The sequence below is a fragment of the Onychomys torridus genome, chromosome 22, assembly GCF_903995425.1.
Source record: "Onychomys torridus chromosome 22, mOncTor1.1, whole genome shotgun sequence".
In the NCBI taxonomy this organism is placed as follows: domain Eukaryota; kingdom Metazoa; phylum Chordata; class Mammalia; order Rodentia; family Cricetidae; genus Onychomys; species Onychomys torridus.
This window is the reverse complement of record NC_050464.1, coordinates 5,411,308-5,483,396: the sequence shown is the minus strand read 5'-3', so window position 1 is coordinate 5,483,396 and position 72,089 is coordinate 5,411,308. Positions and strand designations below refer to the sequence as shown.

Here is a 72,089-nt window from a genome sequence, read left to right as displayed (position 1 = left end):
GAATAATGAAGTTAATTCTGTATTATCAGGAATAAATTCAGCAGTTTCAATATGTAAAACAACTCTCTCTGCATATTGAGAGTTAGTGACTATATTGAGGGGTTCTGTGAAGTCCATCAGTACCATAAGAACAGCATACAGTTCTGCCTTTTGTACAGAGCTGTATGGACTTTGTACCACTTTACTTAAATCTCCTGATTTGTATCCTGCTTTCCCTGATTTATTTGCATCAGTATCAAATGTGAGGACTCCAGAAATTGGCTTTTGTCGTACAATGTGAGGACCCATTCAGTCTTCTTTATGAATTCTATTCTCTTGCTTTTGGGATAATAGTTATTAATCTCTCCCAAAAGTTACTGCAGGCTCTCTGCCAGTATTCATTATCTTTCCATACTGATGAAATGTCCTCATTAGTTAAAGGTACTACAATTTCTGCTGGGTCCATTCCTGTCAACTAGTGAAGTCTTAATTTACCTTTTTGAATCAAATCAGAGATCTTTTTTTTCAAGCTGAGGATCGAACCCAGGGCCTTGCGCTTGCTAGGCAAGCGCTCTACCACTGAGCTAAATCCCCAACCCCAGAGATCTTTTTTATATAAGTCTTTATTATTTGGTTTACATGGTAGTAATATCCATCCCAATATAATATCTTCCCTCTGCATCAAAATACCTGTGGGGGAATGTCTGGAGGGAAATATGACAAGAATGCATTTAAGTTCTGGATCCACACAATCGACATGGGCTTCTTGAATTTTCTTTTCTACTAGAGCCAATTCCTTCTCAGCGTTGGCTGATAATTCCCTTGGGCTATTTAATTCTTTGTCCCCTTCTAGAGTATTACTCAAATTTTGTAGTCCATCTTTGGGTATTCCCATGATACCCAGTAAGTTGGAAGTGCTTCCTAACAACTTTTGAAAATCATTAAAAGTCTTCAATCGATCTCTCATTAGTTGTACCTATTGGGGTCTAGTTTTTTGTAGCTCTATCTTATATCCTAAGTAATTAATAGAATCTCCTCTTTGTGTTTTTTCAGGAGCAATTTGCAGTCCCCAGTGAGGTAAAACTTTTTTTTACTTCTTCAAACATGCTTTCTAATGTGTCTAACTTTGGATCAGCTAATAGGATATCATCCATATAGTTATAAATTATGGATTGTGGAAACTTTACATGAATTATCTCCAATGGTTTTTGCACGAAGTATTGGCACAAGGTAGGGCTGTTTAACATTCCCTGTGGTGGGGGGGGGAACCTTCCATTGATTTCTCTTGACTGGCTGGAAATTGTTATAATTAGGTACTGTGAAGGCAAATTTTTCTCTATCATTTTCTTGTAAGAGTATGGTAAAGGAACAGTCTTTTAAGTCAATAACTACTATAGGTCATTCTTTGGGTAACAGAAAGGGCAAGGGCATCCCAGTCTGTAGGAAGTCCATCAGCTGAATTACTTTATTAATAGCTCTCAGATCTGTCAGCATTCTCCAATTACCAGAATTTTTAAAATAACAAATACAGGAGAATTCTAAGGGCTGGTAGATTCTTCAATGTGTTGAGCATTTAACTGCTCTTGAACCAGCTGTTCTAAAGCTTGTAGCTTCTCTTTTCTCAAAGGCCATTGTCCAATCCAGACAGGTTTATTAATTAGCCATTTTAAAGGTAAGGCAGTTGTTACTTCTGAGAGTTCAACAGCAGTTGTGCTCTGTTTATGTACAGCCTGAATGGTTGGTGACCTTTTTTTATAGCATGTTATAATATTATTCCTAGAAACATGTGTTGATCTGTATTTCTTTAATGAGAATGTAGGAATTTTAATCTGGGTATTCCACTGTTGTAACAGATCTCGGCCCCAAAGATTTACTGCTACATTTGCTACATATGGTTTCAGCCTTCCTCTCTGTCCTTCTGGCCCTATGCATTCAACACATCTCAAACTCTGTTTTATCTGAGATAGGGTTCCAATCCCTAGAAGTTGGACATCTACCTCTTGAAGAGGCCAATTCAGATGCCATGATTTTGGTGTAATTATAGTCAGTCACATCAACACCTGTGTCTACCAGGCCCTCCAGAACCAGGCCATTAATTCGAATTTTAAGCTTTGATCTTTGTTCATTTATGGAAGTCTTTGTTTTATTGTGTTCTTTGGAAATTGTGATTCATCTATCAGAGCTGTTTAATCATCCATTGAAGTATCGGTTTTTACATTAGGCATTGGTTTATTCAGTTGTCCTGGAGAGGAATTTCTTCCACGGTGGCTGGAAATGTTTGTACCATGTTTGATTTGGGGGCCTCTTGAAGGTGTTTCCCACCACCAAAGGGTTGCATCCTATATCTATTTTTGATCTGCACTCACTGGTCCAATGTTGGCCTTTGCCACATCTTCTACATAATCCAGTAGGTTGGGGTCTCCTGTTTGGGCTATTTCTAGAGGCAGCATTACATCTAGGAGCACCCCATGTACAGTTTTTACTTATATGATCTGGTGTACCACATTTAAAATGGGGCCTTCTTTCACCTCTGGGATTTGTCTCTCCTATCCAAGCCTCATTACTGTAGTTAAGAGACTCAACACCATTAGTATACTGAATCCATTGTTCCAAAGGAGCTGATCTGACCAACGTGTAAGTATTCTTTTGCATTCTGTATTAGCATTGTCGAACACCAAGGTTAATACTTTTCATAATTCTTTATCTGACACAGCTTTTGTTAAAGCTGTATTCAGCCTTCATAAAAAATCAGTGAAGGATTTGGGCAGTCCCTGAAATATCTTTGTGTATGCCTCAGTTGGTTTTCCAGGTTCTGGAATTTTTCCCAAGCATTTAGTACTGCTGTACAGCATAGGGATATTATATGCTCATCATAACTGGCTTGTACATTCCTGTCAGCAAAACATTCCTCACCACGTATTTGATGTTGGGAGATCTCAAAACCTCTGAGTTTACCTTGTTGTTCTAAATTTCTTGCCTCTTCTCTCAACCAGCTTTTCCACTGTAACTGTTGGCTATATTCTAGAACAGGTGAAATTAACTGATGCCTGTCATCTGGAATGATTCTACGTGAGGTAGACCACGAATTTAACATCTGTCTTATGTATGTGGAGTGTATCCCATATGTAACTACTACTTCCTTTATATTTTTAAAGTCCCTTGTTGAAATTGGTTGTAATGTATATGCCATATATGGCTCAGAGTGTGTATCATGTGCTGACTTTTCATGGATGATGACAGGATAAGCCATTTTATGAGAGCCATTTGGAGATGTTACAGCCTGTATGGTCTTGCCCTTCTGCTTATTAGGTCCCTTGTCATGTTTCCTAAGAGTTTCTTACAGGGCTTGTAGATGAGTACCTAGGGTCTGTTCTAGGGAGTGAACCTCCTCTCTTGCAAGGGATTCCAGATTTCTCATGGAATCATGGAAATTTTTATGTTCTTCAGAAAAACATGATTTCATGGAACTTATCAATTAATGATAATCTTTCTTCAGCCACAACTTCACTCTGGAGAGTTAGTATTCTACCATTAAATATTCATATTTATTTGTTATCAATAAAATCAATTTTGGGTACAAGCCTGTTTTGTAAATTGTGGTTAACAGATTCCAGAGAAAGAATCTTTTTCTGTAAGCCTTCATTGCTATCTTTGAAAGCCTGTAAATCCTGGTTAGCAGATTCCAGAGAGAGAATCTTTCTGTAAGCCTTCATTGCTATCTTTTAAAGCCTGTATCAGTCCAAATAATGACTCATCTTTGTTCTTATTATTAAACCAGCGTTTGAACACTGTGTGAATTATTACAATGAATGCCAAAATGATACACGCCAGATATGCCTTAGGAAGTTCATATATTTCCAGGAAATGTCATTCATCATACAGGCAAAAAGATCTTTAAATTCTTGTGAGGTAATGTTGTTGGCCATATTATAAGAATTACTCAAAATTTGTTAGTCAGTTTTAAGGTGTAAAATTATCAAGTACTTTCAGTTGAAATAAGATGCCTCTTACCTTTTTGTGGTTTGAGGGAGTGTAGTAGCACTTCTCAGCCAGCAGGAGGCATTGGTATAGCTCCAAAGCAGGTCCTGTTGAATGCCTTGGCTGGCCAGAGTGAGCACAGTCCTGGTGACTCCCTGAAGCTTCAGGGCCTGGAGAATTCCAGGCCACTCTAAGCCCTTCTCTCCCTCTACAGAAAGGAGGTCTGTCAGCAGGCATGGCTCCAAGCCCTCTCTGTGCCTAAATAGGGTGCCACTGGGGACAGTGCTGAGTCTATTTTAACTAGGTGAAATTGTGGAAGCCTCGGGCTGGGGCAGGGAGCTGGTACTCAAGGAGGGGAAACGCCTTACTCATAACAGTTTCGCTGGTCTGAGGGTTAAACTTGCACAGGGTAAGAGTTTCTCTGGGTAGCTCTGGCTGTCCTGGACTCATTCTGTAGAACAAAGTTCTGATGAGACTTGTGTAAGGCTAGAGATTTTACTGTCTTCTTTAGATAAACGTCTCCTCTTATGTAATGGTAAATGGTGTTTTTATTTATTGTGCTCTCAGGTTTCCTCATGGTCTTTGGTTTCTGGTTTCTTGTCAGATATGTGACCGATGTGCAGATTTTCCCTCTTGTTTTGTTTGCCATTTTCACTTTCTTCATTATGCTCAATAAAAAATTAATTCTTGTGATTATACAATTGCTATATTTTACCTGTATTACTCAAATTTTGATTTACTCTCTAAGAATCCATTGCCAAATCTGATGCCACCATTGTCTAATTAGAACCCATTTTTCAGACTTCTGATTCATTGTCGGTTAAGATTTTGTGTGTTGGGGGGCTGGGTCTCATTTTCCTCTGGTATAAGTGATTACCCAGTTCTGAAGATTTTGTTAAAGGCCATTTTTACTATACTGAACTGTCAAAATACTTTTCTTAGAATTCAATGGACCAAACGCATGTGACTGTTTTATCTCCTTGATTTCACACCAGTCATTATGCCAGTACCAAGCAGTCTCTCGGATGTCAATTTTATAATACCTTTCAGTCAAGAACACGAGTCCTGTAACTTCCACCATTTTCTTTGGAGTCTGTTGGCTTGCCATATGAGTGTTTTGTTTTGTTTTGTTTTGTTTTGTTTGGTTTGGTTTGGTTTGGTTTGGTTTGGTTTGGTTTTGGTTTTGGTTTTTTGACTCCAGACACATAAGCTTTTAGTTTATTTGTTCTCTCCAAAATTGTCTGCACAGCACCGCAGGTCAAATCACTGCAGATCTACTCCTTTGGCTGTATCCAATCTCTACTCACTTTTTGCCAGCAACAACATTGGCCTTTGCCAAACCCCTGACCTTCTTCATTCTGTTCTTGTGCTCCTTCCTCTGTTTCCAGGAGGTCTTCTTCTTCTCATAGAGGCCATGTCTTGCCAGTCTGTGATTCTTCTTAGCATAATCTAGAGAATCATAGATCATGCTGAAACCAGTTGTTTTGCCGCCACCAAAGTGAGTCCTGAATCCGAACACAAAGATGACATCTGGTGTGGTTTTGTACATTTTGGCTAGCTTCTCCCGAATTTCAGTCTTTGGTACTGTTGCCTTACCAGGGTGAAGGACAACAATAACCATCTGTTTCCTCTGAAGCAGATGGTTAGTCATGAACTTTCTGTCCAGATCCTTGTCATTCATGGTGGATACGGTGCTCGAGTTGCACAGGAGGAAAAAACGCCATGTGAGTTTTAAAAGCAACTGGCTCATTTCTACCTAATAACCAGTTACTGTCCTGCTACAGCACGTGTTAAACTAATAGCACAGTCTGAGGAGTCTTGCCATTTGGACAATACTTATCCCTGACCAGTGGGATGGCTTCCCATGGAGACACTAATGCTTACTTTACTCTTCTGATTTTTTCAGAAGAGTATAATTGAGCTTGACAAAATCAATCCTTTCATTAATGTCTATTTTGTGTCTTTTCTCTATTTGTGTTCCCATTCCTTATCCCAATATATGAGATGTTCAAGATCCCCATTTTACCAAAGGATTCTATACAACTGATTGGAGAATTTGGAACAGCAATAAAGAAAAGTCACCTAGTATCTGACCAGAAAGTAAAATGTGGAGGTCTCAAGAGAGGCTCACATTGTGATGGCGTGTTGAGCCATGAATGTAATCTATAGGCTTTCTTCTGTATTTTGTCAAAGGTAGATAGAGAAGGCTGTGTTTATATATTAGGGTGACAAGAAGAAAGTGGAGTTTGTGAGAGTCAACTGAGAATGCATCAAAGAGACACAGATCAAAATTTAACAGTGCAGGGCTGGAGAGATGGCTCAGCCATTAAGAGCACTTGCTCCTTTTCAGAGGACCTGAGTCTGGTCCCATCACACATGGACAGCTCACAACCCTCTTGAACTCTGGTTTCAAGGGGTCTGATGCCCTCTTCTGGCCTCTATGGGCACCCACACTCATGTGCATATAGCCACATGGAGATATACACATTAAAATAAATGTTTTCAAAAATTAACTATGTTTAAACAGTAGGAATGAAAGCTAAAAAGCTATTGATTAATAATGATGGCATTTTTAGTGCCATTTTCCACTGGGCCTGGTGGTATATCACTCTAATCTCAGCACTCAGGAGGCAAAGGCAGGCACATCTCTGTGAGTTTGAGGCCAGCCTCATCTACATAGTGAAATAGAAGTCAACTAGGGTCATGTAGAGAGAATTTTCCTCAAATATAAATAAATAAATAGATGTACAGATAGATAAATAAACAAAATGTCACTTTCATTTGCTTCAAAACCATGTCAAAGAAGAACAATTAGTATTTAAAAATTAGAGACTGAATGAGGTGGGTCTGTCAGTAAAGTGTTTATTGATCAAGTATGAGGACCTGGTTTGGATTCCCATTATCCACACAAAAAAATCTGTCATGGTGGTATGTATGTGTTATTCAAGTGATGTTTGGGTAAAGACAAGAAGATCTCTGGGGGTCTCTGGCTGGTCAGGTCTGCCTAATCTAGTGAGCCTCCAGAGAGAGAGAGAGAGAGACTCTTGTCTCAAAAACAGGACACATGGCACCTGAGTAATGATACTCAGAGTTGACCTCCGGCCTCCATACACACATGCACACGTATCCTCAGGCTTGCCTGCAAGCACCCTGCCACCGGCCATTTCCTAGAGTGGTGTGGTGCTGTGAGAATGATAATTGCCTGAAGAGGCACACAAAGAATTTTGTCTTGAGCTCTGCGTGCTGGAGATGCATCAGCAGGGCTATCAATTATGTATTAAAACTAGAGGAGAGAAGAGTCAAGATCAAGATGACCGAAGGGACACAGTGACTGTCATTTGTGGACTTCTGAGGAAGCCCATCCTGAGAAGATTAGTTATGCTCTCCAGACTGACTTCTGACCTCACCACTGAACTTCAGTCTTTGAAATGTCTTTCTGCTTCTGCGACCAAGTGGATTTTCTTCAGCTGATGACAAATGCTCAGAATGCCAACAGGGAGTCCTAGAATGCTTTGCATTCCACAGCATATTTCTGAACGTGCAGAAGGAGGTTTCCAAGCAGAGGAACATTTGGACCAAACTGAAAAAAAAAATCCTTGAATATGACATGAAAACAGTCATGTACTTTCTAGAAAGACACCAGTTGGTTTGTTTAAACCTGGAGGGCAGTTATGCACATGCCTTTGAAGTGTAGATGTCTTCAGAGGTCTGTGGGTCACTCATATGAGCTGAATCCCAGTCTCACCTACTCACACTGAATCAACTGCTCATGAACTTAATCTGGGCCGCTTATAGAGAAGCACAGTGTCCATGTGATGGTGATGTTCCCTGCAGTCCCAGGTTAATGTGTGCCCCTTACTTTAATCTGAGTTAAAGATCTCCTTTTCTATTTCTGTGTAAGTACACTTCTTTTCCTTTATTATTATTGTTATTATTATTATTGTTGTTGTTGTTGTTGTTTTGTTTAGTTTGTATATGTGTACATGTGTGTTTGCTCACAGAGGCCAGAAGGGGGCACCAGATCCTTTGGATCTGGAGTTACACACATTTGTGAGCAGCCAGATGTGGGTGCTGGGATACCAACTCCAGTCCTCAGTGAGAGCAGTAAACACCCTTAGTGTTGACCTGTCTGCCTAGCCCTCCTCTCATTGTTTTTACAGTCTTCTCATCTGCCTGTAAATAAAACCATGATGTTATCATTTTTTCAATGGGATACCACTGATCTTTTCCTACAAAGAAACCTTAACATGAAAAACTGCAGTAACAACATCCATCACATTTCATTATTTTCCATTTTCAAGTATGTAAGTGCTTGTTGTACTTGTATGTGCATGCATGCTTTTGCAGGTATGTGCACAGGTATGTATGTAGCTGTGCATACATGAATGTGCATGTAGAAGCCCCAGGCTAATATTGGGGATCATCCTTGGTTACTCTTCCAACTTATTCACTGAAGTAGAGTCTCTTCCAACAAAACTCAAGCTCGTCAATATGGCTAGTCATGCTTGTGGATGTCTGGGCTCTGCCCTGAGGCTGGAATTGTAGGCAGACTTCTAGGCATACCTGGCATTTCACATGGATTTCAGAGGAATCTGAACTCCAGTTATTCTGCTTGTGTGGCAAGTACTTTAACTCCAGCCAGCTAGCTCTCTAGTCCCTGCAGCACATTTTACACAGAATAATTTATATTTTTCTCGTGGGAGATGTTCACCACACATGTATTGCTAAAGTACATTTAAGATCATCTGAGGCTCATGTGTATATTGAACAAGAATAGTTCTCAGGAGTGCCCACTTGTCTGGTGTGAGGAGCAGGTATTTAAGAGTACAATCATGTGAATGACATCATCTGTCTTCTTTTTTTGTTTGTTTTGTGTTTTGTTTTTTTTTTATTTATTTAAGTTTCTATTATCAGCTTGATACAGTATAAATTCTTGTCCTCCTCTACTGGCTGTGCCAATCTCCAGGTGATTCTAAGTGGATTGCCATATTTCTCACTAGATTTTTGGGTGCTTAACTGCACTGTCTTCTCTTCTTTTAGTTCTCTTTGGTGTGGAGATCATTGCCCAGTCAATTATTTTTATTTCTGCTGGCTACGAGGTCCTTCCTTGTGTATGAGCTAGAGACTCACCCTGACATCTAGAACTTTGACCAACAAGATGAGTGTGTGGCCACTGGAGGGAGCTGATACCCCAGGCTTCCTCATCTTCTTCAGGCCTTGACTTTTTATACTATTTTTCTACCAGCTGTGATAGGGCATTCTGGACATAGAGAGTTAGGCATGATGTAGCCATGTGAAGACTCATGCAGTTCATAACTTTGTTCATTATGACCATATCTGGAGACTCAAATGCCTGTGATCATTTTTTCCTTGTTCAATCCCAGAAAAAAAAGAAAAAGCCACTGGGCTGCTGGAAACTGTATGTTGAAGGAAAGTAGAGTCAGAAGCTTTATCTCTCTTCAGCAGACATCAGTGGTCCCTATCAGAGAAGGATTTGGGCAGAGCCTGATCTAAGCACACAACAAGCAAAAGATGCATTGGATGTGCTTGTGGTACACTTGGTTCCTTTTAATGCCTTTTCCATAAACATAATATCCTCTTGGGGTGATGGACCTCCATGTTTCTCTCACAAAAGCTAGTCTCTTTCCAGAGTTTCTGTTTTCCCTGACTGATTCTGAGGTTGGAATTCAGGAATTGCTGCCCTGAAGAGCCCAAACAACCTAAGAACAGAAAGACTTGTGGTACTCCATGCGGCTGTCACCTGTATATGAATACACTAGATGTTGTAATTGTAATTCTGGCTTGATAATTATTTTGTTCTATATTATTTTAGTATGTTAAAATTAAAACCTTTCTCTTTGATTTAGCAGGAAAAGGGAAGTGCTGTGGGGTATCTTTCTGTGTGCTATAAATATATGTTGTTTCCATTGGTTAATAAATAAAGCTTCTTTGGCCTATGGCAAAACAGCTTAGAGGCAGGTGGGATATCCAAGCAGTGATACAAGTAGGAAAATAGTAGAGTCGGGGCAGAAGCTGCAAGCTGCTGCCAGGAAAAGCAAGATGTGAAAGTACCAGTAAGCCACAAAGCCATGTGGCAAGACAGATTAATAGAAATGTGAGTTAAGTTATAAGAGCTAGCTACCAAGGAGCCTGAGCCATCTGCCATAGAGTTTTTAATTAATGTTAAGCCTCTGAGTGATTATTGTATAAGTGGCTGCAGGACAGCGGGTGGGAGAGATTTGTCTGGGCAGGACCAGAGAAACCTCCAGCTAAGTCACCTCTACAGCCATCTGTCCCCAGCCTCCAAGAGATCTAGAGGGAGCTGCTTTAATCTGGTGGGGGAAGGGGTGAGGGTGCTCAGAGCTCCTTGCACTGTTCTGACTTCCATGCTGAGGGCCTGGGAATGGCCTCTGGTCACAGCTCTCCAAGGATCTTCATTCAATGGGAGGACCCTAAGATCTTCCTTGTTAGGTTTCTTGGTTGGTACAGAGCTTCATGAGTGGACCCAGGGACCCTTATCTGACTCTGTTAATCCCATCAAACCTAAATAGTGCCTAGAACCTTTTCTACAAATGGGGAAAAGCTCTGATCAAGGCATAAGAAAAGGCAGTGATTGACACTTCTTGGGGAAAGTAAAGAACACAAACTAGAGTTGTCTCCCCCACCTCCATCTCTGGCCATGTCACTTTGAAGGTCCAGGCCCAGGACCAACGATGCCAAAGTACAATCATATGTGTGCTGTGAGAGCGTACAGTCCCAAAGAAGAGCAGAGTCCTCCTCAAACCAAACCAGGAGGTTTGAGAACCTGAACTTGTGTGTGGTCACTCACATTTCCATTTTAGGTCCAGCATCTCCCAGGTAATAGCAAACTTTGGGTAGATTGCCTTAACAATATAGATGAAGGTTCAGTCATGGTTCTTAGGGGCAGTTGGGATATACTTCATGATTTTTTTCCAGGTAGTTGGGGGTATTGGCATTGAATGTGGTGGGCTTATGCAACTCCCTCTTATTCTAAGGAATGACCAAGGAAGGCAGGAAGGTGATATAAATGTAAAAACTCAGAGACATCAACAACCCATTACCATACACTGAAGTAAAAAGCAGGCATAAAGAATGTTCCTCAGTGTTCTCACAGGAACACAGACCCAGTTAAGAACTTCATTGAATCAGAGGGACCTGAAAGGTTTCCTACTACAGGCTGTGTTACCTTGGTTTCCTTGAGGGAAAATGGCCAGAAGCGTTGAAAAACAAAGCACACCCAATATCTCTAAATGTGTCCAAAGCCAGGACTCTAAGCTTTTTGGTGCCCTGGTCTGCCAGAAATCTGGAAACAGGATAACATTCTGAATGCTCAAGGGCCTCCAGAGAAGTAAGTCAGTTGAGGCTACTGCTGGGATCTGGTTACCTGGTAACCTGGAGTCTGTGTTCCTTCTGTAATAATGGTAAGGAAATGAGGTCACTTCCTGGGGCCCTCCAGCCTGCACCTCCTCCACATAGACTTTCTCTAGGCTGACCAGGGCTGCCAACTTCTCTCCTTCCGCCTTTCCATGTGTACAATGAAACACCTTGGTGTCCATAGGCTCATAACACACACTGACCTGGGAAGCCTGGCTTCAGCCAGACGCTCAGCTCTGAGAAGGCAGAAGAGGTTTCCAGGCCATTCCCTCTATACCACATGCATCCCAGGAAAAAGTCATTTTCTCTTAGAGTCTTCCCACTGTCCCAACCTGTTCCCTGTAGATCATTCTAGTGTCAATTTCCTAGTATGCCATCATATGTATATGATCACAGATTCCTTACACCTAGGAAACCCCATACCACTGTCACCACAGGTGAAGGTACAAATAGGGACATGTGCCCATGTCCTCACACCCACACTCACAAGGGCACACAGAGGACCCGCTTACAAGTCAGTATAGAAAAGGCCATGCTTAGGTAGCCGTAGGGATATTTAGGGTTAGTGTTAGGGTAACAGGCAGTAGCAAACTCTTGTGTTCATGTTTAATCATGCCTTTCACTTAGAGGACCAGGCTGGGCTTCTCTCCTTTTCTATGTATCCTAATGTTTATTCCCTTTGGGCTTCCACAAGCAACAGTGTGCCTCTTCTGTATCCCCAGACATTGCCGCCTCAATTCTGGTTTGCAGGGTGTCAACACCTCTCACAACATTCCTTACCCCAAGGGAAAAGTAAACACTAATTTTAAGACTTTGGTAAAAGTTTGCATATCTTCATTCTTGGATGATCAGTTTAAAATTCATTCATATGTAAGTTTCAGGCTTATTGAAGAAAAAATGAGAATCTTAAAAATTCCATGCAAAAACCAGAAGGAAAAAAAAGGAAAGAGTAAGTTTGTGGTTCCTAGATTTTATAGAAATACAAAGATGTATAGTGGTATAAATAGCATGGAATAAGAGGGAGTTAAGAAGAACCAACGGCATTTGAAGAGACTTATGGAAGTAGAAGGATGTATGGGAGGAGACATGCTCAGTGTAAAGGTGTATGTGTATGATAATATCCTCATGTTACACATTAGCATGCACAATGAACATTTACATAATTAAATTGTTTTTGCTTCTTTTAGAAATTACCTTATTTTACATGTATGAGTGCATATGTTTCTATGCAGTGCCCACGGAAGCCAGAAGAGGGTGTTGGATCCCCTGGAACTGGGGTTATGGATGGTTGTGAGCTGCCATGTCAGTGCTGGGAATTGAACCTGGTCCTCTACAAGAGAAGCCTGTAAGACAAATTGCTAAATGATTTTATTAATAAAAATAAAAACCAGAGTCAGATATTGGGGTGAAAACTGAGAGATCAGAGAAATAGGACAAACCACAGACAACCTCACCTCATTGACACCTCAGTCTCCAAAGAGATCTACTTCCTGTATACCTACACCTATATGCCTTTCTGTTCTACCATCTCATTTCCTCTCTCTGCCCAGCTACATCACTTCCTCTTCCTACCCAGCTCTGCCACTTCCTGCCTGTCTGTACAGACCTCCAGACCTTTATGGTTAACTAGTGTTGGAATTTAAGGCACGTGCCATCATATCTGGCTCTGTTCCAAGTGTGGCCTTGAACTCACAGATATCTGAATGGATGGATGGATGGATTTCTGCCTCCCAAAAGCAAAGATTAAAGGTGTGTGCTACCACTGCCTACCTCTATGTTTACTATGGTGACTGGCTTTTTCCTCTGATCCTCAGATAAACTTTATTAGGGTGCACAATATATTGGGGTCACAATATCACCACAGCAGCCAGTGCTCTTAACCACTGAGACATCTTTCCAGCCCATTTTTGTTCTCTTTGCAGTCACAGAGTGGCCCCTTGTAGAAACCATGATCAGCATCCAGTGTGACCAGCTGGGTTATTCTGTACAACTTGGTGGTGAGCGTCATTTATTTCTATCTTATTAATGAACCTATTTTATCAAGAACCTCAAATATTAGTTGATGACCACACTTATTTTGGCTTCAGCTGTGCAATTATGGAGACAGGTCAGGGGGGATGGGCGGATGGGTGGAGCTGTATTCCAGGATGCAGACGGGCTGTCCACCAGCTGGAGTCTCAAGGGTCTGAAGCCCTGCTGACTCAGGTCTGCCAAGGGATGCTCTGCTGGCTGCCGGCTGGGACAGCTGGGGTCTGGCTTCCCCACAGCATGGTGGTGGTAACCCAGCAGAAAGCCTCTCGGAGCCTGGCCTTTGATGTCAGCCATGCAGCAGGGCAGTGCCAAAACCCAATAGCTTCAACAGAGGGCAACACAGTCCACCTATTCATAGAGAGTAGAGGATTCCAGAAGAAACACCCTTGTCACCAGATTTGAAAAACTCCAGCCTACTCTGAATATACTTCTAGAATATTAACTGCTTTGTATGAGGCACATACGAATTTATTTTTGAGGTTTGATAAATTGTGCTCCATAGAAAATGCACAAATTCCACAATCTCTCTCTCTCTCTCTCTCTCTCTCTCTCTCTCTCTCTCTCTCTCTCAACCACACACACACACACACACACACACACACACACAAAGATTAATTGACATAAAGTTGAGTGCTTGTGAGCCTTTCCCCAAGAATAGTATTATTCATCATCTGGCCCACTAGAGGACAGTGATTCTCCATGGAAACACAAGGAGGCCCCCCCTGACCTGTTTGATAGAATCTCAGTGACATTTCAAAAGGATGGGAATGGGGGTAGCTACTGAGGTGAATGCAATACAGCAGGATTGGCAAAGCTTCACTCCAACATGGATGTCCTTGATAGGCTGTTGAGAAAATCAGAGGTTGAAGCTTTCTATTTATTTGATCCTCTGCAAAGCAGGTGCCTATGTCTGTATGAAAGGCACCCCCTCCTGCAGAAGCATGGGCCATATCAGGACTGACAGTTGCTTTTCTGGAGCTCCGAGGGTGATGGGATAATTGATGGAAGTTCTTCAAAGGCAGATTTCCAGCTAGCTTTACCTTTACCTCGGAATGCTGAGACTTGTCCCATGTTCAAGGAGAACCAAGCCCCTTGTGTATGCTGGGTGGCCATACATGACAGCCCCGCCCCAATCTGTGTTCACATGGAGACGATGTTCACTTAAAAACTGGTAAGTGATTTTATTTGTTTGTTTGTTTTTGTTTTTTGTTTGTTTTTTAGCTGAGGATCGAACCCAGGGCCTTGCGCTTGCTAGGCAAGCGCTCTACCACTGAGCTAAATCCCCAACCCGACCAGTAAGTCTTTGACTTCAGCCCCATCCTGGTCTGATTGCTCCTATTCTGCCCAGGTAACCCAGGAGAGCCTGATGTGCATCTCAGGGGTGGTGTTGGGAGCTTCTCGGCCCAGGAATCCATGAGTCAGACCCACAACTTGTCTTGTCTCCTCAAAAGTCTTCTCCTGTCTCGCAGACATCCACCTGAAAGCCGTTCATAGACTAACCTACAGGCGGGATGCTGTGTCAAGGGAAGGGTTGTGAGGGTCAGAGTCTGGGCCATGGGACCTCTAAAAACCTCCACTTTGGCCACTCACCCTCTACAAGCCTAGTAGACAATGATGAAGAGCAGGGAAAGACTGGGTGTGATGATGCATGCCTTTCCCCCAGCATTCGATAGGCAGAATCAGGTGGACGTCCATGAATTTAAAGGCTAGTCTGGCCTATCTACATATTGAGTTCCCAGACAGCCAGACTACATGAAGGAGAGAACCTGTTTCAAAACAAAAATAAAACAAAAACAAAAAAGAGCAGAGAAAGGAGATTTAGTCCATGTGGCCCCATTTGGAAGAGAAACAAATAATGGGGTCCAGCGACAGCCCACTCCTTATTCAGGGTCCTGATATGAGAGTTTTAAATGTGAAGCAAGAAGTATGCAAAACTGAGCAGTCCTGGTGAAGCTGTGGTCGTGCCCACCACTGAGCCATGACTCCTGCTTCAGTGTCTCCTGCAGAGTGATCTGACATGTGACCAGAACTCTGAGTCTTCAGGGAGCCACATTTTTCCTCAGTCCAGCACCTGGCTTCAGTTTCTTCCCATTGTCTGCATGGAATTCCTAGAGAGATTCTAATCATTTCTGGGGTGCATTGATTAATCTCATTGTATCCAATCAGGCAGGCATAGTGTCTCTTTGGAGTACCTTCCCTATTTCCAGGACAGTTACATTGCCTCATTGTCCATTTATAGTACTGAATTTTGAGGTGAAAAGGCCTATATCCAAAACAAATAACAGACACAGACCCCAAGGAGGAACACTCAAGGCCATGCTGGCGCCCATGAAAAGGATCACTTCTCCACACTCCCTTGGTCTTAGCTGCTCACAAAGGACTGGCACGGGTGACTCCATTTTTGTTGTTGGCTGGAGTCTGGATCTAGATTGGATCTAGACTGGATCCTGCCATGGAGCACAGGCTAGCTTCAAAAACCTTAGTGTTCTCTGCCTCAGCTTCTCAAGACTGAATCACATCTGTGCTGGTTAGTTCTTTGTCAATTTGATTCAGCCAAGGTCATCTGTGAAGAGGGAACCTCTATGAGAAAACAGCTCCACCAGGTTGTCCTTTAGGCAAGACTGTGGCTCATTTTCTTGATTAATGGTTGATGCTGTGGGGCCTAGATCACTACAGGAGGTGATGCATGTGGTCTGGGTTTACATAAGAAAACAAGCTGAGCAATCCATCTAAAGAAGAAACAAGCTGAGCAAGTCATCATGAGAAAGTCGGTAAGCAGCACTCCTTCATGACGCTGCTTCAGTTCCTGCCCTGACGTGGCTCTGGACGGATTCTGATGGGGAAATGGAAGTCAACTGAACCCTTTCCTCCCTAAGATGTTTGTGGTCAGTGTTTTCTCACAGCAATAGAAACCTAATGAAGATAACAGGCAAAGGTTACTCTGCCCAGCAAGATTCCCTTTTGATTCAGTCAACTTCCCTGGTCTTTGAACAATATTCTCTGAAGATATCACTGATCTATCATCTTGTTTGATCTTGTCCATCTGTCACCACTGAAGATATCCATCTGGTCTGAATCTGTGATGAGGAAGAAAGTGTCAAATGTCATGGATCAGGGCCATTAAAACCCTCCATCCAGTTTTTAGTGGCTACGAGGTATAGCAGGAATCGCTCTTCAGTCAGGCCTACCTGGATTAGATTTTGTTTGTACTGTGAGTGACATCTCAAAATGCTGCTCAGGCTCTTTCACTAGGTGATGTGTTTCCTCATAGTGTTAGTAGACAACAGTTAACAGCTTTACAAGAAAATAAAGGATAGAAACAACAAAAAGGGTAACCATTCAATGCATTTCTTTGAATTCATGTGGATGTTTTGTCTGCAAGTATTTTTGTGCAACATGTGCATGCAGTTTCTAATCAGACCAGAAGAAGGTATTGGATCCCCTCCAACTGGAGCTACAGATGATTGTAAACCTTCCTGTGAGTGCTGGAATTCACTTGGGTCTTTGGAAGAGGCGCCAGTGGTTTTTTGTTGGTGGTGGCTATAGATGCTGTTGTTGTTGGGAGAGGGGCTTGTAAAGATAGGGGTTCTTTTGTGTAGCCCTGACTGTCCTGAAACTCACTCTGTAGACCAGCCTGGCCTAGAACTTACAGAGGTTTGTCTGCCTCTGCCTCCTAATTGCTGGGATTAAAGGCGTGTGCCATCACTACCTGACTGGCAGCCAGTGTTTTTAACCACTGAGCCATCTCAAGCCCCTAAGAGCAAACACTTAAAGAAAACTGCAGATGCCTCCTTAAATGTCAGTCCCTTTCAATTATTTTAAAGGCACTGCTTAGAGTGCAAACTACTAGAACATTTTCAGTTACCTCTGTTTACAGATTCATGATAGAATTGGAACACTTACACAGTTACTGCTAGTGACAGGCAGAAATATGCAGTAGCACACTACTTGTTCTATCAAGGTGAGTAGATTCAGAGAAGACAACCTGAACGGCAGGTTTTCTCTCTGAATGGCACTGATGAGGACCAGCAGACATGTCCAAAGAACTTCACTGGCTGCTTTGTACGTTGGGAGTCCAGGTATAATGCAGACTTTTACATATTCATAAAATTGCCCTCACTCGTTTCTTAGCATATATTTAGCTTACACACAAAGAACCCTATAAGCTTGTGCAAAATATATAAAGTTAAGATATAGAGCCCCACCCATTGCTAGCCACAGAGATATAGGGTATCAAAGCAGATGCTTATAAAATGCTCATTTCAAATACCTTAACAGTGGATACTTAAACACACCTCAATAATTCCTAACTAGCCAAAAGCCTGAGAACATTGGTGAAAAGGGTGTACAAGTAACTACTTTTTGTCTTGTGGGTGGGTGTGTGTGTGTGTGTAGGCCATCAGTCAGCCTTGGGTGTCATCTCTTAGGTGATATTTTTGGGAACAAGATCCTTCACTGACCTAGGACTGCCTATGGCTGGGCTTGTTGGCTAGTGAACTCTGGGATCCATTCATTCTTTGTTTCCTATCCACTACCAAGTCCAGCTCTTCTTTCTTTATTTTAATGTAGGTTCTAGGAATCAAACTCAGGTCCGCATGTTTGCATGGTATGTATTTTATACCAACTGACCCATCTCCTTAGAGCCCAGTTATCAGACTCAACCATAACATCTTGGTAATTTTCCACTGTATATACTGTGAATAAATGACCTCAGAATGAAAACTGTATGTACACTTCCTCTGACAGCCAATAAACTGATGCACTTCAACAATTGCAGGGAAATTGGGATGGTGCAAGCTCAGAGCCAAATACCTTAGGGCATCTATAGCCCATTCTATACCCATTTATTACCCAACATTTTTGTGACCATTGGGACTCATTGGAATAGACAAACAGAGCACTACTTTCCAACCAATCAAAATCTGAGGATGTCCCTAGACAGCATCTGAGGCCTATAGATTCCCCACTTTGCTTTAACTCAACCCCCTAATGTTTCCACAAAAGTATTTGACATTTGCCCTGATTTATGATTTTCTTTGTCTGTTATTGTAAAAACGCCATGAAGGAGTTATCACATAGGAACATGGAATTTGGGGAAAACTTAAATCTGTATTACTGATCAACAGGCAATATCATATTTGCTGTCAGCTATCCTTATCAAATTATATATTAAAATATCCATCCATTTGCCTGCAAATTTCATTATGTCATTGTTTTTCTCTGCTGTGTAATACTCCATTGTGTACACATACCACATTTTCTTAATCCATTCTTCAGTTGAGGGGCATCTAGGTTGTTACCAGGTTCTGGCTATTACAAATAATGCTGCTATTAACATAATTGAGTATGTGTCCCTGTGGTATAATTGAGCATTCCTTGGGTATATGTCCAAGAGTGGTATAGCTGGGTCTTGAGGAAGATTGATTCCCAATTTTTTGAGAAACTGCCATACTGATTTCCAAAGTGGCTGTACAAGTTTGCATTCCCACCAATAGCAGAGGAGTGTTCCCCTTGCTCCACATCCTCTCCAACATAAAACAAAGACTAACCAGACAGCAACTCACAATTCCAGAGAAACTAGCTAACAAAGAAGACCCAAAGAGGAACACAAGGATAGCCCTGGGAAGGGGAAATAGATGAGATCTCCATGAGTAAACTGAGTATGAGGGGTAGGCAATGGAGGGTAGGGGATAGGATATAAGAACATAATGGAATGGGATGGTCAAGCTGGAACAGGGATGGAGTTGGAAAGCAATGAGAGAGATACCATGATACAGGGAGGTATCATGAGGATAGAGAGAAACCTAGTACTAGGGAAGTTGCCAGGAATCCCCAAGGATGACCCCGGCTTGGACTACTAGAAATAGTGTAGAGGGTGTCTGAACTGAGCTGGCTTACGGTGAATACCCTAACTGTCATCACAGAGCTTTTCTCCAATGACTGATGGAAGCAGATGCAGAGATCTACAGCCAGTCACCAGGCATAGCATCAGGAGTCCAGTCAAAGAGGGAGAAGAGGGATTCTATGAGGAAGTGCATCAGGATCATGATGGAGAAACCTGCAGAGAAGACCAAAGAACAAACTAGTGGGAACTCTTGAAAGTTGGACCAATGGCTGTGGAGCTTGCATGGGACTGGACTAGGCAAGACAATTGTGTAGCTTACTTTGCTTGGGGGGCCCCCTGGTGGTAGGATCAGAATCCATCCCTGGTGCATGAGGGCGTTTTTTGGAGTCTACTACCTATGATGAGATACCTCATGTAGCCTTGAGGCAGGGGGACGGGCTTGGACTTGCCTCTACTGGATGTCCCTCCCCATGGGAGGCCTTGCCTTGTTGTGAGGTACAGTGAAGCTGGGTTGGGAGGAGGAAGCTGGGGGGGGGGATGGGAGGAGGGAATAGGGGGATCTTTGATTGGTATGTAAAATGAATGAAAATTTTTTCTTAATAAAATAAATAAATAAAAATATCCAATCTCACAATATTTACTACAAAATGTATTTTGTGTAAGCAATCATTCTATAGAAAGTGCACCCATCTCAGAAGCCAGGGCCTGGGTGACTTCCAGACCCAGGATGCTGCTGAAGACTGTATCTGGGTCCATGGTACATGGCCTGTTGCTACCAAGAGCCAGAAGGATTCCAGACTTCTGGGCCTCCACCTGTGGCCATGTTTGGGCTCTTCTGAGTGATCTGCATAGCCACCAAAGGCCATGTTGACATCCAGGCCTGCACTGTGGCCAGGGGCTGTGTCTGGGTCCATGGTGTCACCACAGCCAGGGTCTGGCTTGAGGTCCATGGTTCCTGTTACCCTGGAAGGCCATGAGACTGCTCGGGATCTGGGCTGCCACCTGAGGCCATGTTGGAGTCTAGGGACCACATTGCTGATGAGTCCATGCCTGAGAGGCATGTGCTGCCACCTGGGGCCATGGTGACATCTGGGCCCAAGCTGCTGCTAGTGGCCATGTCTGGGTTCATGGTCCTGCCACAGCTGTAGTCTGTGTTGATTCCATAGCCCGTATTACCACAGGGTCCCATGCAAACCATATGTTGATGTACAAGGACCATGCTGAGCCAGCCCAGTCCATCATTAGCCTCTCACAGGATAGCTGACCCTGCCCTTCGCTGGCCCTTAGATAAGTGACCCCTATGAACCCTGCATGGGAGAGCTGGCCCCACCCCTAATAGGAGAGCTGCTCCCCAACCCCACCCCTATACATATTTGTGAAAGCTGCCTTTGTCCCTCACCTAGGGGGATAGTCCCAGCATCCAAGTCAGACCAACTCAGCTACCACCCACACACGCATCCAGAGCTTTGAGTTGGCACACTCCATCTGTGGCCTGCAGGAGCATGTAAAAGAACTGGTCCTACACAACCATAGCCACAGAGATCTCCATAACTCAGGGCAAAGGCAGGATATCCAAGATGATTTTCAGTGAGGGTCTAGTACTGATGGTGTACCAGAAGCCAGAGGCCTTGAACCAGACCAACAACACATTATACAATGAACATTTGCAAGTAAAGCTGTGTGGACAAAAGGGCATCCTGCTTGACACATGGCAGCTCCTAGACAATGGAGGCAATGGCCAGGTGGGAAAGACAGAGGAGTAAAGTGGGTTTTGTTTTGTTTGTTTCCATTGGTTTTGTTTATCTGTCTTTTGTTTTTTAATTAATATTCTTATTTGTTATTTTTTCATCTTAATTGTATTCGTTTTAGTTTTCCTTTACAGGGGTGGAGGGCACTGAAAGGGAAAAGGGCAGATATGGAGGGACTGAGAGGTGAGTGGAATTGGGGTACATGATGTGAAATTCCCAAGGAATCAATAAAAACATGTTAAAGAAAACAAGAATGAGAGAAAGAAAGAAGAGAAAGAAAAAAGAGAAAGGGAACCCACCTCAACATCAACATGTATATATTCTATGCACCAAGGCCCAGAAATCATGCAAAACTATCTCTGTTACAGAGAGGCCAATTCTAAATTAATCTTTTGAAATTTCATTTTAAGTTTGTCTGGCAAAAAAGAAAATTTAGAAAATTTCTTAGCACTATGTTTTAATAATTGAATGACCATTTAAATTTAAGATAGTACTCATCTCCCCAGTCCACCCCATAACAAGATACTTTCACAGCCTCAGTTTCCATAACTGACATTTGAGGGCACCAAACCCAAACCTTTGCAGCTGGAGGGAAGCTTGAAATTCCTCTGTTAAGCAGTCAACATTTCAGTGGGCATTGTCAGAGGAGAGTCTCATATAACCAGTTTTCCTGTAGTCTTGAATTCTAAGGAAATGATTGTAATTCTTCTGTCTTAGATAAACAAGCTTTGAAAGGAAAAAAGGGGGAAAAACTAGGCAAAAGCGACAATTCTTATATATTAAATATGTAATCTAAAAGTCTTTTTCACCCACCCAAATCCATCAGATACACACCTTTCAGCTCAGCACTCTGGAGGCAAAATCTCACCACCAACCCCTCCATCTATCCATCTGCCTTAGTCTATACCATAAGAAAAAACATGTCAGATACTCAGCTGAAATACATAGGGAAGACTAAAGCTGGGGACAATTTAAAACAACCTTTAATCTGTAGCTGTATTTCTAAGCATGAAAGTTATACAAACCATGTATGTCTTCATTTGTTCTAGTAAACAATTTTAAAACATGAAAACCCTAAATTTCAACTTTTCTCTTTGTTCTCTTTTTGTAAAATATTGTATTGGAAGAAACTTGGATTTAAATTTTAGACAAAGTCAAATTTGCTGAAATACTGAACTGAATAATCTATGATTATTTCTAAATAATCTGAACTGAATTTTAGATACTTCCATTCTTATAAATATTACAGAATATGATGGGCAAAAGCTGTAAAGTCAAACTAAAATGCACTTGTTAATGAAACTATGGGACAACCAACAATTGATAAGCTGATGAACATATGTGATTCAGGCCCTATAAACAGCTGGTGTTCAATAAATATTTCACTATTGATGTCTGAAAGATTGCGTTTTGCAATCTTGCCACAGGTTAGATGATATGTATTAGCAGGCCAAGTAGTTCTTATGTGTTTTTAAAGCATCTTTGTAGTTAATGAGCCTTATCTATTTTCTTCTGGAGTTGGGGATGGTTCACTCATTTCTTCTCACTGTGTTTGTTTAAGGTCCCTTAGTGTCTAGTGGGCAAGGGCTTCTTCAACCACAAAAATCAACTGTCCTGAAGGTTGTTTTGAGGTGTGATCTCATAACTGGTGTGTGAATTTCCTTTATGAGTCCATCTGTGTTCATCAAGGGTTTTGTGTCCCAGAACACATAGATTCAAATTTATCTTTGAATGAAATCCAAATGAGGATAGGCTGAATCCACTGTCCTTAACCTTACTAGTTAAGAATTTACTACATTCTCTTAACAGGCTCAGTGTCTGTGCATAGTATTATCAACTGTCTAGTGTAAAGGAAATCATTAAGTCTATGACTAAAATGTGGAGGTTCACCTCCAACACTTGACTCCATCAATTACAGTTGGGCTCAGATTAGCGTAAATGATGGCCTGTAATTTTATTTATGGTTTTAATAACAATGAGAAGAATTATGATTACTCTAGTAGTTAAATTCATGTCAAATGTTCTCCATTCAAAATTTATAATAAACATTATGTGGAGAATACAAGTATTTCTAACATTTTGTTTTGTTTTGCTTTGTTTTGTTTTTTTTCCAAGACAGGGTTTCTCTGTGTACCCATGGCTGTCCTGGATCTCACTCTGTAGATCAGGCTGGCCTCAAACTGATAGAGATCTGACTACCTCTGCCTCTCAAGTGCTGATTTAAAGGTGTGTGCCACAACCAACTAGCTGAATAAAAGTATTTCTTTTCAAACTTATCCACCTTCTTTATTCGCTATCACATATAACTTGAATGTATTAATGTAGGGCACCAGGCTGGTAGCCAACCCTGTCCATTCTCTGAATTTCACAAAAAAAGTCAAGAGTTAAGAGCATTGTAGAGTGACATATAAGTGCACAGTGTACATTCAAGTGTCAAAAAGGGGAGCAAGTTCACACTTAAGCTAAATTAAGCTGTGTGTGGTGGAGCACACCTTGAATACCAGCACTCAGGAACCAGTGGCAGGCAGAGCTCTGAGAGTCTGAAGCCAGCGTGATCTACATAGTGAAGTCCAGGCCAGCAAACTGGGACTCTTGTCTCAGAAAATTCCAAGCTCATGGTTACAATTTCATGAAATTGTTGAGAATGAACTACTGACTTTTATCACCTGCACATGATCACCTCTTCTTACCACATGTTTCCCCATGAGTGTAACAAATGGGTAGGGATTTAATTTCCTGGATGTTAATCAGAACTAACATTATCTGCCTGGCTCTGTGAACCTATGTTTCCAGTAAGACCACCTAGACCCATATCTACTCCTCTTAGGAGCTTCAACTCCCTAACACTTATAAAATTCCCCACTCTCCACTCTCTCTGGCATCTAGGATAAAAAAAATCTAAATATTCTTAAACTTTATGGAATAAAGTTATATGGGTAGGGAGGTAATATATCCCTAAGAGGCTCAGGAAGGGATTAGCTTCAAAATGCATTTAATGAAAGGTTTATGATCATAGTAAGATTAGATACTTTCTGTTGGCCATCAAGGTTCTGACCCATCCCCTAGTCTCATCTCTTCTCTCGGCCTTACTTCACTCTCCAGAAAAAAACAGGTCTCCAAACAGAGTCTAATCCTGTCCTTTCTCCAAGTCTTTGCAGTGCATATCTGGAATGTTCTCCTGGCTGGCCATGGGACACATGGCTAATTCTTAATGACTTACTTGAAAATAATAACTTCTTCCTGGCAAGATGGCTCTGTGGGTGAAGGCACTTGATAATAAGCCTAGGGTTTCTTCAACCTATATCACAAAGCTTTTTGACTTTTAAACCACAAACCTCAACCAAAGGCCTAAAAGACACATGGTCAGAATTGGCACAGTAAACACTCTAATTCTTGGCATAGTTTTATGTTAATTTTCTCAGCACTCTGTTAGAAGAGTATGTGATAGAAGCAGCTTAGTGGAAGTTGGTTGTGACTCTCATCTTAAGGGATATAGTCAATCATACAGATAATATCTGGTGACTGAAGTGCTAAGGACTTGTGGCACCATCACATGGTACTGACCAGGAAGAAGACACAGAATCAGAAGCAGAGGAAGGATAGGATCTCAAAGCCTGGACCTAGTGACCTTCGTTTATCAGCTAGACATTTTGTCTCACAGGTTCTACAACCTCCCAAAATAACTTACCAAGAGGGGAACCACGTGTTCATTCACACAGGCCCATGGGTTGTAGTTGGGATGGGATCTCTATGCCAAAGAGTTTTATTGACAATGTTACTTAGGTGCAGGTTGTGGAACACCAATCTGTGTTTCATTTCTGATTGCTCTGGAAAATAAAGAACCAATGTAAGTCACATGGGAGTTCCGTGTATGCATGAAATATACTCAGCAGACGCTCTCAATACCAACATGCTTTACTATTGTGAATCATACCTGTAAATCTGACTAGTTTATTGACCTAGGAACCCTTTTAGAGATGCATTGAAACTGGGGGTGTCATAGGAGTCCACTGACATAAGTGGGAGAACATTGCAAACCCAGAAAATACCAAAAAACGGCAAAAGGGAATGGAATTAAGATTTAGGTCAAGCACCTTCAAAGGAGTCCGTCCAGGGACACACATCCATGTGGAAGATGGGTGACCCAGAAGGTGTGTCTGCTGAGCCTCACCAAAAGGTTTCCTCTCAAACAGCCAAGAATGATGAACAGGCATCCAGACAGCCAAGCAGTCTTGATCTCATTTCTTTCAGTGTACATGTTACAGGTCTTTCCTCAGTGGCTGGCAAGAGGAATACATGAAACATGTTCAAATACAGTAATCACTTATAAACTTTATTTAAACTTACTCTAAGTTGTATAAAATAGCTGCATTCTTTCATTCCTACTCCATCCATTATACCACTGATATTACAAATTACATCTTTATTCATCCTATACCAATTATGGTTGACACTTTACCCATTTCCTTTTACATCTTATGAAATGATGAAGAGTGGAACAACCAACCCAAATTATGGGAATCTGTTTTGAGATTTTTTTATATATTTAATTTTACCAAAGAATTTTACGTTTTCACATAAGTTGATGTTACTCTCTAGTGAAAATGTATACATTGCACTCATTGTAACCCATTAGAATAGAAGCAGAGTGTTAGACAGCTCATACCCCTTTCCTGTAAAGTATTTCCAATCTTCTCTTGTCACTACAGTCATGACATCGGGACTGGATTTTCTCCACGTTAACTTAATAGCTAGGAAGACATTTAGATTTAGCAGGCTTCCTCTGCCCTTTCCTTTGGCTAGCATAATTTCTGGGTATGTTGTTGACCACATTTCAGGACAAGTAGAGTAGTCACTAAGGATTCCCAATTTTATTTACTGCATCTGCCTAAAATTGATTGATTAATATCTGAATTTACTAGGATTAATTGTTCATTGAGGGATTTGCTTAGTATGATTACATCAGTGAGACACTACTGCAGAAAACCATAAGGCACATGTCATTATTAGTGGTTTTCCCACATCTGACCTTAGAGTGCATTTAAACATACATTACCTGGGGGAATCAGTAAAAGACATGACTTCCTGAGGCCAGCAGTACAGTTGTTCTTAAGTGTGTGCACCTGGGCTGAGCCAGATCTCTGCTGTCAGAGTTCCCAACACAGAGTGAGGACAAACTGAAATTCAGAAAGTTCATGTGGTTGGTCGAGGTCTCTGTTTAATATTTAACAGGGATTATCCAGTGTGATAATACTGCAAGACAACTGCCAATACCTGTCACCATCAGTAACTTCATTCAAATTGCAACATACTCTAGATGGCACCTTCCTCCCATTGCTCTCTTTCCTAAAGTCCACATGCTTGCTATTTTGAACTGAGCTCATAGTATGCTAGTATTTGGGAACTAAGAATAGGTAGTTCCTTGGGCAGGACAGGGGATAGAGAATAGATATATCTTCCCAAGGTACAGTGAGTGAGTGACAGACAGGTTTGGAGTGCTTGTCAGGTGTCAGAACTCCACTGGTTACTTCCTTTCAACAGTTTAGGTCACCCTACCTTTTGTCCTAAATTGCATGTGTGGTCTGATTTCCTGTCTTAAATCTCTCTTGGTGTTGCTTCTATCCAAGCCCAGAGCTGTATCTTCACACTAGAGTATAGATATGTCCATGATAACACACCTGGGTATCCATTTCTGCCCCAATCATTATGCATGATTATATAAGTCCACCTTTATGCACCTATATAATGTTCTTTGATCATAGCCCACATAATATACTACCCTTCCCTTTTCCCCTCCCATTTACCCTCAGTTCTCCTAGACAGCTTCACTTTCGTTTCATATCATATGTATATAAATAATTTTTTGTTTCCACCAAGGTATACCCTAGGACCCACAAGTAACAGAAACATCCAATATTTGTCTTTCTGAGGATGACTTAATTTGCTTATTTCTGGTTGCATCAATTTTCTTACAGATAAAATAACTTTATTCCCCTTTTATGACCAAAAAGATTCTATACCATATTATCTTCAAAACCTATGTTGGTTTTATAACTTAACAATCATGAATAGTGAGTACTTCAATAAACATCGATATGCAGGTATTGTTGACACTGAGACTTTGGTATATAAAAATAATTTTATTTATCCCAGTGTTTCAGAAGATATGATTCCAAATAATTTATCACTGACTGTGGTCAGGACCTCTGAATCTGTGAAATCATGGCAGGACGTGTTGTGGTGGGAGATCATCAAGAGGTAAAGATCATACGGCAGGGCAGGAATCTGGAGCACAGGATGGGAGCCAATATCCACTTCCCATTATGCTTCTTCCCTTGAAGTTTCTTCTACCTCTTAACACCACCATACTGGAGTTCAGCTTCTGACTCATGAACTCTTGGAGTTCAAACTATATCCAAACTGTAGTTCTGTAATTTTTGGTTAGGATTAATGGTAAATTTGTTAATGAAATGTGTTGTTTTCTGTTTTGATACAGGTTCTTCCAAATCTAGCAATTTATATTGATGTGACATCAAAAGTCACACCATGAGTGACTACATCTCCAACTCTCAGAATCCAGTGGCTTCTGTGCAAGATGGTCCAAGAAGAGATTTACCTGGAGGAGGAAAGAATCTCAGGTTGGTCAAGACTAGATCAGGTGCAGGACAGGAGAGGGCAGGCAGGTCAAAAGACAACCTCCTTTATCATAAGACATCACTTGGTTGCAGTTGAAATGGAGGGAGGTAAGAGACAAGAATGCAAATCTTTGCTGCTGGAGGCACCACCACATGGAGCCTCTCTATGCAGATGGCTGTGGAGACAGAGTGCTTGCTGTGGCGTCTGATGGCCAGTGTTTGTGTTGTTCTCCAGCATGGACCAGCAGTGTGACTCAGTGGTAGAGGGGCAGTTCCTTCTGTCTTCCTAGTCTCAGTATTCCTGTCCAGAATGTGAGGTTGCTACCAACCACACCTTCCTTGTAGAGCATGTGGAAGGGTCAGTGAGTTAAGCACATAGCCATTTAAATTGGCCTTATGCAGTGATGGCAGGCCATGGAATGTTTTCCTCTACTGACTTATCCCTGGTATGAATTAGGGGAAAGGGGTACCACAAGTAACAGCAGGATTAACTGTGGACACCATGTTTCTAGTTTGCATGCCCAAAACAGAGCTAGCTTACTTCAGGCCATAGAGAACAAACTGTGCCTTCTCAACAAACTCTCAACCTTCTCATCCATGCAAACTTGAACTCTTGTCTCTTGCAGACACAGTAAGTACATCATGCAAGGTAATGTTATTGTATAGCTTTTGCCCTCTGATACCCTACTTGAACTCTTCATCTGCAGTGAACATTTGTTGAGGGAATGCCAAGTCTCAGGACTGGTCTAGTGTCCCATTCTCACTAGAAAAAAAGCAGCATGAACCCAGTTTGGCATTTTAGGTCCTAAGTCCAATCTAGATAGTATTGATTTGGTCTGTTGTGAGGTCACAACATGTCATCAGCATCTGTTTTGGAGATTAGATTTTTGAGGGTAAAGTTAAAATCTGTATAGATGCTATGTTATAGAAGAGCCTGTCAAACACCATGCTAGGTGAGACATGCCAGGTGTAAAAATCATATGTAGTGTATGATCTTCATGATTTGAAGGACCCAGAGTGAGTCATCCATTGAAGATAGACACACAATCATGGGTCAGTAATGGGAGAGAGAATAGGAAGGAATCCACACAGTTTCAGATTAGCAGTGGTGTATGCACAAAAGGGAGTGTGCTGAATAAATTACATACTTAAAACTAGTTATTTTATACAAGACTTGGTGGCACACACCTATTCCAGCACTCAGGAGGTAGAGGCAGACAGATCTCTGTGAATTCAAAGACAGCCTAGTCATACATAATGAGTTTTATGACAGCCAGAGCTATATAGGGAGACCCTGTCTCAAAAAACAAAAAGAAAAAGTTACTTTCCTGTTATGCTAATTTTATCATAATACATTACATTTTGAGTAATAACAGCATGTTATTCATAATAGATGTTCATACCTGCATGTACTGCAGTTTGGTCACACCAAACACAAACCTTTCCTCTCTGTTCCACTCCACAGAACAGCTTCCCAGCTGGTTTTTCTCCCACTTCCATGTCTGTCTTTTCTGACCCACTGAGGTTCATTCAGCTTCCTTACAGGAAATTGGATGAGGGCTCATAAAACACCTGCTGAGGACCAGGAGACATATCAACACTCTGGTGCCTACAAAGGACAGAGATGCTTCCAGGGGCCGTACCAACCTGATGCCTCTTGCCAAATGGTCCAGGAAGGAGTCTTAATGCCAGAAGCATGTGACCCATAACCTGCTATATACCCTTTCTTATATGCAAAGATTTTAAAAACCAAACACCATTATTGTAATTTGGTAAGTGCAATTTCTCTGATTTAAATGCATACCTCAAGTTTATGTATTAGAAACTTAGTCTAAATGTAACCCAACAAAGAGAATGAACCCTCAGGAGGGAGAAGGCTGTGGAGGGTCTGTTTTCATGAGTAGATTAAGGCTGTTTTTTGCAGTCATGAGCCAGTTTCTGCAGGATTGCGGTCTCAAGGAAATAAGGGGTTTTACCTCTTTCATGTTCCATTGTCCTACACACCTTTATTATTGAGGGTTTCCATGCATAGTTTCCTTACCAATCTGTGAGATTGTCAAGGAATTGTTTAGGTATTATCCACTGTTAGGCCCTTGTAAATATTTTGTATCTGGTAGACATCCTGACAGGTTAGTTGAATGGGACCTGTGGACCTAGTCTGGCCATGTTAAACTTCCTAACTTGCTAATGCAAGATGAACTGCCTCTGTCACAGCCACTCTCACTATAAGCTCAGGATGATCAACCGGGATTCTGTCGACATGTGGTCCCTACAGGAAAGACCACAAATGATGGATGGCATGGGAGCTGGTGGATCACTAGGCAGTATTTAGCAGCCTCTCAAATGGCACTGTCAGAGACTGTAAACTAAACAGATCCTTGGCCAAGACTGGTACTCATCCATCTGAAAAACTATCTATGTAAGGACAATGGGTACAAAAGAATCAAGCAACAGCATTCATGTCCAGAAGGATGCCAAGCACATCAGCCACCAATGGTAAAGCAGTTGTCACTAAAGACACTGCACAGCATCCCAGAATAGTAGTAGAATTTAGAGAGGAAATTGATGCATTTTGCACAGAGGAACAAAGTAATCCAAAGTAGGGTGTCTTAGTCAGGGTTACTATAGCTATGAAGAAACACCATGACCAAAGCAACTTAGAAAGGAAAGGGTTTATTCAGCTTATACTTCCATATCACAGTTCATCATCAAAGGAAGTCAGAACAGGAATGCAAACAGGGCAGGAACCTGGAAGCAGGAGCTAATGCAGAAGTGGAGGGGTACCACTTACTGGCTTGTTCTTCATGGCTTCCTCAGCCTACTTTCTTATAGAAGCCAGGACCACTTGGCCAGGGGTGGTCCTATCCACAATGGGCTGGACCTATCAAGCACTAATTAAGAAAATGCCCAATAAGCTTGCCTGCAGCCTGATTTTATGGATGCATTTTCTCAATTGAGACTCCATTCTCTACAATGATTCTATCTTGTGTCAAGTTGACATAACTAACTAGCCAGCACACAGGGTGATTCTCCTTGTTGGGCATGATTGGTGAAAAATGATTCCACCAGGCTCATAATTTTTTCTGAGCTGTGTTTTGATGGATAATTTCAAGTCCTAAAGGATATAGAGGAGCCTTATAGGAAAAAGAATTTGAGGGCTAAGCAAATGACTCTGAAAAGTTGCTATGAAAGGGACCCAAGTTAAAATTTCCAGTACCCCTGTATTCACTGGGCTGTTGGCAAATGCCTAAAACCTCAGAATGGGAGGAAGTATGTGGTAGAAAATGCGGTCCCCAGAGCCTTGCTTCCCAGCCAGTCTAGCTGAAATGGCAAGCTCTAGGTTCTGTAATAGATCCTGTCTTGAAAAATAAGGTGGAAAGTGACAGAGGACGACACCCAGTGTCCACTTCTGCACACACTGTAACACACACACACACACACACACACACACACACACACACACACACACACACATCAGCTGGAAAAGAAACCCTTACACTAGTGAAGATCAGTAGATACAGGTTCTCTGTATGTTTTCAATGTGTTTTAGAATGAGAACATGCATGAAAGAGACCTGCAAATTAGAAGAAATTTAGTGCTGATGGATTGAATTGAGTTTCTGAAAGAACAAATATTCACCTAGAATATGTACTCAAAGAAGGTCAGAATAGGATTGTGCAGAAACTTTTGATAACTGTCATTGAAAAGGCCATCTCAGTTCTCTGAGTTCAGGCAGTGCAAGAGAAGACTTTCTACTGGCTGCATGGCTGCCACCTCCTCCTTTCTCAGCATATAAATACTGCAGACTGGCCTCATTGGATCTCAGCTGGGCACAGCAGGGGAGCCCTGCAAGACTCTAAGTTAGGAGGGAAACGCTGATCCAGAACTTCTGAAGGAAAGCTGAGATGGAGCTGATCCCCAACCTTTCCATGGAAACCTGGATGCTGCTGGCTACCAGCCTGGTGCTCATCTACATGTGAGTAGCTGTTCAAGCTTCTCCCTATCTGTAACTGGAGTTGGGTTGATATGTAGGCTCCCTTTTCTTTCCTGTTGGAACATCCGAAAAGAACATGGAGGAGAAGTTGAAATGGACGCTGAGGTAGTGCAGTTCCTACTGATATTGCCGATCCCTTGATCTCTCACCCTATGACTCTCTCCCACTCTTACCTTATGGCTCAGAGGGTTTTGACAAGACTTGCTCCTGGGAAGATGGAGTTGGCTCTCAGTCTGCACCTAGACTAATCAACATCAATTCAGAGAACTCATAAACAATTGGCCACCACAGCCCTTCTGTGTTTGGGGAGTCCCAAGTTCATGGAGGTGCTTAAACTTCTTCTCACTATCCTTGCCTCCCTGCTTTCCTTAGCATGCACCGACATGTGTAAGGCTTCTCCCCTGGGCATACATATGTCTATTGCTCTCTGTCTCATCCCCTAACATGCTTTAACAAAATCCCATCATGCATCCTAAACAGTGTAGGAGGGTCGGCATCCACTCTTCTCTGTTTTCTGTAATCCTCACTTGAAACACCCTTTCTCTGGATAACTCAAGTTCTTTTTTGTCTTGCAGTATCCAGAACCATCTCCCACTTAGTGCTGTGTTTTTAGAGCAGAGGAAAGCTAGCACAGATCCTGAGGGAGGGTCTCCGTTGCTGGTTGGACCATGCTGAAATGATCCTGGCCTTTTCTTTTACTTTATAGATATGGGACCTATTCTAATGGGATTTTTAAGAAGCTTGGCATTCCTGGACCCAAACCTCTGCCTTTTTTGGGCACCATTTTGGGCTACCGAAATGTGAGTAGTGTTTGAGCTCTTTCTTTCCTTCTTATGGATGCAACTTCTTGTGTATCTGTTTATGGATCAGTTCCATAGATGCAAACACCAATCCTAGGGAGAAAGTTCTGGGGTGTCAAACCACTAAAAACTGTGTGTGTCCAACCAGGAGAGTTCTCAGGCTTCCCTTTAGGATTTGCTGACATCTTTGCACCCTTGGTTAGGAGCTGTGACCACAGACATATCAGAGCCTGGTGTTCAGGACTTCACGTTCCGACTATAAGGAGCAGGAGAAGTCTGGGCTTTTCCTTAGCGGAGCCTCCAGGAAGGCATAGGTGTCCTAAACCAGCACACATGGAAAGCGTGCCTGGTCACAGTAGCACCACAGCAGCCTGTGTGCACTAGATCAGACTTCACACTGGGATCAGGAGCAGTACTTGTTCTCCTCCTGCTGGCCGGCTCTGCAGCATCCCTGCATCAGGATGTCGGTATGTTGACTACAGGGAATTCCTCCTTGCCAGAAACCTCTCAGGGACTCCTGTGTCCCCTGCAGTTACTTCAATGGTTCTATACTGTCTTTAGTACCCAGGGCATCTTTGAGGATTTGACAAAATAATGGTGTTCTGCATTGGTTCTTTTCTCCATGACAGCACCCTGAGGGACAGTCTGAGCAGGATGTGGCTACAACTGAAACAAGTTAGTGTTTGTCTCTCACCCTCAGATACCATAGGACAAATGAATTTTTGCTTCTCAAAGCTAAGGCAGACACCTTTATAGAACCATCTCAGGAAGGATGGTTTTATCAAATCTTTAGAGACACTGAAAGTGTACCATAAATGCCACAAGGACCATGAATGTTGGCTGATTCTTCATGGCTTTGGTTGGTCAGGCAAGGCTGGCATCTGGCTAGATTATAATGAACTCAGGTGCTGAAGGCCATCAGTAGAGCCTGCAAGCTTGCTGCTCTCTGTTAGGATTTCCTTCCCCAAAGACTCCAGTTGCCTGTCAGAGTCCAAGTTTCACAGTTAGAAGCCTGAGGTCTAAATGAGAACTCCACCCCCCATGGCTGCCATAGAAAGCCTTAAGGGGAACACTTTTCATAATCACCCCAGCACATTTCCCTTCCTAAGCCTTCTTTTGCATTAAGTCACAGATATGATGTCATGACAGAACATTTCCTTTTTTCACCTTTGGCATTGAAAACTAGTGTTCCCTTTGCTCTGACCTGCTGTAGAAAGGGGTCTCTACTGGTGAAATTATTAAGGCCACTCCACGTAGTTAAAAGGGAGGTTTATTTTGTGGGGTAACTTACAAATGAAGGGATAGGTAACAGGGTCTGGGAAAGGTATGGCGCAGTCCGGCAGTGTTCTCTGGAGAACTCTGCTCAGTCTACCTCCAGCATCCAGGGTCCCAGAGCCAAGAGAGACCTCTCCTCTCGATCCTGGGTCTTCAGCTTCCTCCCTCCACTCCGCCTTGTGGGTGTGACCATTACCGAAGCCTCAATGGGGGTTGGCACTTCCAGGCCAAGGCTGGGATGGCTACCCACTACAGGTCTCTCATTGATTCCTGCATCCCATCATGATTTCCCCATCACCTCCTCTCACCCTCCCATTTTCTCTCTTTTTTCTTTCTTTTTTTTTTTTGAGCTGAGGATCGAACCCAGGGCCTTGTGCTTGCTAGGCAAGCGCTCTACCACTGAGCTAAATCCCCAAACCCATCTCTTTTCTTTTTATTGCTTCTTAATTTTTTCATTTTTCTTTTTATGCTTTCTCAATTTTCATTGGTTCTCTGAAAATCTCATGCAACACATTTTGATCATATTCACTCCCCACCCCAGACGCCCCCACATCCCAGTCCTTCCCTAGCTACCCACTTAGTGTACTTTTTCTATGACCCCTGGAGTCTGATTTGTGCTGCCCATATACTCTCAGTTGTGTATAACCATACACTGGATCATGAGCCATGCCCTTAAGGAAAACTAACTGTTCCTCTGCCTGCAGTGGCCAATTGTCAAAAGCTCCTCATTGGGGGGGGGGGCTTCATGTCCTCCTCTCCTCTCCATGCTAGGGCTTGTCTGGCTTGTTCTGGCTCAGGTCCTGTGCACGCTTTCACAATCACTGTGAGTTCATATGTGCAAATGCCCTGTTGTGACCTTGCACAGTTTTTGTTGTAGTGTTTTCTGTCTCTGGCTCATGCAGTCCTTCTGCCCCTTCTTCTACAATGACCCCTGTGCCAAGGGAAGACGATTGTTATACAGAGGAGAAGTCCCATTTAGCGCAGTTTCTGCAGTTTCTTGCTCTCTGCATCTTGGCCAGCTGTGGCTCTTTTATTTCCCCCTCATTTAGATGCTGAGATGAAGAACACCCTGGTCTCAACTTTTCCATCTTCTTGCTTTTTCTTGAGTGCCAGGATTATGGTTGTGTGCCACCAAGTCTGGTTTCCCTCTATCACTTTTGTACTAATCAAATGATGGGGTAAATCTGAACCAGGAGACAGAAGAGTGTAAATCCTTTTAGGATCACTGCAGAGTGTTCTAGGATTTCAAAGACCACACACACACACACACACACACACACACACACACACACACACACACACACACACACCTCAGACATAAAGCTGCTTGGTATCCATAAGTAAGGACAGTTCCTTCCATAGATACAACACTAAGAAAATTCAAGACCAGTCTTAAACTCTCCATTCCAGACAACTCTTGTAGTCTCCCCTGACCCTTCAGGTGTCTCTAATAAGAACTTGCCTCTAATCCCTCCTGAGGGACAGGAAGCCTGATTTCATGGAATTTGAGTCATTTGCACTCCAGTTAGAGAAGGATCCATTGTATACAGGCCAATAATGGATTGAACTTTATTTCTTTCTCCAGGGTATGTGGAAATTTGATATAGACTGCTATAAAAAGTATGGGAAAATATGGGGGTGAATATCCTGGAGACTTCCATTGGGTAGCCTTGTTGAATGAAGCACTCCACTGCATGAGGACAAGGCCTTTGGAGGTTGTCCTGCCAGGGTCTAATACATCACAGTTGTGTTTGAACAGCAAGAATTCCATGGGAGTATTCCCTACTGGGACATCCTCCAGACTAATTAATCAAGGGCTCCAAGACTCAATGGCTTTGCACCTAATGCTCAGAACCTTCTAATATGTGTTCAGAAATGCATGACCATATCAACACCAATTCAGTTTAGTCAAACCCAGAACTCTTTTATATCAACTTAAAAGTAATGTTCGCTTTTGAAAGATACACTGGGAGATGTATGTAAGTAGATTAGGAACTCATCTATATACTCAAAGCATGTGTAGCAATTAAAATATTAAATTTACTAGAAAAACATATGGATATTTCCTCTATATCTAGTTCTGATGATTTTGAAGAAGAGATGTAGGGTATTTGTAAACCACTGTGTTCTCCTTTGAGCCTATGTCTTCAATGGTTCTATAGAGTAGCTGAGCCGATGGCACAGCCCTTCCCTGTCAGAACAGTCGGTGGTTTGGTGAGAGGTTGGAGGAGGTGTCGCCATTGTGCTGTGAGACACAAGCAAGTGGAGGAGCCTCTGTCTTTGCATCTCCTCTCATTCATCCTCAGAAACCACAGGCTGAGGTGACATAGAGACCCTGTGACCTGATGCTAAGCATGTGCTGTGCTGCCCTCTGGTGATTCCAAAGCCACTGCTCCTGCAACAGTATTATGAACATTGAATAGTTTGTCTCTAAGTTTCCTCTGATACATTCTATTTTGACTTTGGAATCATTAACCATTTTCTCTGGATTTTTTTTTTTGAGCTGAGGATCGAACCCCGGGCCTTGTGCTTGCTAGGCAAGCCATCTACCACTGAGCTAAATCCCCAACCCCTGGACTTTTTATATGTCTGGAGGTCAAACACACTTCATAGACAAGGGCTCTACCACTGAGCCATACCTCCAACCTAGGTATTTGCACAAAAGAATGGTATTGGCACTAACCATGTGAGTTCGCCTCGCCTTAGCCAATGTTTCAGTGTTCATTCTTACTAAGGACATCTTTGAGGAGCTGTTTGTCTTAGGTGTCTCTTCACTGCTTCAGCCACACTACCCTTCATTCAACTCCAGTGTCTTCTATGGTCAGAACTTGAACTAGGGGTTCATATTGCTGTGCTTTATAGAGCTGGCGGTGTGGCCTGTACAGCCTCTGGGGTAGAGTCTGGAGTCCTGGGTGTAACTCCAACTGTAGAATCCATCTTCTGAGGTTCAGCCCACCCTGTTTTCCCACCTCAGGTTTTATGATGGTCGACAGCCTGTGCTAGCTATCACAGATCCAGAGATAATCAAAACAGTGCTCGTGAAAGAATGTTACTCCGTATTTACAAACCGCCGGGTAGGTGTGCTTTTTAGGAATATATAGGAATATTTAGGAAATATAATGATTTATTTTCATTAAGTTTGAATTTGGAAAGAATTATATGAACACAATAAAGAGCCATCACCATGCTCAGAATATTTCTTGTATGTATACTCTTGCGTTAGTATAAATATAATATATTCCTGCCAGAATACTAAGATGAAATTAGCTTTGATATTTTGGGGAGTTTATTTACATTTCCTCTAAGCGGCATTCCCTCATCTCTCCCCACCTCTCTCTCTCTCTCTCTCTCTCTCTCTCTCTCTCTCTCTCTCTCTCTCTCTGTGTGTGTGTGTGTGTGTGTGTGTGTGTGTGTGTGTGTGTGTGTGTGGTGTAGTGTTTTGGACATCGTAACACATCCTGTATAGTGTTGAAGTTACACAGTGAGGACACAGGACTGTCCCTTCACCATGGGACTTCCTTCTAAGCATGTGGTAGTGATCATGAGAAGCCTGTCTTTTCTTCCTGGCAGTGTCTGATGCATTCTATGGATGTTTTCGAGGTCAAATTTGATAATATTTTGCTTAACTTTCTTATTTTTTTAATGATAACATCCAGTTTCATATTTTAGATTTACATCTATGATCTATTTGTAATTTTTTTTTGGTATGAGAAAAAAGGTCAGGTAAAGATTTCTGTTGTACCATGCACATTCAATTGTTCCAATGCCATTTTGAGAGAAGTTGTTCCCTCCAAAACTTACCAGTCCTGGTCTGTGTGTGGGACTCTTTCTCGTCTATTGTCTTCAATCAGTTGATCGCAGTGTTTTTCCCTCTGTGGCGACCCTTCCCTCCTGGTGAGTGACCTCATGTGGATTAATTACTCCTACTTTTTTTTTTTATAATTGTTAGGTTGGTTTTGGGGCCTTTGCTTTTCTATCCAAATTATGAGTATTCTTGTCTGAATTTAAAAGCTCAGTGTGATTTTGATAAAAATTGAAATAAATACAGAGGAAACATTGGTACTGGGTTGTGTCTTCTAACCATGGCTAACATGTACCTCTCTGATTTTTTAGTCTGACTTTGCTTGCCAAGTAGACAATTTCAGGTGAAAGACTCAACACATATTTTGTTACATTTATGCTTTAAGTATTTAATTTCTAGTTATTGCTATATAGACATCATTTTCTCAACGTGTCTCCACTTATCATTGCAATTATGTACAAATGCAACTGAATTGTGTGTCATTGTGTTCTATGACTTTTCCAAACTCACTTCTTCATTCCCTGTATTCTTTATGCTGTTTGGTGTGTTCTGCATGGACAATGGTGGTGCCTGAAAATCAGAACACTTGTACTCATTGCTTTGCAATCTGTATGTCTTCAACTGAGTTTTCTTACCTTATTGCACTAGCTGCCATTTCTAGGACAGTACTGAATAACAGTGGTGAGAGAAGCCTTTGGAACTGCTTCTTGTTGGAGGGTCAAACATTCAGGCTTGCACTATCAAGCCTGAAGTTGGCTAAGGCTTTTGTATAAATTTTCTCTCCATCATCAATTCATTTTTGCTCGTTTGTTTGCTTGCTTGTTTTGAGACAGGGTCTTTCTCTATAGACCTGGTTGGCTCAGAAATCACTATATAGACCAGGCTGTCCCTGAACTCACAACAATCCATTAGCCTCTGCCTCCGCAGCACTGGGACTAAAGGTGTGTGCTACCATGCTTGACATCATTCCCAATTCTTAATCTTTTCTAATTGCCATAATTTTAAAAACAACAGCTCAGCCTCCATTCTTTCCAACTGATTATGCTATTGGTAAACATAATGCAGAACTAGCCTAAGATAACAGTATCCCAAGACCATGTAATTTTTTTTAAATTTTATGTGTATGTGTGTTTTGCCTGTGTATACATATGTACACCACATGCATGTGTGAAGGTCCAAAGTGTGTTTCAACTATCATGGAATTACAGGTGTCTGTGAACTGTCATGCAGGTACTGGGACCCAGACATGGGTCCTCTGCAAGAGCAACAAGTGCCCTTAGCCTCTGAGCCATCTCTCTATCTCTTGGTTCTAAGGCCAATTGAATCCATTTCTACTATAAACAGACTTGAAGAATGCTGTAGGGCTTTTCTTTTCTACTCCCTTGAAAGAACTGTTAAGTCCAACTTCAGTGGGGTTCAGGTCCCAAAGAGGAGGTTGGAGTCAGCAGGGGACTGAATGCACATCTGAGGGTTCAGCAGCTCGCTCTCTCCCTCCCAACCAGAGACACTCTTTATTTATATAGCATATTGATTACATTAGGCAATTGGCTAGCATCAGAGCCCCGGATTTCTTTTTCATTTCCTCATTAAATGTCCAATGTAAAAAAGCAAAATACAAAACAGACAGTCTTACTTGAAACTTCTTTGGACAGCATCTGTCAAATCAGGAAATTACAAATTCAGGATCCGCAAAGCATAGGACCTTTTATTTTTACAGTCTGTGTCTAGGCTGGCTGTTCACAGTTACAATATGTTAGACAGTCTGAAATTATTTTTACCTTAACCAAGTTATGTAGAGAAGTATGAGGTGTTTTCTAATATGCAAGCTTTAGAAAACATCCCATAATAATCATTTAACTCTCTGAATTATAGCATTTTTTGTTTTTAGTTTTATAATAGAGGCCTGTTGCTTTCATATGTTCCCAGAAAGAGATTCTGGTATCTCAGGTTTTTTTTCCATCGACCCACACTATTCCCATTCCTTCTATATAAGCTCCAGTGTGGGGCCATGGATATACTTGTGACATCTTGTATTCAGAGCCGAGCAAGAAATTTCTCAGAATCTACCCTATTGTAGATTACCACGGTCCTTGGGCCACAAGGAAGACTCTTTCATCTGTGACTCTCAGGATAAGACCACCTGCCCTCAAAGTTTTCTCTCCAGAACGCGCATAAGTTTCCCCCAGGGGCTGCAAAAGCGGAAAACTCCCCATTATGTGAACACTTGCTTCTCAAAGTGAAAGCAGAAGCCAGCACGCTGGCTGCCACAGCCCCGCTGCCCCTTGTGCACAACCCGCTCCAACAACAATTTCTCTGTGCAAGAGGGGTTTCCATTTAAGAAGAGATTCTGAAAGAAAGACTTGAAGCCTGGTGATAGGTGACACCCATGATTATATAGGCTGTGATGTGATTTCAATGAATCATAAGTGGACCTGCCACTTAGAATCAGTAACTGTTAAACAAATGATGTTTGTTTGATATATTTTCTATAGCTGTGGATATATACATAACTTCTGCAAAGTAAATTGGCTTTCAATTTGAACTCTAGGCTTTTGGTCCAGTGGGACCTATGAAAAAGGCCATCAGCATATCTGAGGATGAAGAATGGAAGAGACTTCGAACACTGCTGTCTCCAACTTTCACCAGTGGAAAACTCAAGGAGGTGATGAGGGAGAGGATATTTACTTATGGAATGAATCTGGGGGCAGGTAGAAAACAAGCCCACAGTCCCGTTCCAAGGGTTGGTCCTCTGAGTTACAATTCTTATAAGATGGTCTTCTGTCTTCATGCCCAGAGGACCCATTATAAAACCCACTGTAACATCCCACTCATTGCTTCATGACTGGGTATGGCTTGTCTTTCTGGTACCTGAGTTTCCACACTTAGCTACAGATGCTGTGCTTTGTGCTTAGATGTTCCCCATCATTGGACAGTATGGGGATATGTTAGTGAAACACTTGAGACGAGAAGAAGAGAGAGGGAAGCCCGTCATCCTGAAAGAGTAAGTGGTGGTGCAGTTGATGGGACTGTAAGTACCTTAGTGTCTCTTCACCTCTAGGAAAAGGACATCTGCAAACCGACACCAGGAAAAGGCCCCATGTGTGAGTATGATAGGAGCCCAGATCCCTCTGATGGTTCAGCATGTGATCCTGACTGTGTGGCTCCCTACCTGGGTAGCTCAGAAATATGAGCTGCCTCAGACATAGATTTTGATTCCCATGTCTCTCTCTACTCAGCATCCTTGGAGCTTATAGCATGGATGTAATCACTGGCACATCATTTGGAGTGAATGTTGATTCCCTCAATAACTCAGAGGATCCCTTTGTACAGAAAGCCAAGAAGATCTTAACAAGTGTGAATTTTCTTGACCCATTTCTTCTCTCTGCATGTAAGTATCTACTTCCTTTCTTTTTTTCCTTAGTCCCTCACATAGTACCATCAAAATACCATTCAACATTACTGAGATACAATTCATATATAAAAATAATATACCTGCTTATAACGTGTAATTCAATTTTTGCTCATACAAGGCAATGTATATCCATCACTATTGTCAAGGCAGGGAACATCTTATCCAAGAAAACCTGTACCATTTCTTTCCTGTCTTCCATTCCTCCTTGCCATAAAAAACACCAGTTCACTGTTCTGTAGATCTGCCTATTCCTGGGTTTACCACAAAAATACAACATAAATATGTCATAGAATACATAGAATTTAGTGACTAGCCTCATTCAGTTAACACAATATATTAAACAAAACCATTTGTTGCCACCTCCATGTTCTATAGATAAATCAAATTCCATGCCATCTGATGGTCATTCAAATTGATTTCAGATTTGGGATGTTGTGGTGGGAGGGGAATTGGGGAACTACATAGGACTTTTGTGTTTGACCTACTGAGCAACTGAGGGTTTTTGTTTTTGTTTTTGTGGGTTTTTGGGTTTGTTTTTTTTTTTTGATAGATGCAGCATTTTATTTTTTGGTTAGGAGTTTATGCGGACTCCCCTTCAAAACTTGGGGCTGTTATTGTAATTTCATGATGTTCATTCCAGATGCGCTAGTGGACACTCAATAGTATAGCACCATGAGTGTTGGGTTGTGCTTTTTCCAAGTGGTAATTATATTCTCTTACTTGGAAGATGTTATTATCTTCCTTTGATAAACATCTGCTCAACCATTGCTCCTGTATAGCTGAATTGTTTACCTGCTTGCCATTGAGTTGTAAGATTGGCAAGTGTATCATGAATAACAGTCACTTTCCAGACATATAATTGGCATAACTTGTCTATTTTTAGATGTCTTTTAATGTTTTTGATGGGATCCTTTGAAGTACACATTTTAAAATTTTTATGATGTACAATTTTATAATGTGCTGTGTTTTAATCTCTAAGTCACATGGTCAGAGCTGAGGTTATGAACATTTAACTTCTGCCCAGTTTCATCTTAATAGGCAGTACATTCCTTAAACTTTTTTTCTGATACAGGGTCATTTCGCCCTGTGTGGAGGCCCTCAAAGGTTTCCTAGTGAGATCTGATCTTGCTTTATCCAGCAGGGCTGCATTAGAGGATTTCTTGACCATATTCATGGTTACTAGGTGATTGGAAGGGTCTACAGTTGGTGATCTAGGAGGAGGCCTCTGCTCCACCCCTTGGTGTTCCTATAAGTAGCTCTTAGAAGAGACAAAAGAGGCCAGTAGATAAGGATCAAGGCTCTCCTGTGTTTCTGTCTGTCTCTCTCCCCTCTGTCCTTCATCTAAATATTTCTCACTTCACCTTCCTCAAGAGCACCCTGGCAGAAAAATGTGGGAGATGGTCTCCCTCAGATGGTACAAGGAACACCAGGGACTTGACAAAAGGAAGGGAGAGGGTCCTGCGGGAAGTTTGGGCATGTCCAGTTACGTTGAAAAATTAAGGCGGGGGATTCTATTTTCAGGAGTGAAAGTAAGATGGCAGAAAGAAATGCTGAAGTGGAGCTGCAGCAAGTATCTGTCTACCGAGCTCGCTCTTTCTCTCTCTCTCTCTCTATCTAAAAAAAAGTTAAGGAAAAATGTAAGGTAGAACGTAGTAATATAGTGTAGAAAAAAACTAGGGCAAAGCCAGGCAGTGGTGGCACTCGGGAGGCAGAGCCAGGCGGATCTCTGTGAGTTCGAGGCCAGCCTGGTCTACAGACCCAGGACAGGCACCAAAACTACACATAGAAACCCTGTCTTGAAAAAAAAAAAAACTTAGGGCAAGAAGGAAAAATATAATGTAGAATATAGGAATGTAGTGTAAGAAGAAACAAGATAGAATAAGCAACGAGACAGAGGAACTACATCTTGATTTTTCCAGCTGTGGGGCTAGGAATGCAAACTCCAGGGAGGAATCAGAGTCATGAAAACACCCTGGGCAGAAAAAGATCCCTGTGGAAGCTTCCGGCATGTATACAGCTTAAATCTGAGTCCTGACTGGCAGAGGAAAGAATTTTCCCTGAGTCAGATTCAGGTGAAATAAAACTCTTCACTCCCCTGACAGCGTTACTGTATGAAAACATCATACCATCAGAATTAGTTTCCTCTTGGCCGTGAGGCCAGTTTAGGGAACAGAAGTCTTGGGAAAAACTCAGTAGTCTTTCTCTCAAACACTGACAGCTTTCTTGGGAAAAACTTAGTAATATCTCTCTAAAAAACTGGAAGATTTTTGGGTCTTCCATTCTCAGATTTTTTTCTCTTTCTGTAAGGGCAAAAATTTAACTCATTTGGAAATAACATCTATCACTATGGGAAAAATATCTGTAATTACTCTAGAAAAAAAAAAAAACAGAAAACCTCTTGAAACAGGGCAAATTCTCTCTGCTAGTCCTATCTCCCATTCAAGCTGGTGTTAGAAAAACAGCAGATACTTTAGACAGTAGCGAGAATCCCCTGCAGCAAGAGCCCAGCGAGAGACACCAAGGCAAGCACAGAGTGGAATGGCAGCTGAGGAGAAGATTCTGGCATGAATGTAGCAGCTGAGGCTTTGAAATCCTCCCTGCAATGAGGGAGGCAAGGTCTAAGTTCTAGCGGTAATGCCAGCATGAGAAATGCCGAGACAAAATTTGGCCAAACAAACAAGTCCATCAGGAATGGGGAGAGTTGACTGCTCCACTGTAAGCTCTGAGTTGGTGGGTGGGGCTACATAGCACCCACAGCTGCCAACAAAAGCTCTTTCTTTTCTTTTTTATATCAGGGAAAAATCTGTCTTAAAAAAACCTCTTTTTTTCAAATATTCTCATTCCTTTTCACTGACCTAGTGAGGCAGAGGTTTTTGCTTCTGGCAACAAATGCCTGTCTGAGTGCACAGGGACAGGCATAACCCACTCTGGGAACAGTATCAGGTGTAAAACTCTGATTAGAGAGATACACCTGTCAAATGATAATGCAGGGGTCCTAATGTAAGCTTAGGGAAGACAAAAACCTTCTGTGATAAGAGCAAAAAATTGATTTTGGTTTCAGCATGAATACAGACTGTGTGAATGGATGTTTTCTCCCAGACCCAGAAAGGCAGTATGGGAAACGTAGTTCATTCGTAATAGCCTGACAATGTAGAGAAAGACAGCTTGGGGGGGGGGGGGCCTGGAGAGATGGCTCAGAGGTTAAGAGCATTGACTGCTCTTACAGAGGTCCTGAGTTCAATTTCCAGCAACCACATGATGGCTCACAACCATCTGTAATGAGATCTGATGCCCTCTTCTGACATGACATGCAGACAGAACATTGTGAACATAATAAATAAATAAAGTAAATCTTTAAATAAAAAAAAAAAAAAAAGCTGGAGAGAGTTCAATTCCCACCAACCACATGGTGGCTCACGACCATCTATAATGAGATCTGGTGCCCTCTTCTGGCCTGCGGGGATATGTGCAGACAGAACATTGCATACATAATAAACAAATAAATCTTTAAAAAAAAAAAAAAAAAAAAAAGACAGTTTGGGAAATGTAGTCCATAGTGTAATTCGTAACAGAGTGATGATGTACAGTAAGGCAGCTTGGGAAATGTAGTCCATAGTGTAATTCGTAACAGAGTGATGATATACAGTAAGGCAGCTTGGGAAATGAAGTCTGTAAAAGAGATGCCAAGAGTACATGGACCAAAACCTGTTCTTTCAGTGTTTTATTTTTCAGCTCACAATTCAGGGTTTTTTTTTTCCCAAACGATGTTAGAAAGCTTAGCTTTCCCTACCGAGAACTAAAAACAGATGAACAGCTTGCTTGTCAGGAGGAAATTAAAATGCTAATATAGTTTGTCAACAAACTACTTTAAAATGCTAAGGATAACCTTAAAAAACAGCTTTTAAAAATTAAGAAGAGGGAATTTTACCCTCAGTCAAGCTTGGAACCACTGATAAATTAGGCTCTGACTTCAAAATCTCAATAAAAATTTCAGAATAATATCAAAGCTGACTATAAACTCTGAACTTAGAAGTGAATTGTATACTTTCTGTCTTGTTAATAGTTTAGTTAAGAAATCTCTTCTAGATGTTTGCTAATAGAGTTTGCTTTTGAATATAAGTATGGTAAATAGTTCTTCTAAGAAATCTCTTCTAGATATGTGCTAAAGTTTGTAAAATAATCCTATAGAGTTTCCCTTTTGAATATAAAAAGTATAAATGTTGAATGTAAGTCTTTAAAAGTGTAAATGCTGAATGTAAGTTTGTAAAAAGTAAATATGTATAGTTATGTTCATATTAGAATTGTCTTTATTACTCCATTAATATATGTCTAGACAAATTAGGTAACATTAATTTTTAAAGGAATATGTTTTATCTTCAGATATATTTGAACAGTTTTTTAAATAGCTCAAAATACAACTTTATTGTCTTAGTGATCCCTAGAAAAGTTAAGTGAAGGTGTCATAATTAGGGGAGCTTTTCTGTCTTCTTCCTAAAAGTTTCCACTCTTCCTCTGTTTCAAGGAGGATGACCTAAGACAGGCACAGTTTATCTAAGGACCTGGGAGGCCCTTTATTATATCTAGAAGAGGGAATTGTGGAGGCCCACAAAGATTTCCTAGTGAGATCTCAACTTGCTTTATCCAGCAGGGCTGCATTAGAGGACGGCTTGACCGTGTGCATGGTTACTAGGTGGTTGGAAGTGTCTACAATTGACTGAGCTAGGGAGCAGCCTTTGCTCCACCCCTTGGTATTCCTATAAGTAACTCTTTAATAGAGTCACAAGGGACCAGTGGCTAAGGATCCAGGCCCTCCTGAGGCTCTTCTTTGTTTCTACCTGTTTCTCTCCCCTCTTTCCTTCTATCTAAATATTTCTCACTTCACCCTCCTCAAGAGCACCCTGAGGGAAATGTGGGAGTTGATCCCCCACAGCCCTGGTTGTTCTGAAACTTTCTATATAGAGCAGGATGGCCGTAAGCTCACAGAGATTCAATTGCCTCTATCTCCATAATGCTGGGATTAAATGCTTGTGCTCACCACGCCCATCTTAGACCTAGATCTTTTACACACTTTTAGATAAATTGTATGCACTTGTTATCAACTTTATTCCTATTGAAGAGTAGTTACAAAGAATGTAAACACTGGAAGGTAAGGAGAAACATCATCTTCTGGACATGCATGGCTAGCACACTCACACTCACAGCAGTTACACTAGATCAAGCCAACCAATATTCCCTCTACAGAGATGGGAGATGCTCTCTAGATCCCACCCCTTTCTGAAGAATGTTTGGCAGTTGATTGCTGCTAAGAAAGAGAGAATCATTCTTCTTTGATGGTGTGGCCACTGGTCAGTTTCCCATGCTTCAGTGGATGGCACCATGGCACTTCAGTCTTATTAACAACAACATAAAGTTGTGAAAGGGATGTCTTGAGGGGGATCCTGGAGAAGCTGCAGAAGGACTATAGGAAGTGGAGTGAATATGTCATTTCATTGCATATATGAAGTTATCAAATAATAACAAATATTTCTTCCTATATTATTTTTTAAATTTTGTTTATTTTTAATTGTGTGTATATATGTGTACACACACATGTGAGTGCCATGCCTTTGGAGTTCAGTAGAGGGAGTTGACCCCTTAGAGCTAGAGTTGCAGTTATGAACCACTCAATGCCAAGTACAGGGCATCGAACCTGGATCTCCTGTAAGCAGCAAATGCTCTTAACAACTTAGTCATTTCTCTAGCCTATATCTTGAGTGTTTTACATCTTGATGTATTATAAAGATAACTATTTGTTAACATCACTTTGGTACTTCCTTTGAGTGGAATAGAAATACAAATGGACCTTGGAACTTTGCTGAAATTGTATTTGATTTCTAATAAATGGATAAAAATTTAGTGCAGACTTTCTTTACACTTTCTCTTCTTTTCTCTGTAGTTATGTTTCCATTCCTTACTCCACTATATGAGATGCTAAGTATCTCTATTTTCCCAAACCGGCTATCGGATTTTTTCTATGAATTTGTAAAGAAGATGAAGCAAAATCGTCTTGAAACAAATCTGAAGGTAAAATGTGGTGTTGTGTCAGAATGCTCATGTTACAGGCTGTGAACATGTCAGCTGTGCCCTTTCTCTAAATATCCATTGTCGACATTTATTTTTCTGCTTCCAGACCCGAGTGGATTTTCTTCAGCTGATGATGAACACTCAGAACTCCAAAGGCAAAGAATCCCTGAAAGGTAACTTAGGATGCTTCACCATGTTTGGATCAAGAAGCCCAAAGAGAAGAGGGTGTCAGGACATATGCATGGAAGGGTGGTCCAGAATGGAAACTTCTGCCAAATTTCAGAAAGACATGCAATGGATGATCTCTATGATGTCCATAGGAGCTTTCTAGAAGTACACTGGTGTAAAGGGACAAGAATCAGTAGGGCAGCCACAGAGAAGCATTCCATACCCAGAAGTCCTCAGGGGTGCTGGGTCATCTGTCAGAGCAGAGTCTGATTCTCAGTCCTTTCCAATCCCACTGATTCTGGATCGCTGCCTGGGAGTTTGCATCAGGCCCCAATTAGGAAGCACACTGTCCAGCAGTGGGGATGGTCTCTGGGAGTGAGTGGTGGAATAGAGTTCAATAACCTCATCTGTAATGTATTCTTCTCTGTATAAATAGCATCTGGGAAACTACATACCCTGCTCTTTTTCATTCTTCAGGCCCCTGGTTTTATACCATCTTCCATGATAGCTTTGTGACATTTTTTAAAGTATTATTACTCATAGCCACGGAATGACTTCAAAATTCTTATATTTATTTCATATTTCTAGTCATTATCCATTATAGGAAGGGTTTTCAAGCCTTACTATTTGATTTATAAAATATCATTCAAAATATATTCCTTCGTCTCTAGCAGTGTGATCTTTTCCATCTCCTGTTACTTTCTTCTTATGATTAGTTATTTTCCATTTCAAGTTGTCAGGCGTGTCCACTCAGGGTCCCTTTATGTGGCCTCATGAAGCCTTCCATCATCTGTTTTTTCATTTCGATTGCTACAAGAGACTTTAATTTTAGAGTGTTTTCTGGTCGAAGCAGAGCTTAGGGGAAGTATAGAGACTCCCTACACATTTTTGCAAACGCTCCTCCACCAAAGTGAAGCATTTGCAGGACAGACACTCAACCATTCCCCACTTGTTTTGTCTCACATTTACCAATATTTAGGTTTTTGTCCTAGTCCCTCGTGCTGTTACTGTGACCAAATACCTGAGGAAACACCTTAAGGGGAGGTTTATTCTGTCACACAGTTTAGTGGTTCAGTCTATCATCGCAGGGAAGTCCTGGTGACAGCAGCTGCTGGTCACAAGCCATTAGTAGTCAGGAAGCAGAGAGCTGAATGCTGATGCCTATCTCACAATCTTCTTTTTGCTCAGTAAGGGACCCAAGGCCATAGAGGTTTATATTATAGAATGTCCCACCTACATTTAAGATGGGTCCTCCTACATCAAGCAACTTAAGATAATCCCTCAAAGGAATGTCCAGTCTTGTCTCCTAGGCGATCCTAGATCCTCTTAAGTTGTTGGTCAATATTAACCCCTGTATTTCTTTTATGTTTATAAGTATGTATAAGAACAATGTATGGTGGGTAGAACTCCACATTTGTGCTGGTGAGTCTGGTAAACAGGACAGATAGGCCACAGGTGGGCACCAGAGTGGAATTCAGTCCAGGGGACTCTGGACTGCCTTTCTCTGTTCCCAGACAGCGGGGAGCACCACTTGAATTTCTTTTTATCTCAACTATGATGTTCCTTATCCACAATGTTCATCTCTTTTTAGCTCTTTCTGATATGGAGATCACAGCCCAATCAGTTGTTTTCATTTTCGCTGGCTATGAAGACACAAGCACATCCATTTCCTTCATGATGTATCAACTGGCTACCCACCCTGCTGTGCAGAAGAAACTGCAGGATGAGATTGACAGAGCTCTGCCCAATAAGGTGAGTGGATGGTACCCAGAGAGGGAGGGCAGAGGTAAATGATTCACAAGAACATGTCTCGTCACTTGCAATGAGAATTTTTATAGAGAGCCATGCAATGAAGTCTAAAAGAGAAACAAAGGGAGGGACATAGGAGGTGAATGTGACCTGTAGAAATGCATGACCTTTTTAAAAAGATTTTTATTTATTTATTATGTATATATAGTGTTCTGTCTGCATGTATGCCTGCAGACCAGAAAAGGGCAACAGATCTCATTATAGATGGTTGTGAGCCACCATGTGGTTGCTGGGGATTGAAATCAGGACCTCTGGAAGAGCAGCCAATGCTCTTAAACTCTGAACCATCTCTCCAGCCCAGAAATACACCATCTTTAATACAGTGCTGGCTCTGGTATATCTATTCTCTATCGTGATAATAGTACTAGTAAGACAAACCAGAAAACCAGTGTGACACATAAAAATAGGGACCAGTCACTCAGGTGTCTGGACAGTTATCTCTGCTGATATTCTCAGGTACTGTCTGGGCTATCTTTTTTGCTGGCCTTCACTGGTCTGGCAGGCTGACTCGACACTACTCTCAATGGCTCAACTGTCCAGTCCAATAACATGGCGTGTGTGTGTGTGTGTGTGTGTGTGTGTGTGTGTGTGTGTGTGTGAGTGAATTAGGGGAGTCTTCTCTTTCCTATGGTTTATGATGGCATTGATAGTGTATCAAACTACTTTGTGAGTGTCAGTGCCCTCTGCTGACCAGAGCTGGCATTACAGTCAGTGTGCTGGACAGATCTCTCAGAGTCTCCAAGTGGCTAATGGAGACCTGATCAGGACAATCGATGGTGGGTATACCTTTCTCTGAGCACTTTATTTCCTCGTCTCCAGCCACATGTACTTTTAAGCTCCTAAGCATCTAATCCTGCCTCTTTCCATAACTGCCACTCAGGTAATCTCTTGCCCTAGGGTTGTGGCACATTAAGTACAGCCTCCCTGTCCTGTGATCGGTCCCTATTCTCTGCCTCCCTGAGCAGTTCAGTTTCCGAGGAAAGAGTCTGTATAAAGAAGTCGACTGGCTTCTCCATTCTGAATCATCCAGAGTGACAGTGGTATTCCTCTTCATGGTTCCAGGAACCAGCCCCCATCTCAGCACACTCCTCATTTGAAGTCTGTGGAGGCTGTGGGAGTGTCCTGGAGGGAGGCCTCCCTGCCCCCTTTCACTGGAGCCTCTTGGGTTGATTTTGGGTAGGGAAGGGGCTTTGCTTTCCCTTTCCTCTGGAAATGGGGAACAGGGCATCCAAAGCCATCCTCAGTTGGGTTTCTTTTCTATGAATCATCCATTTTCCACCATGCGTTTTCCATGTCCTCCCTTGTGTTTCTTAAGCTCTTCCTCTCCCCTTGACATAGACTGTGCTTTGTTTCTTGTTTTCCTGTTGCTCTGACTCTTCTTCACACACAGAGGCAGTTTCTAGTGTGCATCTTTCCAGAAGTCTCCATTATAACTTTCTTTCCAACTTACTTCACCTGCCATCCCCCAGGGAGTTAAGAAGCAGGAGTAGCCTAGTATGAGAAGCTGGGGACACAGCTCAGTCATGCAATGCTTGTTTTATGAGGACCTGAGTTTGAATTCCAAAACCCATGTGGGGAGGATGGTATAATTGGAGCACTGAGGAGGCAGAGACAGTGTGAGCCTGTCTTCCCCTGGAGCTCACTGGCCAGACAACCTAGCCTACTTGATGAGTGTCAGGCCACTGAAAACCTGTTTCAAAAACATATAAAAAGTGGACTCCCACAGGAATGACACCCAAGGTAGGAAGGACTCTGGCTTCCACATACAGGTCAATGCACAAGCAATTGTGCCCATGCCATGGACATGCATACACACACACACACACACACACACACACACACACACACACACACACATGCAAAACCAGAATAATCTAAAAAGCCTGATGTGGACCAAGAGTGCAGAGTTGTTCCTTGCAATGGTGTCATCTCCTTGGTATAGACTGGTCTATGGAGATGAGACCGTGACCCCAGTGCACTTTGTCAGACTGTAACTGTCATATTGGTCATATGTGCTCACATGGGAAAGAAAATCAGAGCACCACAATGATGATGAAGAGAGGATGTGGACAGGGGAGTGTCCCAAATGGCTCCTGTGCTAAAACTTTTACTTCACACCCTAATGGGCCATCATCAGGACAAAGGCCATCATAGATGCAGAATGATTTATTAAGGCTAAGATCTACTAATTGAAGTTACCTCTTGGAGCTTCTGACAAGCAATCGCACTATAAACTGAATTGAAATTGGAGTCCAAACCTCATCTGGAAACATCTATTTCTTCTTCCCAGGCACCTGTCACCTATGATGCCATGATGGACATGGAGTACCTGGACATGGTAGTGAATGAAACTCTCAGATTGTACCCAGCTGCTAACAGGCTAGAAAGGATCTCAAAGAAAGATGTGGAAATCAATGGAGTGTTCATTCCGAAAGGAACTGTAGTTATGGTACCAACCTATCCTCTCCATCGGGATCCTGAGTACTGGCCAGAACCTGAGGAGTTCTGCCCCTAAAGGTACAGAGACCTTGGCGAGTAGTCCCCACTAGGAACTAGGCAAATTAAATGTATTATGCTGCCTACTGGAAATTGCATACATATGATTTTGTATCCCTTTGCATCTATATATCTTTTGAGAATTAAACCTTTTAAAATTACCAAGTGATGATTCTTGATGCTGCAAAAACAGATGTAGTTAGAATCTTAAAAGTTCTTATTAATAAAATCAAACCTGTGGCCAGTTATTGGGGTGAATGCTGGAAGATACCACCACAAACAGACAAGAAAAAAAGTATTCATGGCCATTCAGAGTCCCACAATATTAACCTTAACTTCATTAATAGTGACATATGTCCTCAAGGATTTATTTGTATGTATGTAAAGGTTTTGCAAAGCTAGTATATTTTATTTGTATTATGAATCACTAATTAACCACTAACCTGTTGTAGAATATTAATTTAACTATATAAAGGTGTGTTACATTTGTTTATGTTGGATATGTTTAATGACATAAAGAAGTGTTACATTTGTTCATGCTGCATTTGTTTAACAATGTAAAGATGTGTTGTTTTGCCTGCCTAAGGCACCTGATTGGTCTAATAAAAAGCTGAATGGCCAATAGCTAGGCAGTAGAGGGATAGGTGGGGCTGATAGGCAGATAGAATAAGTAGGAGGAGGAATCTCAGCTGGGGGGGAGGGGAGAAAGAGAGGAGAGGCAGATGCTCGGACCCAGCCAGCCAGGCAGCCGCCAGCCAGGCAGTCATAGAAGAAGTCATGGAAAAGTAGGACATACAGAATGAAAGCAAGGTAAAAAGCTCCAAAGCAAAATGTAGATGAAGAGAAACAGGTTAAATTAATTATAAGAGCTAGTGGGACAAACATAAGGCTGAGCATTTATAACTAAAAATAAGTCTCTCTGTCATAATTTGGGAGCTGGTTGGCAGCCCAAAGTAAGCCGGCTACAATAACCTATATACCACATCTTGTCATATACGTATATCTTTTATTTGGTGACATGGTAGTAGTTGACATAAGTGATATCTAAATTTACATATGTAGGATTCTTGTTCTTTTTTTATGTGTTCTGTGCTGGTTCCTAATTTTTACCATTAGCTTTAAGAACTTTTCCCATTGCCTGTTTGATTAGAAACTGCCTTCTTGAAGGTTGAAGCAGTAGCATACTTCACTCTAATTTTGACTTGTCTTTCAGAATGGGAACATATACCCATCCTGGACAGAATTTTGGTATTTAAACATACATTTCCTCTCTATAAGCATTCAGCTCAGCTCAGCACAGCTCAACACCAGAGGCTCCTCTCTTTTAAGGGACATAGAAAGACCATTAGCTTACAATTTTTTTTAAATTTTTATTCTTTTTTACATGTATGGGTGTTTTCCTGTATGTATCTGTGCCACGTGTACCTGGTGCCTGAAAAGGCCACCAGAGGCTGTCAGATACCTGTGGTGGTCATCAAAACCAGGCCCTCTGGAGTAGAAGCCAGTGCTCTTAATTGCTGAGCCATCTCTCCAGCCCCTGACTTAAAATTCTAATGGTGAGACATACACAGCAAGGGTTCAGTTGCAAGTCCACAAATGTAAGCTGCGCCATCCTGGTTGAGGGTGTGAGAACTCCAAACATGGAGCTCTTGGGTCTTTATGTTCCATAGCCTCATTTGCATCCCCATTCTGGCTCCAGGTTCAGCAAGGAGAACAAGGGCAACGTCAATCCTTATGTTTACCTGCCCTTCGGCAATGGACCCAGGAACTGCCTTGGCATGAGGTTTGCCCTCATCAGCATGGAACTCGCTGTCATCAGAGTCCTGTAGAACTTCACACTCCAGCCTTGTGAGGAAACACAGGTGAGGGGAACCCTATCTCTGTAAATCGTATGTAATTGGGAGTTTTTTGTTTTTTACATTAGAGTTTTACCTACAGAAAGGGAAAAAAAATGGTCATTCATCATATGATGCTGCCTTGTATGGAATACAGGATTTGACCTATAAGTTTTAAGGTCCTTCCATTCTGGAGCTGCAAGTGTGTGTCTGGATAAAACACAGAGAAATTATTTAGAGTTCATGCAGATCAGCACAACATGATTAAGTCTAGTGTCTTTGAGATCAAGTTCAGGTTCAAATTGTGTGACTAACTGAAGATGTGGAAATTGTTGCACATACTCATAGCTCATAATCACCACCTTGCCGTGGATTCTGAATGGTGGGCTTCCCAGCACTAGCTCTGCTTGTAACTTCATAACTTTAAAAACTCACTGTGCCTAGTTGCCTCAAATACATGGAAATGATTTACCCAGAGCATGGCTTTAAGAGATCCATATTGGTTGCAGTGCACACAGATTGCAGACACTACTATAGCACATAAAGAACTTCAACCCTTCAGGACCACCCTGACCATTTGATCTCACATTTTCATAACTATGCTACATGAAGACTTCTTTATGTTCTCTGAAGTCTATCTTCGACTGTCTTGCCTCTTCATTCTGTCCTTATTCTTCAAGTTGAAATAGGTGACTAAGCCATTCAAATGAGCTGTCTGGCCCTTGGCCCATCCACTCCTCTGCTCCAGTGACCAATGCACCCAATTTTGTTCTGTGCCCTGAAGAATTATGTCTTTGAATTTCACCTTATTTTCGTTTACTTACTCTAACAAGACTTCTTTGCTGGGAAGTCTGCGAATATCTTGAGTATATTTTAAGGAGTATTTTACAATTCTTGTGGAGTTCTTAAATGTACATTTAAGTTATGTTTATTTTTAAATTTACTCATGTAAGCATGCATGGGCATATATGACTATCTTTCTGTGAGTGTATCTCTGGAGAGAACAGATGCATGTTGTTAAAACACAAACAATAGTTAGAGAAGTTGCATGTTGCCCCCTCCCAAAACTTAAAGGTCAATTGTCTTTACTTCCAAATAAAGCAATGAATGACAAGGCTAATTTCTAGTGAGTTTGTAGCTACACAACTGCTCCCGTCAGCTGTCCTTTCTTCGTGGCCATTAGTAGAGAGGTTGTTACCCCTCATTTGTCACCCAGGGCAGCTGTGTAGCTCTCCTGTCTATACAGTGGTTCAGAAAGACGGACAACAACTTTCATCTTGAAAGCTTCCCATAAGCTGACAGTCTTCAGTTTCCTTGATAACTGTTTCTCACATTCTATGGAGACCAGATTACTTTGTCGGCAGCTTCTCTTCTCCCATAAGGCTGAAGAGACTGAAGTAAAATGATTGGTGGAAACACTGAATGACTTGGAAGTTCCCCATTCACAATACCCTCGGGGGCTAAGAGGAGATGTTAGGAAACATCACAAGTTCTTGCCCGCCATTAAACTGGACAGGCACAACTGGCCTGAGAAGTTGAGTTATGCACACAGAGCTGCACTGACTGACATCTATTCACGATTACCATCTAGGTGTCAACAAATGTAAATTTAGCTTTATACTACCTATCAAAAACAGTCTTCCACATAACTTAAAATGTGTTCTAAACTTTTAAAACTCAGCCTTTTTACTTAAATTTGAATCAATGAAGAACATGAGTCAGCATATTCTTCCCCCTCAGGTTCCATATTAAATAATTACTACAAAATGACTTTATTGCACGAACCAATAGACTTTAGTGTTTTCACTACCCAGTCCTAATGAAGATGGATGTATAAAGAATTCAAGACATATGGAGCCCAAAGTGTTTTGTGAATATAAAATAGCATGGTCCTGAATGGATTTGTTCTGCTTTGCTCTGTGACTGCTGGCTCATTCATTCCTTCTTAATGTGCTTCTTCAACTACCACAGATACCCTTGAAGTTAAGCAAGCGAACAATTTTTCAACCAGAAAAACCCATCATCCTGAAAGTTGTGTTAAGATGAAATCACAAATGGAGCTTGAGTTTCCCTCAAGATTTCTGCTGTTCTTCAAGGAGGCTATGCTTTCCAACATCAGAGAATCTAATTTGCCTTTGAATTAAATCAGCTTATTAAGTAGGTGTTCAGTAATTCATTGACCATGCTCAGTGTCTGTGCTAGCATCATGTATTGTGTGATTTACAGGAAATGATTAAGTCAATGATAGAATGGAGATTTTTCTCTGATTCTAAGGGACCATCCCCATTGAGTTCCAGTTTGCTATCTGCATTCTGATTCTAATAGGCATTTCTCTGTAATCTTATCAATCATTTTTAATGAAATGGGAAATACTGTGGTGATTCTGGTAAGAAATCTGTTTCAAATGTTGTTTACAATATTTTATAATATTACAAATAGAAATCATCTTTCCATAAATATGTGGTATCTTCCTATGCATCAATAAAACAGAGACACATCATTTCTGATCATAGTCACTCCTTATTTGGATATGTTTTGGTCTCCATTTGACTTCTTAGAATGTGGTGATGTTCACTTTGGTTTGGTACATTGCTTGGAAATTTTATTTAATTTTCAAGCTTTGAAATATAACTAAAATGGGAGGCAGGCTGGAGAGATGGCTGTAGTGGGTAGCCATTCCAGCCTTGGCCTGGAAGTTCCAACCCCCATTGAGGCTTCAGTAATGGTCACGCCCACAAGGCGGGGCTGAGGGAGGAAGCTGAAGACCCAGGATTGAGAGGAGAGGCTTCTCTTGGTTCCAGGACCCTGGACGCAGGAGGCAGACTGAGCAGAGTTCTCCAGAGAACACCACCGGACTGCGCCATACCTTTCCCAGACCCTGCAACCTATCCCTTCATTTGTAAGTTACCCCATAAAATAAACCTCCCTTTTAATTACATGAAGTGGCTTTAATAATTTCACCAATAACTGTTTTTAGTTTTAATATCAACATCAATAATAAAAACAAGAAAATTTTAAAAAAAATGCTGTTTGGCCAGTGGCCAGGCAGGAAGTATAGGCGGGACAAGAGAGAAGAGAATTCTGGGAGGTGGAAGGCTGGGGCAGAGAGATACTGCCAGCCACCGCCATGACAAGGAGGATGTAAGGTAAGCCACGAGCCACGTGGCAAAGTATAGATTAATAGAAATGGGTTAATTTAAGATAAAAGAAGTAGGTAACAAGAAGCCTGCCACGGCCATACAGTTTCTAAACAATGTAAGTTTCTGTGTGTTTACTTGGTTGGTTCTGAGCATCTATGGGCCTGGTTGGTGACAAGAGATTTGTCCTGACTGTGGGCCAGGCAGGAAAACTCTAACTACAGATGGCTCAGTGTTTAAGAGCACTGACTGCTCTTCCAGAAGACCAGGGTTAAATTCCTAGCACCCACATGGCAGTTCACAACTGTAACTCCAGTTCCTAGGGACCTGACACCCCACACAGACATACATGTAGGCAAAACACTAGTGCACATAAAGTAAGAATAATTTAAAAAATATATATCTAATAATATAACTAAATAAGTTTTTCTTGCTAGGTTTGCCTTAGTTCTACCTGATGTTTATGAAGGGCAGAGATCATGTTTTCCTTTTGGAACCCATCATGAGCTCCTCCCTCTCCTACAGCAGTGAACATAAAATAAAAATGGCTGACTGGTCATTGGATTGGGCACCAAAGGCTAAAGTGTTCCAGTCTTATCCAGTATCAGGAGCTTTACTAGGTTCTTCCACTTTAGTTTCTACCCTTCAATTCCCTTCCTGAGTCATTTAGTCTAAAATCACTGCATAGGGCACATGGAGGTGTCTACATATTATATAGGAAGAGCAAGTTATGGCAACTTCTTCAAGTGACATCCAGTGGTACAGTAAGGGTGTCTACAGGTCCAGCAGTCTTGCCTGCCTGGGTGTGGGGGTCCACCAAGGGGTTGTCTTTACACCATCCAAGAGTAGGATGCAAAGAAGCAAAGCTAGGTAAGGAAAGCATCTATGACTGAGAAGGATGGATGGAAGTTGGCTCTATAAAAGGAACTGCCCATGAACTCACTCTGCAGACCAGGCCAGCCTTTAACTCAGAGACTCATCTGCCTCTGCCTCCAAAGAGCTGGGATCCAAGGCGTGAGCCACCACCGCCCAGGCAACTCACTTAAAGGAAAGAATTTAACGGAGGGCTTGCTTAAGTTTCAAAGGCTTAGTTCAATATCTCGATGGGGAGCATGACAGCACGCAGACAGACATGGTGTTGGAGAAGCTGAGGGCTACATCCTGATCCACAGGCAGCACGCAAAGAAAGACAGAGATGGCCTAGTGTGAGCCTTTGAAACCTCTAAGTCCACCTCCAGTTGACACCTTCTCCACATCAAGGCCACATCTACTCCAACAAGACCACACCTAATCCTTCCCAACAAGTCCAGCAACTGGGAACCAAGCATTATTTGGGGGCCACTCTCATTCAAACTACCATACTACACTGACAGGAGAATAACAAAAATAGTAGTCACAACACCACTCAATGATGCTAGAAAAAGTTTTTAAAAGTACTAAAAAAGATGTAAATCTGTATTAGAGCACCCAGGAAGCTGCAAATCTCCAAATACAAGTATTTAGAATAGCTGCAGTCTAGTATAGAGCCCCATCTCTCCAGACATGCTGCAGATCACATGTTCAAATGATGCATCCAACCATTAGCTTCTTCCTGTATTAGACCCACAAAAGACACAATCATTACTAAAGAGAAATTATAGTTACACAGCCCTTGGATATGCCAGCTTTGTTTACTGAGAAATGAATGCAAGCATTACAGAAAACTTTTGTTCTCCACTGCAGTATCAATTTGTCAACCTCACTCAGCCACACTGACTTCCGGGAATCTCCCAGATAGTTCCCACCCCTTGCGTTTCAAGTGCCTACTTGAAACCCCTTCTAGTGCTGTTCAGACCATCCCATCTTTCAGAAGACTTAGGTCCAGTTGGGTGTCATGGGGCATGGGAAGCTGACACAGGTGGATTGTGAGGACAAAGTCAGCCTAGGTTACCTAGGGAGACCTTGTTTCAGAAACAACGAAGTCCAGCAAAATACCAGTTTTCTCCCAACTGATCAGGTTAGAGCAGGTAAAACTTCCAACATTCCACATAAGAAACAGATGCTAGATTTAATCTCACCCTTAGAAAGGACACACTAGGGGCTGGAGAGATGGCTCAGCGGTTAAGAGCACTGGCTGCTCTTCCAGAGGTCCTGAGTTCAATTCCCAGCAACCACATGGTGGCTCACAACCATCCATAATGAGATCTGGTGCCATCTTCTGGCCTGCAAATATATATGTAGGCAGAACACTGTATACATAATAAATAAATAAATCTAAAAACAAAACAAAACAAAACAAAAAAACTACACTGAATGTCCGTGTGAGCTCTCTGGGAATTTGTGCAAGGTATCTAAATTGGCATCCCTGTATCTGTGGTGTGTCAGCACTCTTTCCTCCACTCAGGGGGTGGCTGGTTCTAGTCTCTTCAAGAATATGAGTCTCTCTATCTTTCACACTAGACACCAAATGTCTTCCTGGAGAAAAACTGAATGTCTTCTTTCTAGTTCCTATTATCACACTGTAACTGATGAGTGTGTTAGAAGGACGGTATTTTGGTTTGGTTTTTGTTTGTTTTCTGAAACAAGTTTTCTCTGTGTACCCCTGGCTGTCCTGGAACCAGCACTGTACACCAGGCAGTCCTTGAACTCAAGAGATTCACCAGCCTCTGCCTCCCAAGTGCTGAGACTAAAAGGTGTGCACCACCACTGCCTGGCTAGTTTTTGTGTTTTCATGTGTGTTAGTGCTCATTTATGTGGAGGCCAAAGGTCAACTGCAGTATCTTCAACTGCTCTCTGCTTTATTTTTGAGACAGGATCTCTCACTGAATTAATTTGGCCAGATTGGATGACCGGTGAACCCTGAGGCACTGTCTGTCTCTGTTCCCCAACCTTAGAAGTACAGGCATGCACCACTATGCCCAGCTTTTACAGGTTTGCTAGGGATGGAACTCAAGTCATCCTGGTCTCCTGGCAAGAATTTTACTGACAGAGCTATCTCCACAGCCCCAGGGATGCTGTTTTATTGTAGTACTTCCTGTATGGCTGGTTTCCATGACTCTCCATTCTGCTGTGTCCCCTATGTGATACTAGAGCAGTCTTCTTTAAACACAGAAAAACTACCCTGACACTTGTCCCTAAAATCGTCAAGGGATAATTGTTGTCATAGAACAGCTACAAAATGAAATGAAAATCTCTTAATTTGTCTGATACATAAAGGCCTTCAACCCAGGCCCTAATCAACCTTCCTTGACTCATGCCCCATAAACCTGCAGAAGTTAATACCCCAAACTCTTAACTTTGAAAAACTCCTTCCCTTTGGTGAACCCCTCTGTGTCATTTCTGGGCATACAATTAACCTTAAGAATCGAATATAATCCCCAACTGAAAAGCAAAGTTAAACATGGAGGCATTTCTAAACCTCTCAGGATTTGACATGAAGTATTTTCTTGAGGTTCGCCCAAGTGGTACCCCACATACAAAAGAGACTGCTGTCAGTTATTTCCAGGCAAACATCAAAGTAAAAATGGTTTGTTCCTTCTAAGAACAATGTCTTCTCCATGGAGACAGTCTTGGTCTGCCTGTCAGCTGGTGACCTCAACACTTCTGTCACGCACATGTCATCTGCAGTGTGGAATTAAGTATTTGAGGTGAACAGCCACAATGGAACAATGGAGAGAAATGAGTTCACACACAGTCTTCATGTTTACTGGTGGAAATAGACTTTTAATGCATACTTTGTGTTTATATAAACTCTACGTTCTTTTAAAGGCTTTTATTATATTTAGAGCTTTTTGACATCCAATTTAACATTTTTTCTTCTATGCATTTCACTACTTAATAGATTTTAAAATATTTTAGATTTTAAAACTAAATTTGAGAAATCAAGCATGCTGTAAACCCTACCTAACCCCGAGAAGTATTTGTACTTCTAAAAAAAAAAAAAAAAAAAATCACAAAAAACGTTGAACTTAAACTATGTCCTAAAATTTTCCACATTCCATTTATGAATAAAGAAATACTAAGTTCATTATTATATGTCTCTCACTCTCTAGTAAGTCAGATTGTCAGACACGCTTCAGTAAACAATCTCTGTTAACCTGTATCTTAATTCACTTCCTCTTAGAGATGGTCATGTCAATGTTAACACTGTGTCATATGCAGTCTAAGCCCCAGAGCTTCAGTAAGTCTCAAACGTGTAGTTTTTAGCGTGAATATGTTCACCATAGTTACATATCTGCACACACACATACAGTGTGTTATGTCTTAAATTATTTCAAGTAACTGAAGTCTATCTAGCAGACATTCAGCCAAACAGTCTACACAGACTTAGACAGTAGTGTCCAAACATAGTACTGAGCTGAAACTGGAAAATCCCAGCAAAACCTACTGCAATATTAAAGAGAAAAAAAATCAAGATTCCTAACATACTGAGTTGTGCAGATACAAAAGTGCTTAACATGACAAAATTACCAAAATAAAAACATTTTGAAGGTTATTTGGTTCTAGCAATATTAACTATTCTTTACTTTTGGATAATTTAACATCTGCATTTTAAATTTTATATAAACAACCTCTTTGTAACAAGTTTTTTTGTTTTTTGTTTTTGTTTTTTTTTTTAAAAAGCACACAAAAAATAGTGCAAGCTATAATCTGCTAGTTTTTCATCTTGGTTACCTCATCACAAGTAACTCAAGAAGTGTTTTGACTATGTGGCTCCAGGGACATCCAGCACTGACCAGATCCCGTCATCTCACCCAGTGTTTGCGGCCCCCAATTCTAGAACAGGCCGCCGGCAGACAGGACAGGTGCAGTTCTCTGACAACCAGCGATCAATACAGTGAATGTGAAACTCATGCTGACACGGCAGCTGCCGGAGCTTGTTCCCAGCCACATAGTCACTGATGCACACGCTACAGACTTTACCTAACTCACTGTCAACCCCATTTTGTTCATAGCTCCTGGTAGAAAGATTGTCAATCTGCTCTTTGGTTAAACCACGAATTGGATCCTCATCACCTTCATTCAGCAAGAAGAAATGAGCAAGGCGCAGAATGGGTAATGTTCCAGTCTCGACTACACTGTCTGCCCTTCGTAACCGCCTGCTATTTCTACTGCCATCGTTGCGGGCCCTGTGGCAGGCTGGGCTCACTTACATCTAGCATTTCAGCACTGTCTTCTTGGGCCTGCCTGGCTTGTGAGGACCCTCCACCCTGCTGACCGCTGTTGTTAGCCACATCTACGTTATTCAGTTCTAGGTACAGCTCTGGTAAACGCTGACCATTTCCTTGATTCTCTGACTCAGGCTCCACTTCCATTAGAGAACTCAGCTCTCCAAACCCAGTCATGATCTGCCTTAAAATTGACCGAAGAGCCACAGAGGATGGCTCAACCACCTCATTCTCAGAAATCCTCCGAAGAGGAACAGTTATGGTACTCACGTAGGTTCGGACACCTGACCGCTCTAAATGAGAGATGGTTCTGTGAAAGCCCCCGCTGTTGCTTTCAACTGTACTTCCTGCCAGCCCTGCCCTCGATCGGGTTCTATTTGCGATGCTATCCCTATCTCTAGTTTCTCCAGGACGAATCCTCCTGACTTGCAGGTCTAGTGTGATTGCTGGATGGCGCTGTGTGGCAGCTGAGGACCTGGTGGTTTCTCCTTCTTCTACTGTTATTCTTGACACAAGTCTTGAGTTGGACAGTGGCGTATAAACAGTACCTCTGCGTGCTCTATCTTGTTCTAGAAAGACTTGAGTTACACCTCTATGCCTAACAGATCTGTTCCTGCCAGTTTGCTGTAGTGGTCTACTCTGCCTTTGGGAATTAGGATATACAGTACCATTCTGTGTCTGAATTGGGGACCGGCTTCGACTACTGAAAGCAGGACGTAATCTTATTGGCTCTAATCTTTGGTTTGTGTTTCTCACTGTAACATTACTTCTAGCCCCGTTTTCCCAAATATGTGCTGCTCCAAACCGCTGCCGTTCCCTTTGCCTGAGATTACTGCCATCGGACTGGTTTGTGTGAGTGTTGATAACAGTGCGATGGCCACTAACTCTAGGAACACCAAGTGCTCCTCCAATTCTATTTCTTACCCTTCCCCGTGCTGAAAACAATCCTTGCATTGGACCCTGCCCCCTTGCACCACGCCTACCCCCTGGAACACTGGAGTCAGCACCACTGGAACTCCTGGAGGTTTGGCTTCTCGTTCGCATAGCCACAGGACTAGATGATCTTTGCTGCCTAGGATCTCTGCTAACACCTGACACAGAAATGTCTGTATAATCCTCTCCATGAGCTCCAGAGCCTCTGTTGTCAGGATTTATGTGGATTTCCAGGCTGAACCCAAACTCTCCACTGTTTGGGTTTGTTCGGCTCACAGCTCTCCAACTTTGGTTCCCATTATGTCCACTTCGAGTCACATTTCCAGTGCGCCGAAAAGTATTCAGCCATCGTAGCAGAGAATCCTCATCTGAATGTTCTCTAAGGTTTTCTGAATCTAGAAAGTAAATCAAATCAACTTAAGGTCAATTTCTATAATGATAAGATCTTATCTTTATTGAAACATTGCAAGAAAGACAGTTAAACATCAGCATTACTTTAATGAATGAAAAAAAACTTTCTAAAAGCATATTAGCCGGGCAGTGGTGGCGCACACGCCTTCAATCCCAGCACTTGGGAGGCAGAGGCAGGTGGATCTCTATGAGTTCCAGGCCAGCCTGGTCTCTAAAGCGAGTTCCAGGAAAGGCACAAAACTACACAGAGAAACCCTGTCTCGAAAAACAAACAAACAAATAAAAGTATATAAAAAGCACTTTAGAGAAACTAAAATGCTGGGTTATGATATAGCTCAGTGGGTAAAGGCACAGGTTGTCAAGCCTAAATGACATGATTTAAAGCACCAGGACCCACATGGTGAAAGAACTGCCAGACACAAACTGTCTTCTGATATACACGCACAAAATTATGTTTAAATAAAAAGTCTACTTTCTAGACTCAAGAACCTTCAACCCTCCACAAGGTCCAGCCCAAACTCCTGTGGGCCCCATAAACCAGTCCCTCCCCTTGGCCAGCTATCCTACTCTACAGCCCAACTGGGTAAGGTAACCTCTCTCCAACCTGGCTCAGCCACCTCCATCCACGAAGCTGGCCAAGATGGATTAGTGAGGGACCTGTTCCCCTAGGCTCCACCCACTCTGAACTTCCCTGGGTACTCAGCCCAACTTAGAGTTCTGGCCTTGGGTACTAAAAGCACACAACCTAACTCCAGATGCCCAGGGCTCATTGCAAAAACAAACTATGGAAAAAAACAAGAAAATGTCTGCTCCAAAAAAACTAGCAATCCCATCAATGAAAGAGGGACCACTTAAGATAAAAATTGCAGGCACATAAGTCAAAAGAAGAATTAAACACTATCAAGGAGTTAAAAGAATTGAGAGAGGACAAATAAAAACACCTGAATGAACTTGATCTTGATGAGAGCAGGAATAAACACAAAGCTAAATGAAACAATGAAAACAAACTGTGCAAAAGAAAGAACATTAAAATCTCATCTGAAATAAGGCTAAAATGAAAAATTAATCAATTTAGATAACACAGTAACATCAAAACTTGAAGGCAGGCTAGAGGGAAAAAAAAGCATGAACAGAAAGAACATGCAGGAGCTTCAGACACCATGAAATAAAATCAAATTTATAAATTATGGGCATGAAAGAAAGAGAATTCCAGGTCAAACGCATTGAAAACATTTTCAATAAAATCTCAGGACAAACTTCCCCAAATCTTGAGAGATGGCCTTAGAGACCAGCAGAGACATGGCACAATAGTTCTGAGGAAGGCCCAAGTCACAGAAGGGCAGGCCACCCCACAACACTGGTTATTGGATAGAAACCATAGAAGCCAGTAAGTCTTGGAAAGACATTACCCAAGTTCATAAATGCCAGAATATTATACCCAGCAAAACTCTTTTTTTTTTTTTAAAGATTTATTTATTTATTATGTATACAGAAGAGGGCGCCAGATCTCATTACAGATGGTTGTGAGCCACCATGTGATTGCTGGGAATTGAACTCAGGACCTCTGGAAGAGCAGTCAGTGCTCTTAACCTCTGAGCATCTCTCCAGCCCTGCAAAACTCTTCTATAAATGAAAAATAAAAATGTTCCAGTATAAAAACAGATCAAATCAATTATGACCACTAAGCCAGCTCTACAGAGGATACTAGAAAGAATACTTCAGACTGAAGAGAAGGATAAACACATTCACAGGTCACAGGATATAAATAAATGATACCAAGATAATTAATCAAAAGATGTTTCATCGCTGGACAGTGGGTAGTGCACATCCCAGCACTCAGGAGGCAGAGGCAGGCAGATCTCTGTGAGTTTGAGGCCAACCTGGTCTACAGAGCAAGATCCAGGACAGTCACCAAAACTACACGGAGAACCCTGTGTCATTAAGCAAATAAATAAATGGATGGATGGATGGATGGATGGATGAATGAATGAATGAGGGTGGGGATTTAACTCAATGGTAGAGCACTTGCCTCAGCTCCGAAAGAAAATAAATGAATGAATGAATGAATGAATAGATGAATGAATAAATAGATAAATAAGTAAATGAAAAGATGTTTCATCAAAAGGACAAAAATTAATATACACCCTTCCATAATAAAGCTGAACTGGTCTTAGTTCACCAATTAAAGACTATCAGACTAAATCAGAGAACAGGATTTATCTTTTTGCTTCCTCAAAGAAACACGCCTAGCCATGAGAAAAAGGTAAAACTATGAGGAAAAGATACCCCAAGCAAATGGAACTAGGAAACAAGCCAGGTGTAGCTAGCTATTTTAACATTTGACAAAACAGATTTGAAACTACAACTAATCAAAAGAGATAAAGGCCACATCACACTCTTTAACCAAACTTACACCAAACACGGGGTGTATCCAATTTCATAAAACAAACACTATTAAACATAAAGCTACAGATTAACCCAACACAGTAATAGTGGGAGGCTTCAATAATGCGCTCTCACCTACAAGCAGGTCATCCAGACAAAATATAAAAAGGCACTGGATAAATAACATCATAAATCAAATGGACCTAACAGACATATATGGAACATTCCACCTAACTTGAAGAATACACATTCCTCTCAGTAACTCATGGTACTTTTCACAAAACAGAGCACACAGTAGGACACAAAGCAAGCCTTAGTGAATAGAGGAAAACTGAAATAACACCCCATGTTCTATATCACACAAAATAAAGCTGGGCATCAAGAGTGAGAAAAATTCAAAAGGACAAAAGTCACAGAGACTTAACACAGTACTGAGAGATGACTGGGTCAGGAAGAAGCCAAGATGAAGCAAATAATTTGAAATGATACATAACTAGCAATGGGCTTGAAGTAGTAATTAAGTCTCAACTAAAAATTAAACCAAAACCAACCAAACAAACAAAACAACCACCCCAGAGCAGATGGACTTGATAGAGAATTGCACCAGCCCTTCAAGGGAGCACTAACACCAACACTGTTCCAAGTACTCCACCGACAGGAGGAGCTGAGCCGCCCAGACTCCCTTTATGTCGCCAGGTTTATTCTGATACCCAGACAAGAAAGACAAGCAAAAAGAGAGTGAAGGCACAAATAGTTCTCAGAACGTTCAAGCTCTACTTTAAGGCCACTTACTCCCTTGCCAAAGGAGCAGAGAGAGGACTGGGATCTTGAACAGAGATGCTCTCTGTGCTCTGGGTTAAGTGGATGAGTACTGCAAGGCACTCTCCACTCCCCAGCTGCTGAGTTTGATCAGTGGGACACTAACCACTACAGAGGGTGCTACGCTAAAAGCACTGCCTGAATTTGAGGAAGGCTAAAAAGCAGCAACTCATTTTTTTCCCCTAAAATTGCTTCATTTGAACACTGAACAGTAACTGGGATTAACTCTGCCCCAAAAGACACAGAGTGGCAAGGGTCAAAGGTTATCTCCCTCCTCAGACTTGACTGATGGGCCAGAAACCTAAAAGAACACTTAATTGTTAATCTTATATCCTGTATATTATTGGTGTTCACAACCACTACTTCTACACTGGGAATCTGAATTCCACTATCCTTATTGCTAACTACAACAAACACCAAGGTTTACAAAATAGGAATACCACTTCAAAGGCTGTAAATAAAAAAACCAAGCCTGAAATAGTTTCACTATCCTATCAGAGGACTTGAAAATGGGCACTGGCTGTATCAGATGGAGGCACAGCTAAGCTGGGGCTTGGCTTTCAAAGGAGACTCTAGAGGGTCCTGAGAAGGTCCTTTCCTGCCTTCTTCTGGACTGGCAGCTCTTCCTTGAGAAGATATTAGCTTTGAAGACTGAGTTATGTAGAGATTTATTTTTGAAATAAGTGATAGGTATTTTAAAGACCTACATAATAATTTTGAAAAAAATTCAAGTTTTTCATGTGTAGGTTACCTATACACCTGAATTCTTGAAAACTTTCCTGTATCTGAAACACTAGAGTTGCCGTAAGAGCTGAAGTAACAGGCAGCACGTGTTTGTAAATGAGGCGACAATCCAATGTTCCCACTATTCCTCTTCAAAACTTTACTCCATGGACACAGGGGTCTTAGGCTGAGTCAAAGACCACTCAGTTCTAAACATGGAACTTAAAAACCTACATCATTGGCTCTGCATCTAACACTGCATGAAGCTGAGAAACTACCCAGTGTCTGGACCCTCAGTCAGCTGACTGCCTGACCACGAATGATGAGCTCTTGGGAGGAGGCAGAACATGGGACCCCAAAGTTGGGCTTGTTTTCAGTTCTACAATCTCCATCAGTTTGAAGGGATTTCTATTAGTATTTTCCTTATTGAATGAATTTTTATATAGGATTTAGGGTTTGCTTGGTAAATTTAATAAGCAAACAAACCAACAAAACCAGTTTCCCAATTGTCAGTCTCTGTATTACACTGTATATAAATTTTAAGCCACATCAACATAAAAAATGTAGTGTGTATATGCGAAGATTAAAAAGAGCTTCATTTGGCTAGGGGTATGGCTCAAGAGTAGAATGTTTATCAAGTACACACAAGGCCCTGGCTTCTCCCCAGGGATGGAGGAAGGGTAATGCATACCTCCATCACTTGACCCACTCCTCGAGCCAAGCTGGGATGCCAGCTCTTCCTTTGCTCTAGCTAAGCGCTGCTGTAGCTCCTCTGACGTTATGTCTCCTGAAACAATGACAAGAGTGCGCATTTAAAACATTCAAACTACCCAGTTTTATGAGAACTCGTGAAAAACAAAACTTTAGCAGCAGGGGCCAGTGAGATGGCTCAGTGGGTAAAGGCACTTAATGCCAACCCTGACAACCTGAATTCAAGGAACCACATAGAGGAAGGAGAAGATTCCTGCTGGTTGTCCTCTGGCCTACACACACTCACCTCCATTTACAAACAAATAAACACACACACACACACACACACACACACACACACACACACACACACGATTTTTTAAAAAATGTAATTTAAAGATTAAAAAACCTTAACCTACCGAAGACAATCCTTATTATTTTCATGCTCTATAAATTGGATAGTTAGTATCTGACAAAAATATACACCAACTTGGTTACATCTCATTTATTAATATTTCATTAAAATTGAGATATAATTTGTATTATTTTGGTAAAAAAAAAAAAAAAAATCAGTAAGAACCTACAGGCTCAGGCTGCAGACAGAAATGCATCCAAACATTCACAACTCCCTCTTAATGCCAGCTCCTGGAGATCTGATGGACTTGGATCTGATGGCCTCTTCTAGCCTCCTCAGCCACTTACACTCACACACTCACACACATATGCCCACACACACCCCACACATACAGACTTAAAAAGAAAATGAATCCCCAGCACTTAGAGGCAGAGCCAGGCAGAACTCTGAGTTCGAGACCAGGCTGGTCTACACAGTGAGTTCCAGGACCAGCTCCAAAGCTACACAGAGAAACCCTGTCTTAAAAAACCAAGAGTTAAGAAATTAGGAAGGGAGTAGTTTGAGGGAAATGTTCAACTCTCTGTGCTTGAATTTTACCCCAATATTTTATCATATGAGCCACCAACATATAAATATGCAAACATACATACACACAAATTTCAGCTAGTTTATCGTAAATTGAATTTGAGAAAAAAGTTTATAGACCACACTGGACTTTTGGGTGGTCATTATCTAGCTGAATGTTACACCTCAAATTAAGAATTAACTTTTAAATAACATTTTATTTATGCAAATATTATGTAAGAGAAACAAAGAACTAGGTACAGTTCAATTGTAGAACACTTGCCTAGCATACACAAACCCTAGGTTCAAATCCCAACCCCATCCACATGGGGAGGGTTGGCGGTAGAAGGTGGTCAGAATTATACACGTGAACATTTAATGGTATGTACATTCACTTTTAAAGTTTGGCCTGTGTATAAATCCATATATCCAGCATTCTCACATATTTATAAAACATAGAAGGCAGTGATTTTGTTATACTGAATAATTTTGTTTTGTTTTGTTTTGTTTTTTGAGACAGGGTTTCCCTACGTAGTTTTGGTGCCTGTCCTGGACCTCACTCTGTAGTCCAGGCTGTCCTTGAACTCACAGAGGTCCGCCTGGCTCTGCCTCCCGAGTGCTGGGATTAAAGGCGTGCACCAGCACCGCCCGGCTCTGAATAATTCTTAGACTCACAAAATCGTGCTCAAAGGGAGGCATTCTCTTTACTTTGAAATTCCTCCTCCTTTCAACGATAGGAAAAAAAATCTGTTTTCCTTTTTTGCCCATTTTTTACCAGGGGTGCCTAAAAGGTTATGGTCTCTCATTAGCCGATAATCTTCATCGCTGAGCTCATTCATAAACTGGTAATAGGCTTCTTCTCTGTGGAGCCGCTCTTGCTGCCATCCTCTCTCATTTTCTTCTCCACTACCACTTGATCTAGGTCTGGATGGATTCATGCTGAGACGTCTAGTTTCCTGTTCAAAGAATATACACAAATTCAGTGCATTAGTCTTGGGCTAACATAGCTGTGCACTTTTTTGTTGTTTTGGCTGTTTGTTGTTTGTCTATTGAGATAAGCTCTTACGATGTAGCCCTGGCTGGCCTGGAATTCATTGCATAGACCACTAAGAATCCTTTCAATTGTGACATATCTACCTTCAGAGACTTATATTCTAAGATTTATGAAGCAAAACTATATTCCCTTACTTCCTCATCAAGGTAAGGATTCTGCTTCTCAGGATAGCACTTATATGTAGTCTCCACATTCAAAAACTCCTGGGACTAACCATTCCCTGCTGAAGGATGGTGCCTAATACAGAGACAGAGCTCTGGTGTGTTCTCTCAATCCTGAGCCATGCATGGCATGCCTGTTGGTTTTCAGTCTTAGGGAGATCAACTCGTGTGAGTCTCTTCGGCAGACACAGTAGGCAAAACTATTTTCATCTCAATAAAGTGTAATGAGATGGTGGTGGTTGTATTACATTCATGATTTTTTTTTTTCTGAAAGAAGTACAGTACAACGTCATGTACAAATATGGTGGACTATATTCCTAACTGTCCTGAGGTGCATGCAACAACCCTTTGTATATTAAGTAAAGAACACACAAAATTCAAGACTAAAATTTTAACACTATGAAGGCTTTTATACCCAACATTTTTGAGAGACAAAGAAAAATTTTTAAAAGCTGGTCAATTTGATACTCTGATGAGAAATGTATGCTGCACTGTGTCTGATTGAGTGATAACTTTGAAGCATTAGGTAGTAAGCTTAGTCCTGTCAGCTCCTAAAAGCTGTTTATGTGTGAGTTCTTCAGTGTAAGATTTGACATGCATTGGAGTACGGGATACATTAAAAATAAACAAATAAATAAACTAGCTGGGTGGTGGTGGTGCATGCCTTTAATCCTAGCATTTGGGAGGCAGAAGCAGGCCAATCTTTTGAGTTCAAGGCCAGCCTAGTCTACAGATCAAGTTCCAGGACAGCCAGAGCTACACAGAGAAACCCTGTCTCAAAAAACAAAACAAAACAAAACAGAAAAAAAAAAAAAAAGAAAGAAAAATTAAAAAACTATTTTTAAAATGCAAAGCTAGATAGGTATGGTAGCACCTGTCTTCTATTCCCAGCACTCAGGAGATAGAGGCAGGTGGATCTCTGTGGTTCAAGGCCAGCCTGATCTACACAGTAAGTTCTAGGACAGCCAGGGCTACGCAGAGTAAAACCTTGTCTGAAATCCTCCCTGCCCCCTCAAAAAAGTAAAATGCACTCAAGATGCTAATTAATAACATTAAAAACTAAAAGTTTTCCATTTGTAGGGTAATCAGGGTAATTAGCCAAAAGCATATTTGGTGGCCACAGCACATTTTTTTAAATTTTTATTTATTTATTTGTTTGTTTCATTTTTGGAGATAAGGTTTTTCTGTGTAACAGCCCTGGTTGGCCTTGAACTCACAGAGATCCGCCTGCCTCTGCCACCTGAGTGCTGGAATCAAAGGTGTGTGCCACCACTGCCCTGCGATTTTTTTAAAAACAGATATTTAAAAAGTAGAAATCTAACAAAAAAAAAAAAAAAAAAAAAAATCAAGCTCCTTAGACATGCAAAAACCTAAGACCTTCCCCTCCAAGGCAATATTCTTGGATAACTAACCATAAATAATATCATAAGTAACCAAAGTGAATACCTTATTTTCCTTTTAACATTCTTTTAACATATGAAACTGTATCCATTCTTTTGTTGTTTGTGCCTTTTTTGAGAGCTGCTCATCTGAAATAATAAAAAGAAAAGTTGAATTATTCAGTAACTGATTATTTGAAGCCCAGAACACCTGGTAGTCGCCCAACTCCTTTATAAAACCGAAGCTAAATTCTCCGGAAGGTCTGTTGTCTAAGGAAATTTAAACCTCATATAATCAGATAACAAAAACCTCCCAGAAGGCCTCTCCTCCTACACCGTCACTGCTCCAAAGATTGCGCGTCCTCCTTTCTCAAAGGCCTTCAATCACGTTCCCATCTGGGTGTAGCTACGTTTAGGTGAGTAAGTTTGTTTACTTCTAAACCTTCACTTTCTTGTCACCTGCCCCCCACCATTCCGCTACTGGTTCTTTTTCTTACCCCGTTAATAGAGGCCCCAGGGTGAGAGTAAAAGGAAGTCCCCACTCCAACACACAAACTGGACTCGGAAACCCGACCAATCTCACCTCAATCTAGCCTCGAGTAACGCTTCCCCAGCGACCTAGATTGGCATTTGGGCCAATCAGCAACTAGAAAAGCTCACCCAGCAAAAAGTTAACCAATGGGATAGGAGGTAAGTGGCCCCCCACACTAGCATGTCCTGCTTTCGAGGCGTCTCCCGGAAGTAGTAGTGAGACCCACAAGATGACCCTGTACCCAGCGCCCCCTCCCCCCGACCCCACCTTCAGCGGGATGACCCGCAGTTGTCCTCTCCGAGGCAGTGAGGAGGCGGAAGGTTCTGCGGCCGAGCCTTCGAAGGCCGCTAAGCACTCCAATCGTCCACTGAAGCGAGAAGCTCAGAATCGCTACAGCTGTTCCGGGTCGACCCACCGTAGAGAAAGCTACGAGAGAGGACCGTCGGGTATCGGGCCTCCTCTCATTACCCAGAAAAACACAGGCGCGCTACAATCTGCGCAGAGATCGCCGGTGCGTTTGGAAACAGCGCCCGC

At 41.7% G+C, this 72,089-nt stretch overlaps 3 protein-coding genes across 3 annotated transcripts; 1 reads left to right on the top strand and 2 right to left on the bottom strand.

The window, feature by feature from the left end:
- Positions 1-5,153: 5,153 nt before the first annotated feature.
- Positions 5,154-5,611, bottom strand: LOC118572708 (40S ribosomal protein S24-like). The gene has a single exon (XM_036172492.1). The coding sequence runs from the start codon at positions 5,606-5,608 to the stop codon at positions 5,261-5,263; it is 348 nt and encodes a 115-aa protein (XP_036028385.1). The 5' UTR covers positions 5,609-5,611; the 3' UTR covers positions 5,154-5,260.
- Positions 5,612-31,516: 25,905 nt separating this feature from the next.
- Positions 31,517-51,449, top strand: LOC118572504 (cytochrome P450 3A25-like). The gene is made up of 11 exons (XM_036172199.1): positions 31,517-31,587; positions 32,312-32,405; positions 35,266-35,318; positions 36,655-36,754; positions 40,031-40,144; positions 40,395-40,483; positions 40,719-40,870; positions 46,830-46,957; positions 47,064-47,130; positions 48,717-48,877; positions 51,225-51,449. The coding sequence occupies exons 1-11, from the start codon at positions 31,517-31,519 to the stop codon at positions 51,447-51,449; spliced, it is 1,254 nt and encodes a 417-aa protein (XP_036028092.1).
- Positions 51,450-60,987: 9,538 nt separating this feature from the next.
- Positions 60,988-71,735, bottom strand: Rnf6 (ring finger protein 6). Its single transcript, XM_036172481.1, is given in 6 exon segments — positions 60,988-61,509; positions 61,511-62,877; positions 67,512-67,607; positions 69,205-69,385; positions 71,091-71,173; positions 71,607-71,735. Coding segments are annotated over 4 exon segments (2,004 nt in total). The 5' UTR covers positions 69,368-69,385; positions 71,091-71,173; positions 71,607-71,735; the 3' UTR covers positions 60,988-61,131.
- Positions 71,736-72,089: the final 354 nt, after the last annotated feature.

Coding starts and splice junctions, on each gene's coding strand:
- LOC118572504 (XM_036172199.1), top strand. CDS start 31,517: ATGGAGCTGATCCCCAACCTTTCCATGGAAACCTGGATGCTGCTGGCT. Junction 40,484..40,718: donor AAGCCCGTCATCCTGAAAGA/GTAAGTGGTGGT, acceptor CTCTCTACTCAG/CATCCTTGGAGCTTATAGCA. Junction 48,878..51,224: donor ACAGAGCTCTGCCCAATAAG/GTGAGTGGATGG, acceptor TCTTCTTCCCAG/GCACCTGTCACCTATGATGC.
- LOC118572708 (XM_036172492.1), bottom strand. CDS start 5,608: ATGACTAACCATCTGCTTCAGAGGAAACAGATGGTTATTGTTGTCCTT.